At 39.6% G+C, this 72,089-nt stretch overlaps 1 protein-coding gene across 1 annotated transcript; it reads left to right on the top strand.

The window, feature by feature from the left end:
- Positions 1–21,694: 21,694 nt before the first annotated feature.
- Positions 21,695–57,777, top strand: ADSS2 (adenylosuccinate synthase 2). Its single transcript, XM_042023015.1, has 13 exons — positions 21,695–21,928; positions 36,353–36,455; positions 38,911–38,979; positions 39,712–39,762; positions 41,511–41,577; positions 44,538–44,645; positions 44,938–45,019; positions 46,723–46,849; positions 49,639–49,793; positions 50,231–50,355; positions 51,356–51,453; positions 56,091–56,240; positions 56,993–57,777. The coding sequence occupies exons 1-13, from the start codon at positions 21,767–21,769 to the stop codon at positions 57,043–57,045; spliced, it is 1,350 nt and encodes a 449-aa protein (XP_041878949.1). The 5' UTR covers positions 21,695–21,766; the 3' UTR covers positions 57,046–57,777.
- The last annotated feature ends 14,312 nt before the right edge of the window (positions 57,778–72,089 follow it).

The following is a 72,089-nucleotide window of genomic DNA, read 5'->3' as shown; positions in this document are numbered from 1 at the left end:
TCTTGCCTATGCCGGGGGGAGTAACACAAGACTTTTGTGGGTCAGCTAGGGAAGATGCAGTGGTCTTGTGGCAGAAACTCTCTCAACAAAGAGCACTGGAAGATTGATTAATGGGTTTCTTTCTCACGGTTCTTGCTGAATCAATATGGAAATGGTACTCAGGTAGAGTCCTCTGTGAGCCCTGACTTCTGTTTCAAAAGGATCAACAAGAAACAGGCTTCAGTACCTTGACATCCTCTCATGGCACTGCCAGTATGCCTTTTTATGGTACCTAGAAGTTATTAGCAGAAATATTTATCAAGTCCTTTTTTGAAAATATTCTTGGCAATACCCTTGGCTTGGCTGCCTGCAGTGTGCACTGGTTGGGCTGGCAGTTCTGCCCCACTCTGCCTGACTGCTTCTTGTTCTTTGTCTACAGTGCCTCAGCTGCTGCTCTATGTGCAGCAATCGCCAGGCTGCTAGGATCCACCCTTTGTATCTCATGAAATGTATCAGTAGATAAGACTGAGTGTTCAGTAGGTCTGATAGCTTCCTCTTGCAAGCCTTGTCCCAAGGGATATTTATTGTGGCCTTAGAACTGGCTAATTTTGTCTGAGAGATTTTTTCTATATGGTCCTCCACTGTCTGAAAGACAGTTGAATAGAACAACAAATAGAAATTTTTGAATAGAACAGTAGCTCAAAATCGTAGAGTAAGATCTGTCAAGTTTCGTGAACAATTTTGTAGGACATGGCCATGGTGATGTCCAGCATTGGTCCACTGAACTCTACACTTCACAGAGATGGTGAGATTGGTCTTTTGTACAGTTACCAGGTGCCTCAAGTAGCCAAAAAACCATACCATTGTCTGTTGAGTGAATGACATCTGTCGATTTTCCTAAAATAGCCAAGTAAAGAGGAGCAACTACCTTGGGAAAAGACTTTATGAGGTTTCCTTAGGCTGGAATAATGAGTAAAAGGACTTTCTTATTAACAGTGTGTTCCACTTAGGACTTCCACATATCTTTGATATGATGCTGTGATTGTAATCCAAAAGCCAGTGCCTTACAATGACAGAAGATTGCAAAATAATCTCTTTTTGATGTACTGAAAAGTTATCGTGCCATTTTAGTCATCTTCTCTTAACAAAAATCAAAGTTATCATGCCCTTGAACTTCTAGTCAAACAGAATCGGACAAAACCAATCAAATTATCTTCCTGTAAGAAATGCTAAGGCTGAAAAACAGTTTTCTTATTAGAAGCATACTGATACAGGTGCAGGTGTACAATATCTGAAGAATAAATACCTCTAGTTTGCTAACTCTCTTCATGGTATATCTGTTCATCTAAAAATAATAATTTTCAGTCTTAACAGACCAATAAAATGAGTTTTTCTGCTACTGTCATTTACAAAAGGGTAGCTTCAATTATCTCCTACCTGAAATTTCTATTACTTTACCACTTAATTAAAAAAATAACTACTATTATTATAACTACTATTATTAACTACTACTATTATCTACTTAACTGAGAATAATCTGGTGAATAGTGATCCCATGAAGAATTATTGATAGAGAAGATTTTGATCCAAATACTTGACAAGATCCATTAGCTGTGTTGTTTTCATAAGTGTAGTAAACACTCACATCATCCCACAGCAGCCCAGATGATGCTGCATTTATGCATGTTATCCTCATAACAGATATGCAAGGAACAGGTAAGTAAAAAAAATTTAAGCCCCAAAATTGTCTGTCTTCATTATAAACTGAAAAAAAAAAAGTGGAGGAGATGCAGCCTCTGTAGATCAGCAACAACATAAATTCAGATGGGACCAAGTCATAGATAACAAGCTCGATAGATAAAGAAGCAGCATTTTGAAAAGTCACGAACTTCACTGATTTTGCTGTATTTCCTGTTTTATTAAATGTTTCATTATATCCAAGAAGATGTCCATGCTGCCTGTACTTGTTTTCCACTCAGTTAGAATAATGACACAGTGATTAATAGTAAGGTAGGTAAAGTTTGTATCAAGGATGTACATTAAGAAATCAAGATGGTTTGGGATACATTTGCAGCTAATGTAGTTGGAAGAGCTTCACTGAAATGCATTTACAAATTTAAGCTGTGATCCTAAAAATGATTTCATATGGCTGCATGAGCTCATGCAGTGAGAACCAGAGACAGTATGCTGACCTTATGTCAAAATGTTCTTTAAATAAACTTGTTGCTGTCTGGTCATTTTTAATTCCAAAACCAGCATTACATCAATGGAAAGTAGATCTAAAATAGATTCGTCCAGACATTTAATGAAGACCGTCCACATCTTAAATGTCAAATGAGAACTAGAGATAACCTACTGCACTGGATAGATGGATGAACACCAGGATCTTGAATGTATTCCAGTTTTTTCACTTTCAGGAAGCTTGTGTTTTACTCCTTAGCTTCTTTATTATATTTATTAAAAATATGGTTCCATTATCTGTTAAGCCACACAAGTTACATTGTTATTTAGACTTTGGGTCAAAGCACCTGGGGGTACTTTTATTTTTGTGTAAGTTTTTAATCCATCACTTGTATAGGAAGTTCCAAAATTTTGTAACAAAACTGTTGTTGAGAAACATACAGACCATTTAATGGAGAGGTCACTTTTTTGTGGGGAGCAGAGGGAAATATAATTGTCATGGCTAGAAAATGATTGTTTGGGCCTTGGAATGATAAAAGAAATGTCTAAAACAAAGCAATCCTGAAATACTGTTGGCTTTCCATGTATTTTTGCTATCATGTCAGATACTGCAGGTCCATTGAATGTTCATAATCTGGAAATTGAAGAAACAGCAGATAAACAGAGAAACTGGAAAGACGGAAACCTCAGTTAATTGAACTGATGGAAAAACATTCAGCTACATGATTGTCATAGGTTAGCAAGCATAGTCCCGGAAGGGATGTCCTTGCTAAGGGGTGCTTACAGTTTCCTCTGGGACCTGATAGAACCTATCAGTGGCCAGTTTGAATATGGACAACTCTCTAAGCCACTTAAAGTTGTGACCACCTCTGTGATCCACATTTAAGAATAGGCAAACTCCCCTCCAAGCTCTCTCTCGTTTCCGGCGCTGGCACAGGTGGCTGTGGGCCCCGTGTGGGGGCCAGCGGGCCCGGCCAGGCTCTGCTTGGGCCAGGCCGGGCCGGGCCACGGCCATCCTGGGTCGATGGATCTGTTCCAGCCGTGGAACCCCCCCCACTGCCTTGCCGTGGGCAGCCGGAGCAGCTCGGCTCTCCCCCCTCTCCACTGCGATAAGAAAAATTCAACATTCCAGCTGCAAAGCTGCAAGGCTGAGGTGAGATTAACCCTTTTATTGCTGTGACAAGCTGAAAACCTGAGGGAAGAGAGAGAGGAGATGCTTAAAGCTGAAAGTCTGTTGTGAAGCTATGATATATCCAAGTATCCTGTTGTAATTTCATGAAGATATGGGGGGTGGAGTGTTCAACTCGTAAGCAAAAGCACCTGCGCTGAGATAGGCAGATGCTGACGCAGCTGTAATTTCATGAGAAGTTTGGACAGGGAGAGATGAACCAGATGAGGACTTTTTGCTCCAAATGGAAAAGGAGAAAACCTCAGTTCCTAGAGATGGACCAGATGAGGACTTTTGCTCCAAATGGGAAAGGAGAAAACCTCAGTCCCTAGAGATGCTCCCAGAGATAGTCCTAAAGATGAAGATGATGAAGACCCTTTGCTCCCAGGGAAGGAGAAGGGCCTCTGTTTTTGTTTCTGAACGGCTCAACCTTAAAATTGTACCCCAAAAAACTTCAAGAGTGGACCCTCGAAAGCAGTTGCGGGAAAAGCTGCAAGTCGGGGGAAGGGACTCACATGCAGGCAGAGAGACTCCTCTTCCTAAATGGACTGAACAATATTTGGAAGTGGGCGGCTGTCTCGTTGTGATAATGTTTTCATAGCATGAGCAAGAAGAGACTTCTCTTTCTAAATGGACTGAACAAGGTTATTATGGAAGTGGTAAACAGACTGAACATCTTAAGGGTTGTCTTTTTACATTGTCAGTGGGAGAAGGGAGGAAGGTGGGGGGAGGAGGAGAGTTCTGAAGGTGGTATAATTTTTTTTTCTTCTTTTAGGTCTGTTAATAAACTTCTTTATATTCTTTCAAGTTTGGTGCCTGTTTTGCATTTCTCCTAATTCTTATCTCACAGCAGATAAACAGTAATGAGTATTTTGGACCAAACCACTACAATGATTAATGTCACATTTGTAGAAGAACTGCACCGTCAGTGGTACACAACTATTTCCAAATTCTCTTCTAATTTCATAAGACAGATGATGAAATAAAATCAGGGAGAAAAATAACAAAATTTGCCTGCAGCTGGACTTTAACTGCTAAGCTTACCAAACCAGGCATATTCATATCTCAGTGCTGTCTGAGAACTATACCTGACTGAAAGATCTGGCTGAGTAGCATTGTAACACCATGGAATACCACAGCTTTCACTTTTACTGAGGACACGTTCTCCCCACATTTCCCACAACCTCCTTTGAGCTACTAGGAGTGTGTAGGAGAAGGCAGTTTAAGGAGAACTAATATGAAGCCATGTTGAGGCATACACCAAGCAGGTGATAGTTTTGCAAGAGTTGTGTTGCAATGGGAACTTAAAATGGGACTTAAAAGAGACAACCTTTGTGAAAGAATAGGCTTATTATAAATCATGCAGACTAGCAAACCTGAGAACAGAAGTTTCTAAATCTTTAGAAGAATTCTTAGTTTCTTACACATTGTGTGTGTATGTGTCTATGCATGTATCACACTGACAGTTACACATGCATCCCTAATGCACTGAAAGCACAAAATGTTAGTATGCTTGGCAAACAGCTACCTTAGAGAATCCTATAAAAATAACAAATCACATTATGTAATTCTGTATCTTTACATGCTTCATTTGGCCATGCTCTGTGTATTCGCTACATTATTAATGAATTCTACTAAAGCATTCATTGATGGATTCCTTATAGAGGTCAATGATCTGTGTCATCCTCCCAGTTATAGGTACAAAGCATACTGTCGCTTTATTTGGATATGTGTTGATATGAACATGGCTCTGGTAGCTCAAATGCATCAAGTCTGGAGTGAGTTTGAAACCTATGAAGTTTCCTTGAAAACATTCCCAGGAAAAAGAGAGTGTGGATAATGAAAGTTAATCAACAGCCTTCCAATATTACTTCCTTAATTTCAGTTGGCAGAATATGACTCATTCATTAAATACATAGGATAATAATGGATCTGGCTACAAAAGACCAGCATCTCTGAAGCAGATGACTTGTTCAAATATCAAGGCCCAAGCAGTTCTGTTTCAATACATCAGAATACAGCAGGGCTAACAGAAATTAAAAATCAAACAAGTCAGCTCAGTATTAAGCTTTCTAATTATGACTTCAGGAGTAAACATGATGCAGGACAGAGCCTATTCTTACTCTAACAAAGTGCTTTGAATTTCCCGAGAAGCTGAGTTTCAGAGAAGACTTAAGAAGCCTAAGAGCCTCTCACTGTTTACCAAATACCGAGCAAAACTTTTGAGTCTGTTTAAGGTTCCAAAAGCAAAAGCAGCTGGTAGCTCAGTTACAATTGGTCTTGTTTCTTTTTCTCTCATTTCACTGGAAAATATATCTCCAGAGAAACTGAGCTTGAAATTTCAGTTTTCATGCCTTGTCTAGTGATAATCTTCCTGTCCAATCTGACTAGAATTTGAATTAGTCTATGAGCTCAGTGCTCTCAAGAGGGATGATAAGGTATCTCTTGCATGTCATTAATGGATACAAGTTGCTTCACCCCAAAATTACTTCAGGTGTTTCTATCATATATTAACTTCCAGACTTGTCTCAATAAATGAAATATTTGGAAAGTCAAAAATTATGCAATTACTGCTCTTTTAGATGTGAACAAATGTTGAAGCCATTGGCTTCAATTAAAGGTGTTTCCACAAAATAACCAAACATATGTGAGATAATTCAGATGAATCAATGGATCCTCTTCTTTCCAATGGATTCGGTAGGAGAAAAAAGACTGTAAAAAAAGCAATTTTATTTTCTCTGACTTGATTATTCTGCACTTCAGTTGTGTAAAAAAGTAGCAGTTAGTAAGTAATGCTAGAACTCACACCATTAGGAAGCAATTTACTGAAATTGCCAGAATGCGTAAATTCCCGTTTCGGGGCGGGGCGGGGAGTGAATTATTTAAGCCCTGCTGTGAAAAACGGGATACAAAAAGCCCATCTCTGCTTATAGCAACTTTTGATCTGGAGTGTTGCTATGTTGCCATCTAGTGATAAAATAGAAAGGTACAACAGATGGCGGCCGGGGGAGAGGAAACCGAACCTACATAGACGGCACTATTTATCCCAGTGAGGATCATACCCGTTTCCTGCAGAATAATAAATAGCATTAATTACATGCTGAGAGTAAACTCGTTAATAAAAAGAAGGTAAAGTCACAAAAATAGAAGTGAACATTTTATAATTGGCATTAAGAGAGTGTACAAAAAAGGGTCAGATGGCAAATATGCTGCAGGAAACATCTGCAGTTGAGAACCCCTTGTAAAATATAAACCCAGAGTCAACCTCACTACCCCGTGACAAAAGTTAGCTTTGATGGATTTGGATTAGCTTTGGATTTGGAAGGCCTGTGTTGGATAAAATTTTACAGTTCAGAAAACTTGTGGCAAATACTTTTGCTACACATAACTCCTGGTATGTTCCTAGTACATGTGTAACTGTTAGTTACTGGCTTGTTCTATTTCCTTATAAACTCGCAATCAAATAAAAACTGAATTTTTGATCTTGCCTTCTACTCGATTCACAGGAAGTAGAACAATTACATACAGTGAGTTTTTTAGGACTGAGAGAGAGGCCTACTTAAGTTTAAGTACTATGGTGAATGAAACAAAGGGCAGCTAAATGTGTAGATGACAGCTCATCATCTACTGTCTTTAACCTCTCTTCAAAGAAAAGGAAAAATGGCAAAATCATTACTGAAGCACAAAGTTATCTCAAAGTAGAAAAAAGAGTCATGGGCATCTCATCAACAGCTTTCATCGTGGTTCTACTTATCATTGGCTGTAGAGTTGTGAGTGTAGCAATTTTAAACAGCATTCAACAAGTAGGATCAAACAAAAAATTATACTGTACCCTAATTTTGGATGCTCCAGAGAATAATACTTCTGTTTTTCCAATAGGTATGAACAACAGGTACCTGTCTCAAATTCCAAAACAGCCTGCACAGTATCTGAGAACACTGTTTAAGTAGAATAAAGGTTATTATTAATTATATTTTAGTCCACCTAGCATAAGGCTGTTTATTATAGCATTTCTTTTTTGAAATTATTGGAAAATGATTTTGTATTATAAAATAAATTTTCAAACAATGGCATACCAATAAAATTATATTTACTCAATCTAATAATTTCAGAGTATACAACACTCAGTTTTCACTGCATTCTGTCCATAGCAGCAGACAGAAAACAAAACCAGTTTCCTAACATCTAACAGCAAAAATGCCTTCACAATACAATTAATACTGCTATCTTCTTCTTTTTCATTTTAATCTTGAGGATACTAACAAATGTTAAAAAAAAAAACCAAAAAAGATATAATGATGGCAATGTAAGAATAAAGAAAAAATTGCAATGAATTGTGATGCTAAGGATGCATATCTTGTGCCAAATACTGTGCCAAAGACTAATTACTTTCCACCAATTGTTTAGGTCAGAAATCCATTCCTAGCAAAATTTATTGTACATATTAATCCCTACAGCTAATCCATGTGGGATAATCTCTTAAATGAATCTCCATTCAGCCCAGAGATCAATCTGTATAGATTAGCTTGTACAAGAGGTAGTCACATTTTAGGTCTAAATTACACAATTAAATTGACATCCCTGTTTATCACATATCATGACTTCTACAATGCTTTTGCCTAAACCTTCTTCTGACAGTTTGCCAAACAGGTGTTTGAGGAGCTCTGAAAAGAGACTAGGGTTTGACTGTCGCTTGTTACTGTGAGTTAAAATTTCTGAAAAAAATTTTCACAAAACCTAAAATTTCACTGAATCACTTAAACTTACTAGTTATTCTATCTCTATGAAATAGATAGTAGGCTTCACCTTACTTACTATACCTGCGTTACTGCTGCAGTATTGTCAGGAAAGAAACCCCTGCAAATTTATTTTTCCTAGCACAGTTAAAGCAAATAAATAAAGATGTATACAGGCAGTATATTTCAATAAGACATTTTCACTTTCAACTGGTAAATTGTCACAAGACATGCATTTAACTTTTTCTCTTAAGTAGCATCATTTCAATGTACTTGTGATGGAATAATTGCAGTATGGTCTATTTGGAAGGATATGCACTTTCAGGATCATATAGCCACAAAACTAACTTGTAATGAGTAAAAAAAAAAAGACACAAATTGACAGTTTTTTAACAGATACTAATTTATCTCTGTAATAGCATTTCTTCTTGTGTCTTGTTAGCACGCAGGATAACATAACAATATTAACTTAGGTAAGGCAAGTGCTGCAAGGTAGTCTTGTACTCTGTTTCTTTTCGATTTGCACAGGCAACAACTGACTCAATCACCTCATCCCTGGAAAGATCATGGAGCACCTCATTCTGGAGGCCATCTCTATTCACATGGATGACAAGAAGGTAATCAGGAGTAGTCAGCATGGATTCGCTAAAGGCAAATCACGTTTCACCAACCTGATTGCCTTTTATGATGAAATAACTACCCAGATGGATGAAGGAAGAGCAGTGAGTATTGTCTACTGTCATGGTTTAGCATATTTGGGTTTTTAGTAAAGAGGCTCCATCAGCCACGGAAGTGATTCCCTTGCAAAGAGGTGCTTACAGCTTCCTCTATGACCCGACAGTACCAATCAACTGGCTAGTTTGAATATTGGCAACTTTTTAAAGCCACTTAAGAGGCTTGACACGCCTCTGTGATCCACATTTAAGAACGGACAAACCTCGGGAAAGCTCTCTTGCTTACGGCCGAGGGACAGGTAACCGGGGGCCCGCGTGGCCCAGCGCGGCCGGGCCGGCCGGCAGACAGCCATCGTGGAGCCGTGCGGGCCTGCTCCGTGTGGGCCAGCCCCTGCAGCCCTGCTCCGTGCAGGCAGCCCGCCAGGGCGGCCAACATTCATCTGAGGCCGCTGCATCTGAGGCTGCCCCTCTGCCCGGCAAAGAGCGTGTGACCAACAGCGATAAGTGAATTCCAGCTGTGGGGCCCGCGTGAGATGAACCCTTTTAGTGCTGTAAGATTCCTCCAGTGCAGATGAAGCCTGCGGACATAATCCTCTCCCGAGTCAGAGGAGGAGGAAAGGTGAGGGCACGTGAAGAAAACACCATAGAGACACCAAAGTCAGTAAAGAAGGAAGAGCTGAAACCCTGAGGGAGGAGAAAGAGGAGATGCTTCAAACCTAGAAGCTGAAATTCTGTTGTAAAGCTGTGCTGATGGACTATGATACATCAGAGTACCCACTGTAATTTCATGAAAGCATGGGGGATGGTGTGTTCAAACTGCAATTGAGGTGGTAAACTGACTAAAAATCTCAAGGGTTGTCTTTTTGCGTTGTCAGTGGGAGAAGGGAGAAAGGTGGGGGAAGGAGAAGTGTTCTGAAGGTTTAGTCTGACTTTTTTTCCTTTCTTTTAGGTCTGTTAATAAACTTCTTTATATTCTTTTAAGTTTTGTGCCTGCTTTGCTTTCTCCTAATTCTTATCTCACAGAAAGAAAATAAGTAAGGAATGGATATTTTGAACCAAACACTAAACTGGTGTTTCTGCCTGGTTTACGAACTGAACCCGCTGCATCTGCCTTGAATTCAGTGAGGTTTTCAACAAGGTCTCTCACAATATCCTCATAGGCAAAGTCAGGAATTGTGGACTGAATGAGTGGACAGTGAGATGGATGGACGCCTGGCTGAACGGCAGATCCCAGAGGGTTGTAATCAGTAGTACAGGGTCTGGTTGGAGGCCTGTCAGCAGTGGTGTCCTCCAAGCTTCAGTACTGGGGCCAGTATTGTTTAACTTGTTCATCAATGACTTGGATGAAGGGGCAGATGCCTCCTCAGCAAGTTCACTGATGACACAAAGCTGGGAGGAGTGGCCAATGGCCCAGAGGCTGTGCAGCCCTTCAGAAGGACCTTGACAGGCTGGAGACAGGGACAGGGAGGAATTGTCTGAAACTCAGCAAGGGCAAATGCAGGGTCCTGCACCTGGAGAGAAACAACCCCGGGCACCAGCACAGGCTGGGACCTGACCTGCTGAGGAGCAGCTCTGTGGAGAAGGACCTGGGGGTCCTGGTGGACAACAAGCTGTCCATGTCCAGCAGTGAGTCCTTGTGGCCAAAAAGGGAATGGTATCCTGGGGTGCATTAAGAAAAGCAGCCAGCAGGTCAAGGGAGGTGATCCTGCCCCTCTACTCAGCCCCGGTGAAGCACATCTGAAGTGCCGTGTTCAGTTCTGGGCTCCTCAGGAAAACAAAGATTATTAAGGGACTGGAGCATCTCTCTTAAGAGGAAAGGCTGAGGGAGCTGGGCCTGTTCAGTCTGGAGGAGAGACAATTGAGAGGGGACCTCAGGAATGACTGTGAGTAAAGAGGGGTTGCCAAGAGGCTGGATCCAGGCTCTGCTCAGTGGTGCCCAGCAATAGGACAGGAGGCAATGGGCAGAAACTGATGCGCAGGAAGTTCCACCTGAATATGAGGAAGAACTTCTTTACTGTGTGGATGACTGAGCACTGGAACAGATTGTCCAGAGAGGTTGTGAAGTCTCTGGATGCAATCCTGTGCTCTAGGTTGACCCTGCTCGAGTAGGGATCTTGGACCAGATGACCCACTGTGGTTCCTTCCAACCTGCCCCGTTCTGGGATTCTGTGAGGGAAGCAGCACCTCCTTTCTCAGAAATAAAGGGGGAAATAAGACTTCATGCAGAAGAATTTTTTGTCCTCTGATGACATCACACTTCCCTCAGAAGTCCTTTCTCAGTCTCTCTCCATTCTTGTGGGCTATGCAGGTATGTACAGCCTGTTCTGCTGCAGCAAAGGAAGAGGGGTTACTCACTGCTGAATTTGTCAAGGAAATGTTACAAGGCTGTTATTTCAGTGTGCATCACATATGCTTCCATGACTGGCACATTGCTGACATACTGCTATGTCAGTCATGAAGACTAACACCTGGTATTTCCATCTCATGGTGCATGCAAGAGGAATAAACATTCAGTGGGATGGACTCACCACCTTCCCCATGAAGTATAGCAGTGTAAGGATGTGCACAGAGGCAGTTTTTATAAAACAGCTGACGTGCTGCAAGTTTACATCCTACAGTTTGCATCCTGCAGTTTCCTATTCATCTGCTCAAATCAAAATGCCGAGTCTTGCAATCCATCCTTAGAATAGGGCAAGCTGAGTAATCATACAGCTGCTTGCTCAGGGGTGGCTGAGTAGAACTTGCATAGGAAGAATAAGCTTGCCTCCACAGCTGTGAAGTTCAATCATTTTTAGCAGACTGCAAACTACTTATGAATTCAGTTTGTTAGCAAGGACACTTTTTTTTATTATTTAAAGCTTTCATATTTTCCCACATGATCACAATTTCTCAAAGAGGGGTTGAGGGGTATGTTATCAACTCTTTATATTGAATTTGGCAGATGCTATGAAATAAGGAATTTTATAAACAAGATGATATTAGTTTACTGTACCAATAGAATGTTTAATCAGAATCATTGTATGCCACATACATTTAAAAAATTTCAAACAAGTATAGAAATTCAAAGAAATTAATAATGGGTTGGTCTGCCAAAGTCTGCCATAATCAGCTTGAGTTTGTGTCAAAATTGTTTTCCATAAAAATGAGGAAAAAATGGAAGAGCTAAATTAAGATATAAGGTCAAAGAATATATTCAAATTTAAATTTACCTTGTTTTCACTGATGGAGAGTAGATCAGTTCTACAAAAAAACTAAATTATGTATTACTTTAAATTATCATTAAAAAGATTGCTGTTGAGTATTTTACACAATTTAAAATCAGTCTGCTTGTATGAGATGTGTATACAGTGTCTAAAATAGTGTTTTTAACGTACAGGCTTTGGTTGTTTTCACTGCATAAATATTTTAATACTTAAAGAGAGACCCATATTTGCTGATGTTTCTCATTTCTAAACATACTCTAGGCATTTTTCATAGGTTTTTTATAACACAGCTTCTCTCTTACCAAAATATCTACTATTTAAAGAAAGCATGACTTCTGAAAATGTCGCCTTATTTAAAGTTACCAGATTAAAAAGATCAGTTTTCAAGGAAGTTTATCTGTTGTATCAGGGTGCACAATGGAGACCTTGTGTTGTGCCCTATACGAGGAGAAGACTCACTTCTCAAATAAAGGAGACACGTCCCTCTCTGTAACGTGATGAAGCAAAGTGCTGCCTGTGTTAAAATTAAAGTCTCAAAGTCTTCTGCAGCCTTACTGCAGCTGGAATGAGCAAAGTCCAAGGGTGAGGGAAAGGCAGGGAAACTGCTGTATCTTGGATGTCAGAAATACAGTAGAATTAGGTTTGCATGAAATCAAAATGTTAAATTAAAATTGAATTTAAATAAATAAAATTGAATTTAAATAAAAAATGTTAAATCTGATTAAGTCAATGCTAAATCATCCACTGCCTTCAAAAGAGGTCAAGAATTCATCTATCAGTTAAAGTGGAAAAAAGAAGCCGTAGACAGTGATCAGAGTCTAAAATGTGGAACCAGGTTTTAATCACCATTCCAGAAAAATGTTAAAGAACTATGGCAGAGCTCAGGGCTGATCAGTGGAGTAGAATCCAGCTGGGGGCCTGTAGTCACTGGCATTCCCCAGGGACCGGGTCCAGTCTTATTCAACTTATCAGTGGGATAGGAGGCACCTCAGCCAGTTTGCTGATGACACTAAACTGGGGGAGTGGCTGATAGACCTGAAGGCTCTGCTGCCGCTCAGCAGGACCTCAATAGGGTGAAGAATTGGGCAGAAAAAAACCTAATGTGGTTCAACAAGGGCACGTGCAGGGTCCTGCACCTGGGAAGGAATAACCCCAAGTGCCAGCACAGACTGGGGACTGACCTACAAGAGAGCAGCTCTGTGGAGAAGGATCTGGGGTTCCTGGTGGGTGCCAAGTTGTCCATGAGCCAGCAGTGCCCTCATGGCCAGGAGGGCCAATGGTGTCCTGGGGTGCATCAGGAAGAGTGTGGCTAGAAGGTTGAGGGAGGTGATCCTGCCCCTCTACTCAGCCCTGGTGAGGCCACCTCTGGAATACTGTGTCCAGTTCAGGGCTCCTCAGGATAGGAAAGACAAGGAGAGGGTCCAATGAAAGCCACAAAGATGATGAGGGGTCTGGAGCATTTGTCTTATGAGGAGAGACTGCGGGAGCTGGGCCTGTTCAGTCTGGAGAAGAGAAGACTGAGAAGGATCTCATTAATGTATGTAAACCTCTCAAAGGTGGGTGTCAAGAGGATGGTGCCAGACTCTTCTCAGTGGTGCCCAGCGACAGGATGAGGAGCCATAAACTAAAACACAGGAAGTTCCACATCAACACAAGGAAGAACTTCTTTCCACTGAAGGTGACAGAGCACTGGAACAGGCTGCTCAGAAGGCTGTGGGGTCTCGTTCTCTGAAGACATTCAAAACCCACCTGGACTCGTTTCTGTGCAACCTGGTCTAGGTGACCCTGCCTTGACAGGAGGGTTGACCTGGATGATCTCCAGAGGTCCCTTCTAACCCTAAGGATTCTGTGATTCTATAACTACAGATTATCTTCAAATTTGCTGAAAAAAAAATCTGTATGACTACAAAACTAAGTTTGTAGTTATCAAGCAAACACACAAGTAATTTTAATTACTGTGACTGAAGTGGAAGAAGAAAAATTTGATCTTTGTTTCTTCTAGGATGTGAGATTGCGCTATTAAGGCTGGTTTTGGCTTCTTGTCAATCATGTTTTGTTAACTGTGCTTGATGAATTCCTTCCAGCAAAACAAAATTTAAAAGAGAAATTAAGTGCTCATTTCTACAGTAGTATCTGGGAAATTTCGGGAGACATTCTCAGAAAATACTAACACTAATCAAACAGAAGACATGCCTGAAAGATTACCCTGGGGTTGACAGAAAAAATCCAAGTAAGAAGCTTACTAGCCTACTGTACGAATAAACAGAACAGTCACAGGGCTTTGAGGGCAAGCACATGATGCTTTACATTCACAGGAGCTACCAGAAGGGTTCAAAACTCATGAGAAATAAATCTACTGCTATTTATTTCTATTATGTTTAGAGAAACAGAACTTTGTATACATATTTCGTAAGCAAAAGTATGCCATTAAAATACTCCTGACTAGCATTACAGATGTTTTCCTCCTCAATAAATAAAGCAAGCCAAATACTAGCAAACTCCATAGATGATAGGAGCAGAATACAAGTTACTGTTTTCACCTAAAAGCTAATGGGTCTATTCAGAAAACCTACAGAGCTTTTCAGTAGTCTCACAACCATTAGACTTTGCCTTTCCTTTTTCCTAATTCTTCCAAGTATAAGGTGATCACAACTCTGGTAGGGCTTCCAAGACTGACAACTGCCAGGCTTCCTGTCAGGTCTTGCTATGCTAAAATATGTGCTCTTATGCTTCACTACTCATTTTTTTCTTGGCTTTTCTTCAAGAGCATTCTCTCTCCCTCCACACCAGTGGCACCCTCTGTTCAATTACTTTTAATTCCTATTTTTGAGCAGATGTTTTTTAGCTGCAATTTTATTCTGACTTCCAAGTTTGTCTCTTCTTTGTAATCTATTGCTCATGAGCTGCCTAATGCACTCCTGTCTTGAAACACTGATTTAAGTTGGGCAGTGGCTAGCTGTGGATTTGTTCAGTGCTACATCTGAATGCACATGTTAATATCCTTCATTTTTAGATATGTTCTAAATACAGAAACTTCTTATGGATTTTAATTCAATACGCAAAGGAGTTCTCAATTTGACCTCTATATAGATATACAATATCCAACATTATCCAAAAATCATAAATTCCAAAGTGTCAGATTTTTACTTTGCTTACAGAGATCGTTAAATACTCTCTGTTAGAAAATGTTACTATTACATATTTCTAAAAAAATATTTACAGAGAAAAAAACTTTGCCTGTCTGCTTGTGAAGCTGCCATCACCCCATGAAAAAATTAGAATGATCAGGAGTACGCTTTGCTTTGATACATTGTTCTGCCTAGTCCAATAGGTTTATATGCTTTGCTTGTATCAATATATACACCTATATAATTCTTTACTACTCGTAGAAAAAGCTTTGATTTATGAATAGTCCAACTGTTTTCAGTGAGACTATTTACAAACACATGGGCATACTTGGAAACTCAGAGAGAGTTAGCAAACACAAACGGGCAACAATTAGTTTTGACGTTCATGAAGTAAGTTTCAGCAATCCCATCTGGTAAGAGAAAATATGAAGTTAAGAGAGGTTTCTTACATTTTTACATTCATTGTTACTTAATTGCAACAATGTCTGCATAATGGTTTTTTTATCTCCCATTTAATGTAAGATTAAACTTTGGTAACATTGTCCTACACTTCTTTTAAGCCTTAATCATATTACAGAATACAGAAAGAGGTATAAAAACACTCACTGGTCATTGCAAAACCTGAGGGGTTTTGCAGCTGTGCATGATAACCAGCGGTGTTACGTCCCCAGAGAAGGTATGGGAGGGAGCTAGGCCTGTAGAGCAAACAGAGTAGCTGGATGTTAAGGGGATAAATGTAAAATATTTAATATTGCAATAAAATAAACGAGGCCATCAGAAATCTTAGATTCATTGATTCATCAAACTATCTCTGCACTAATGAAACTCTGTTCTTACTTGGCAGTTGTCCTTCACAGTCTTTAGTAATGAAGATGGGTTATTTTGTAAATAGCATATCCATTTCTGGAGCTCCATTTCACTACAGACTATGATGCTGTGAGAGACATCTGCATTCAAAGTATCATGAGTATACAATGATCAGACCACAATTTATTTACACAGATTTTATTTTTGGTTTTGCTCTGTACGTCTCAGCAAATGGAGAGTTTGGAGGTGGTCTTGGTGAACTAAATTTATTTTTAAAATAACACACAAATGCTTAACCCTTGTTAGCATGAGATAGGGACAACTGAGAATGTATTTAGATTAGGTCTTGAAAATTTAAGATTTCAGGGTCCTCTGGGCAAAAACTCACATTTCTTTTAAATTGAGAATACGTCTACAGTTCAGCATTCCGGTGACAGACACCTCTGAGACTGAATGTTTATAGCATTATTTATAAGTGCACTAGACCAAATGTAAAAAAAAAAAAAGGAGAAAAAAAGAAAAAGGAAAAGAAGAGTTTGAGAGCAACTTGAGCCTAAACACATGTAAAATATTCATAAAGCTTTTGGCTCAAGTTTTTCTTACACGTATGTGAGACAACCTGGCTACTGTACAGTATCAGTGACACTTTGGGGAACTACAGGATGAGTGTCTCTCAACAGCTCTATAAACAAGTCTCTGAGTGACAGGCAGCTGGCAGGGTGCATTTCCCAGCCCCTGAGCTCTCGGAGAATGCAGAATGGGTCATTCTAGAGGCCAACACATCATGATCACCTGCCTTTGACATCACACTTCACCCCATTCACCAGCTTAGTCTCATGCTATCATGGCACAAAACGTCAGATAGGGTTAGTAGCAAAAGAAATTAAGGGTTTCAAGACATGGGTATATGAGTTAACAGAGACAAAACTCTTTATTCTAACCTGTATTTAACAACCAAATAGAACTCTGTTGATGCAGTAGCTCTTTCCCACAGCCCTAGTTGCACTTTCAAGAGATTGTGAACTCAGGGTGCTGTTTTCCAACAGATTAAGCCTGTGTAAACTGGGGCTACTGTGTTCCCCTCCCTTGAACTGACACTTTTGCAATGACCCAGATAAGGGAACTATTCTAACAAAAAAACAGACCTAGGAAAAAGGGAATACTTTCAGCAAATTCAATATCTTTCTTCATCAAATATTGTGTAATGTTTGGCATCCTGTTTTAAGGAATAAAAACAATAAAAAGGATTTATGCCTTCATTAGGGATTTTTTGTTTGTTTCCTTCCTTTACATACTGCTTCATTCTCTCTGACTCAGAGAGACATATTCTGAGAAATTTATACATCTATAATGTCCTCAAAAAAAATTAATCACCCAGTATCTTCCACATTTCCTTTCTATTAGACGTTCAATGGCTGGCTAATGCTGTTTAGAGACTGAGACACAACACCGTGCCTTTGTACACATTTAACATGTAACACTAAGGAACAGGGAACTTATATGCACCTGCCTGGAAGGATAACCTGCTGCTCAAATGACAAATAGCAGTGAAATTCTGGGGGAAACACTGTAATAAAAGCTAACTTGTAACGTATATGTCCATTTTCATATTTAATGTATTATAAGCTCTTTAACACATCTATTTAAATTAGAGTATCATACACACAGAAATCTTAATTTCATTTCTGTTCTGCAAAGACAGCAATTTTTTTGCTGTTCTTTTAGAGAAGAATGGAGTATGCAGATCTGATAACTCAACATTTTAAAACTTTTTTTAGTATTATTATATAAGATGGTTGTATTTGCAATACAACTAGAATACAACAAATAATTATTTACAAGTCTCATTTTCAGGCAAAGGATTTAGCTTTACAATTTGTCAACCACAGTACTTTATTTTCCTGTGTATCTCCAGTCTTGTCAGCTGCTAGTTCATTTATACTTGCATGTAAAAAACATGTGTTGTAAACTGCTACTGAAATTTCAGAAGTATCCTGTATTATCAGAGCTATTCTCCCACTGAATTTAAACCCTTGCTATTGTGGTGATGTTATGATTTTTTCTGTTTATCTTCTGCAGTACATACATCAGGAAATTCCCACTCAATAAATGAAGTTCTTTCATGTTCTAGATACATCTAACCAAAGGGTTGAAAACACTTGCTACTGCATCCAAATATATAATTTGTGACAACATACAAAAACATTGCTTTGTAATGTTCCTTGTCTCATTTTTATCATGATGAAAAAAGATTCATGAATGCAACAAAAATAATTAAGGGAAATTTTAACTGGAAAAGCTAATTTAAAAATAGTAATAACAGGCAACAAGCAGGGATCAATTACATTAGCACACTGTTCAAATAAAATTATGTATGTCCTGACTGCATGATGATTTCTCTTCCTCCTAAGCTAAGCTGACAGCATTCTGGAGAGTTTGAAGTACTACAGATGCCAACCATGTCTGGCACAGTGATTCTTAGGCTTTTTTTGACTATGACATTTTCAACACCTAATATTTTTTGTGGGTCACTGTACATCTTAACATAAATTTACAATAAGCAAATGTTCTAAAGATGCTGTAAATAATCAGTAAATAAAACTAACTTACCTTTTACTGAATGTTTTAATGAAATTAGTGAAAAATTTCAGAATTTTCTTCTTTAACACTGTTCTGTTGGACACATGCAGATTAGCTAACCATGGCCCACATGGCCCACAGACTACTTTTCTGCAACCACTGTTTTAGTGTAGATAAGACCTCCCTGTAAAATGTCTGTGTATTACATCATTGTTACAGGCAGAACCAATTTTAACAGAAAACTCCTACCACAGGCCATGTGCTGTGACATTTTCATGGCCAAGGGTCATTTCTTCAATCTCTATCTTTCCTGTGACTCTAAAATTGCTTACAGTAGGAGAAACAGTATCAGAAAACTATTAACATCACTCAGTAGTCCTTCAACACAATTAAGTATAATTAAGGAGGAGGAAATAGCACACTCTGACCCATCAGCCATTAGCTGTAACAGTCCAGCTGGCCTTCTTGCTTGTTACAGCACTTTCCTTCATTCATGCTCACTCTTGATTTTCTGAACTACTGAAGTTCTTACCCAAATTCTTCTCTAAACTACTTGGTATGTAATTTTTTAAATGCATAATCAGAATATGTGGGACACTTCATTAGTATAATTGAAAACACATGGAGGTAACAATTTCACATATATCTTTAACATACCTGAATGAAATGCAGATCTCACACTGCCTCTGTTCAGTGTTTATCAAAAATTCCTGAGTCTCTTGCATTTATTGGGAGGCAGAAAATGCAGTCAGATGAAAATCCTGAATGTACCCAAATTATAGTGAAATTCGTGATAAACGTAACTGCCTCAGTTCTTCATATCCAGTCAATAGCACTGAGCAGCCCAGAAGACAAAACAAACTGAGCTTTACCAGTGTACACTTCTTCCATGGGCTCAGTTTTACAAAGTCAATCCCACATACCATCTTGCTAATGCCAAAAAAAGGCAGCCACATTCCTTCATTCCTTGAACATAAAGTCTCGCCATTTTGTGCCAGCTCTAAATGCCCACCTGACTTCTCGCAGAGCAGATTCAGCTAGCCCAAGTAGGGAAAAAGCTAATACGGTCCATGTATGTTAGAGGGAAAACCCAGTACAGTAGCACTGCATGTTCTTGCTGGTTTTCTTGCTTATACTAGATGAGCCACAACAAGTACAGTCAGTGCCTGGTTTTGATAAAGGGCATTAGACACCAGTTGTGTTTGTGCTTTGGTCAAAAGTTACCATGTCTTAGAACTATACTATAAATACAGTTAGTGGATCATGCCAATAAAGAGTATTTAGTATCTTTTAGTACTAGAATGAAAGCCTCCATTTAGTTTGCAAAGAAAAGGGGATGGATGATGGACCCACATAATACCATATATTAAATAAAGAGTCTAAATCTTGCAGTACCAACCAGTATTGATTAACTCGATCTTCATTAAATATTTACAGGCTTTCTGGAAGTGAAGTGTTTATAGTTTTCTTCCCTAACAAGAAACCATATCAAAATATAATCCAGAGCTGTCCTACACCAAATAAAAATAGCAGAACAACAGATTCCCGTGTCTGAGACTCTTCGGAAAGTGGCATTACACCAATACCACATTACTAGGACACTATGAACTCAAATTTATTTTGAGGTCCAAGGTAATATTTGCTTTGGCAACGATGAAGTGTTAATATGATTCAGCTATACTGGAAAATCATATCCTGAAACAGTCTTGACCATTGCTTGGGGAGTCATGAGATGATCTATGGCCTCAGAAGTGAGTGTACTAAAGCAAAGTTTGCCATTGTGTCTAGAAGACTGGAGAAAAATTACTTCAGCAGCTCCATGTGGCTTTTAGTGACTTCCCACAAGCTCTGTGCAGGGATACAGAAGTCATGATTATGACTTTTTTTTTAGCATAAGCAGACAAAATATGGACTATAAGGTACCTTTATGGAACTATGCTCTTTGAATTGTATACATACAATTGCCTCCCATTATTTGCAACTGCTCAGTATCTTTGTTCTGAACTGAATTCTTTGTCATTGCATCTCTTAGCACTGACATTCAGGATTTATATTTTTCAGTTGTTTTAAAAAAATAGTTCTCCGTCAACTTTGTATTTAATTATGTGTTATATGCCTCTCTAGCTTTACAAGACACAGTTAAACTTTTCTACAGTCACTTTTATAGATCCTCAATATCTTGGCTGGAGTAAATCTAAAGGAGCGAAGAAGCAGCTAACATCAAATACTACAGCCTGCCAGACGGCTGGCGACTGTGACTGCTCACTGACTCAGGTCTTTGAATAACTGTCTTGGCAATAATTATTACAGAATCCTGATTTTTATGCCTTTTTAATAGCTACTTTACACAGAAAAAAAAAAAAAAATTCTTCCCCCGGGGTTGTTGGTTCTGTGAAAGAGGAAGGAATGAAAACATCCACTGAGACATCAGTTCCACTTCTGAGTGTACATGGTGAAGGCGTTTCTCTGCTACGGTTTTTTCCATTATTGTTTTGTTTTCCTCATGAATAAGCCTGGGGCCATGTTCCGGTGTCTCTAGAGAAAATGGCCTCTTATATTCAGCCTTCTTTCCCAAAACTTTAATTTACAGTCTTGCGATCATTAATCTAGCAAGCCCAGCCGCGTAGGCAATGCTGTGATACACTGCACACACGTGTGCAGGTTTAGCACGTACCGCAGCAGCTAGAACCCGAGCAGTAACGGGAGCCAGGGGCAGCTCTGCGGGACGGCCACAGCATCAGCGCCCCGCCGCCCTCCTCCCACGGCCGCCAGGTACAGGCGCCATCCGGCTCCGCCATCCCGGCCCGGCCGCCCGCCATGACCGCCCCGCCCTGCCCGGCCCGCTCGGCCTCCCGCCGCCGCGGGGCCGCCCGGGGCAACCGCCAAGGCGCCGTCCTGCCGCAGGTGCGGCCCGCGGGGACTACGCGCCCCAGCACGCACCGCGCCCAGCTCCCCGCAGCTCCCCGCGGCGCCCCGCGCTCGGGAGGCCGCGCGGCGCGCTGGGTTATGTAGTCGGGGCTGGGAGGCGTAGGTGGGAAGCGGCAGGGGAAAGAGTGGCCGCGAACGGCGGCGGCCGCTCTGGTTTTCCACGGGAACGAGTGGCGAGCTCCGGCTGAGGGCAGGGGTCGGGCTGGCGGGGAGTGGCGGGGCAGGTCAGGCCGATAGGCGGCGGCACCTGGACGCGGCAGCGGCGGCACCGCCCGCCCGCCTGGCGGGGAGGGGAAGGAGGAGGCGGAGGCGGGGCGAGCGGAGCGGCCGCCGCGCGCTGCCGCATGTGCCTGGAGCGGCGCCGGAGCGGGCAGCGCGAGCCATGGCGGAGCACGGCGGCCCCGCCATCCCCAACGGCGAGTGCGCCGCCCGCCGCCCCGGCAACAGGGTCACCGTCGTGCTGGGCGCCCAGTGGGGCGACGAGGGCAAGGGCAAGGTAGTGGATCTGCTGGCGCAGGACGCCGACATCGTCTGCAGGTGCCAGGTGAGGAGGAGGAGGAGAAGGGAGGCGCGAGGGAGGCCGCGAGTGTCACCTTGAGGCGGGCGGCCCCGCCACCGGCCCCGCCGGGGGCTTGTGGCGCCCCGGTTCTACCCTGAGTGCCCGGGGAGGTGCAGGGCTGGCGGCCGCGGGGGTGGCGGGGGCTGCGGGGCAGCGGAGCCTTCCCTGGCGAAAGCCCCGTGCCGGGCTCCGCAGCCCTCCCGCGCCTCCTTTGTCCCGGCGCCGGAGGAAGAGGAAGGCGCCCTCCTCGCCGCCCAGAGCTGGCCCCCGGCAGGAGGAATGCGCCCGGGGTCGCGTCCTCCCTCCCCCTCAGGCCTCCCACTCTTTGTGTCCGGGGGGCGCCGGGAAGGGGCCGCGCTCGGCGGCTCCCGCAGCATCGCCGTGGGGCCGCGATCCCGCCCCGGCAGTGGCGGCTGGAGCCCTCCCGGGCCGCAGCGCCGGCAGCGGCGCGAAACCGACCGCGAGTTGCAGGATGCACGTGGGGGCTCCGTGTAGTCCGCCACAACTCGGTCGTCCTCAGCTAAAACTAGCTATTAAATGACTCGCCTGCCCTTGCTCCAAGATCGTTGTTGTGTCAATGGTATCCTACATTTATCTGTTTATATATTTATAATTTTTTTCTCTATATGGAGGCCTTATTCCGGCCAAAGAGCAAAAAAAGCAAGTCTAGCCTGCAAGCACAGTAGTCTTAATGCCTACGTTAGAACAACACAGATCTGAGGAGATGTTTTTCTTAATATCTCTAGTAGAGTAATTCTGTAGAGCACAACACAGTGAGGTGAAGCCACGCGCAGGTTTTTCTTAAAGTTAAGAGATACAGCAGCATAAAATGCCTACAGTATGCACAGGTTTCGTGTAAGTGTTGTTATCTGTGTGCTTTTGTTAAATGTGCAAATTAAATTTGCTCTTAAATAAACATATTTTGGAAGTGCGTACCATTCCCCAAAGAGTGCAAACGCTGAAGGGTTGTTATCCAATGAGAACTGCACGTAAACTGGTGTTTTCAAAAGCAAGTCAGCTGCAAAGCTGACAAATCAATACCTTGAACTTCAGAGAATTAAATTTTGAAGTAGGCAAATATATTCTTAAGTAGCAGTTTTCACAAATGAATTATTTTTTCCACTTATATGTTTTTAGGTTTGGTTTTGTTGGTTTTTTGGTCTTTTGGGTTTTTTTTTTAATAACAAAATCTGATGTGATGCTGTGGTATGACTGCCTGGCTTTGTGGGTCATACAACACAGTGACTCAGTTTGTCTTTTATGACTTTGTTCTTGGAACTTGAAGGGCACCTAGGTGAGTGTATATGTTTAGCGATAAGAAGTTTTGGAGGAGAGACAAGAGAGGCAAACAGTGAATTTCTGTGTGCACGTGTCTTAATGTACTTGTTACTTGTTTTGAATCAGCTGCGTAAAGGATGAAGAAAAGGGAAAAATTCTGGCGTTATCTCAAGCTTGAATTTCATGACCAAGCCAGGCACTTCTGCCATTTCTAACAGCTTGTTGCTCCTGATGAAGGAAGGAGTTTTTCTTCCTCCTTTCTTCCCTTTCCTGTTGATGGCTGTGCTCCCTGAGTCTCCACCCATGCACTAACTCTGGCATTTGAACACGTCTGTAAGTTGATTTAACTCATCAGAGTGGCAGGAAACTATCACTTGTTGGATTTACTTTCTACTGTTCAATAAATAAAACTGGATTTTATTGGTTCAGAGGACCTTGGTGAAAAGAGGGGCTCAGGACAGGGTAAGCACAAAGAATGATTTCTCAGAATGAGAGGAGAAAACAGGAATATTCTCTTTCAGTGGCAATGATAAAATTAAATAAATTTTTGAAGTTTTCATTACTGCTGGTTAATTAGAGTGTGACCTTTGTGCTTTTTGTAGTGTTACAAGTCAGAAAGAAAGATAGTCACGCACTTGGTCTGGCCCTTGCTAATATCAGCTTTCTGTAATTGGAGCTTCTGATTCTTATTTCACCATTATACTCTTACTTATTCCAGGATGGTTCTTTCTGTTCATCATGCAACAGAGTTGCTAGAATGCCTGTGGATGACGTCAGATATTTCCAGGGTGCTCTTGTGGAAAATTTATTAGTACAAGTGTGGGAAGCCTAGGAAAGTTGATGTAGCAGGTCTAAGATGTCTTGTAAAGGTGTGTTGTACTTGAAGTGAAACACTCCAGGGTTCTTCTCACTGTCCCTTGTTCTGGGCAGATGCAGAGCATGAAAATAGTCCTGTCCCAGAAGCGAGACATGACTTAACACTTAGTTTTATGATGCCTGTAGAGGCACTGCAAGAAGTTGTACTCTGAAATCTGTGGCCATGCCTTCTTGTCTCCTAGGTAGCACGTGTGCTGATCACTCCAGTTTGATCAACCAACTGTGGCATGTGGAACCAGGTGCTTACTTGGGTGCAATTAGCTGAATGAGTGTGTCAGTAAATAAGTTGCATTATGACTCTACTTCTTCTAAATAGCACCCTCTAGAGTATTTTGTCCTGGGTTTAGAGGTCGTGAAAAGCAGTCTTGTGCTCAGAGGAAGAGAATGGTATTTTCTTTCCAGAAAACAGCTTCAAAATTTATCAGTGTTACTGTTAGGGTTTCAAAAACAACTGTTTGAAGAAGCTAAGCTAAAATTAAAATATGTCCAGGGGCTGCATGTATATAGTTGCTAATGCAACTGCTCTGGCAACTATGATAGTTTTGTGAAGATACTGCTAGTGCTTAGGACTCAGATACAATTAATACACATGTGTCTTCCACTGTAAAATCTTAATTGCTCTTGATTTACCTCTAGAAGGTACCTGGTGAAATGATACTATTGATAAAATGAATACATTGTTGAGACTTTTTACTTAAACCTACATCTTCAGTGGATTAAAGAACAAAGTCTGTGCACTTGCTATCACATAAATCATAGTTCAGACAGTAAAATAGAGCAAGAATTGGTCTGAGATTCAGGAGTAGTTGCCAGAAAAACTATGTTGTTGTATGATTTGATTGATATAATTTCGTCTTTGTAAGCAGCTAGCCTTGCCACCAGCAGACGTGGCAATTTTTGAGGTTACATTGTATTTTGTGAATTCCACAGATAACGGAAAGTTAAAGGCAAACGTTTCTTCTTCTAATATGGACTTCCTACCATTACAGAATGCAGCCAAATTAGGGAATTAATTACCAGGGTTTAATTTGTTAGTGGGAGTGATGGAAATGGAAAATTAATGCAAGTTATTTTAGATAATATTTTTTTCAAAACAAATAGAGTTCCAAAGGACACTGTGTATCTCTTATATTAACAGCGCCCCTCCACCCAATCTACAGTATTTACCGTGCAGCAAAAAATGTAATGTCTGCACTGCACAATTCTGTTCTCATTCATTCATTTCCTCAGCAAATTTTTGGTCACTTCCTTTTCTTACTATTGGAGGTAGTTGATTTATTCAGAGAATATAATTCACACAAGTGAGTAAGATTTCTAAGCCTTCACATTATTTTTTATGCCATATTTCCCATGCTAAAGAATCCCATTTTCCTGCTGCTTTAGTTCTGTCGTACATGTTGTTGCTACCTCCAAACAGAATTGCAGCTTCTTACCAGATCTTCTCATCTGGTTTCAGTGTGATCTGCCTGCTGTGGGATCACATAATTCTACTCCTGAACAGTTAATGCATAGGAATTCTAGTGTGTGGAGTCTTCATACTCCCTTTTCTGCCCAACAGCAGTGTGTACAGCAATGCCACTGCTAATCACTTGATATGTGGCAACTGCAGTGCAACACCTAGAGAAGTTTTCAGTGTGCAGATCCTTGTGGTTAAGCAGTTACCATCAATCAGCTGCTGACTGAATTCCTCACAACAATGCTGCCTGATACCTCCATATCACTAGCCTTTATACGGCTACTTTAAAAAAAAAAAAAAAAGGAGTTTTTAAATTTTCCATTTTCCAAGCCCACTGTTTTTCTAAATATTCTTGTTTGAAGAAAATGGGTTAGTCTAGAGCCTGTGCAAGCCATGCAGATCTAGGAATAGCATAATCAATAGCTGTTGGTGCTTATTTTTTAGCTGCTCAGGCATTCAGTAAGTGATTCCTAGCTAGAGCTTTCTTTAAGTGCTGGGTGCACGGTTGGACCTTACAGTGGTTGGCAGCAAGCCAGCAGTGCGCTCTGGTGAGGAAAGAGAGTCAGTAAAATGACGTCTTTGGCCTACCCCATCAGTGAGTCCTATGCTTTACAGACCTGCTTTAGAGCATCACTGGCAGGTGATCTCCTATTACTGTAAACATTATTTTAAACAGAAGAACAGTTGAAATGGGATTTTCCATTTCATAAAGTTTGTACTATTAACAAAGAAGGCCTTAAAAGCACTGAAGAGCAAATTATACCTTGATCTACTGAGTTCTTAGTGCTCTTTCCACCTTGCTGTTACCTGTTACTACAGAAGCTTAATGTGTTTGTTACTGAGATGCAGTACTCTGTAGCAGCTCATTAAGATTTCCAATGTATTTTTTTATTTCTACTGTACTACCTCACACATTTGGAAGGTGCTTTCTGTAAGTGTTCCCAAAGTCACTTTTTGTTTTTCATGTCCTTTCTTGAATATTGTGATTGCAGCAAACATTGGTGGGGTTTTGTGCATTGAAGCAGTGCAGTGCTGGACATACCTGTGCTTTGAATTTTTTTCTTGTTCCTTATCTGCCTGCCTCACTTGATCTCTTTTATCTCTTAGAGATAGGTTGGTCTTTATTCTGGACTTGAGTAATGAGTCCTGTTTCCTACCTAGCATATATAGGCATTGCAGCAGAATAAAGTTTTGCAGGTCAGGTGTACCAAAGTCAGAACCATCTCTAAAGAGTCTTTCTGAATAATTCTTTCAGTGGTAGTTCTCAGAGCTAATTCTATAATTGGATGGACTTTCTTGAGATTAATAGACTTCAGTAAAGTTAATGTTTTATTTGTTAGGAGAAAACAGGTGAATGTGTAAAACACAATGTGCTTATTTTGTTCTATTCTGCCTCAAATCACATTCTTGATCTTGTTCTGATGCAACAACATTCTTGTACTACACATTGAAAAATTTCTGAAGTCTAACCAAAGTTTGAGAAACCTTTATAAAATGTGTAACATCATGGCTTCTTGAACTAGGTTTAGATCTTGCAAACATGAATGGATTTGTAAAAGAAGAAAATGGCTAGCTCCTGGGTGCTGTTTATACTGAAATTCAGTAGGAGGTTATACTTAGGGTTTGTTAGCTGTTTATTCACTGGGGATGGAGAGGGGAGAGAGAGAAATTAATCGCAAAATATATGAGAATATGAGTCAATGAATTCGTATCAAAACATTTTTGGTTTTTTAAATTGTTTATACATTTTTTAAAGGAGGATGGTTTGCAGTCTTAAGTTCAAAATAGATTTTTGACAATATGTCTTGAAATGAGAAGTGAGTAGCATAGTAATTGCAAAGCTGTTCCTGCTTAGGACACATCACGGGGTTCAGATATCTCTCCTTGCTAGACTGATGAATTTTTTTAAGGTGTGCTCAGCATTCCTAGTATGGTCTGATTGTGTCAAGAAGCAGCCTTTCATGTGTTTCTTGTAAGTAATAGTAATATCCAGCTTTCTGGGTGTATTTTTGACTTTTCATCTAAGAGTTAAATGAAAATGTTTACAACCACGTGATGCCGAAGCAACATTGACTTGCTTCTTGCCCAACTTGGCAGTCACTTGGATAGCTAGCTCAGAAACAACAGTGGTTGCCCTGAGCTAAAAATGAATGTTGGAATGTGGTAGCAATAAAAGTAAACTGTAGAAAAAATTATGCACACACACATCTGATGGAGAGGGTTGAAAGGAGTGTATGGCTTCTTCCTTAACATTGCATGAGATAACATCTCTTTAAAGTAGACAACTAATTTTTATTCTAGAGGAAATAACTTGAAAGACTTCTTTGCTCTTCCCTGAGGCATCATATTTTTGAGATAGACAACTTGGCATGATCATGTCATAAGAAAAGGCAGTGATTGTCATCATAGACTTTTTGGGTAGATGGTTCTCTTAAATGCACATGTCAGTATTTCAAAGCTGCTCTGAATACTCTTGTATTTAGTTACCAGTTTAGAGACCCATTTCACAATCTGCTGTTAATCGTAATTTTAGTCTGCTTTCCTCAAATCTTTTTTTCCCTAAGCACCTCCACTGCTAGGTAAAGTTGTAGTAATGCAGACCAGTCTTAGCAGCTATGAGAGGACTGCTGTAGGTGAGGGGATTTGAACTGCTGCCTTCATATGTTCAGAAGGGATTTAACTGTTTTGGTGGTTATGCTAACATCTAGTCTGCCCTTGACTAATAAAGGTATGCTCTGGAAATAAAATACCTGTTTGCAACTTATGTAGATCTAAAATGGAGGAAGATATGCTGTTGTTCCTCTTAGTTTCACATGCATTGTTTGTGTTCCTGCAATGTTTTCTTACTAGCATGTTCTATTTATGTATATGCACATGTAATGCTTGGCTAGCACACATGGCACACATGTATTCTTGCTCTTTGTGCTCTACACAAAGGTTTTCCAGAACAAGGAATGTTTTGCTGGTTTTTTTTTTTCCTTATAACGAGGAGTCATATTTTTGCTTTCAGTTTATGAACAAGAACTCTGCTTTCCTTTTTGGTTTTGCTGAATATCTAAGTTGGTCCATTTGTGTTTCCTATTAGATTGCTGGCACTTTTTTGCCAAAAATAAAGGAAGGGAAAACCCCCACGTTTTAAGCTAGAATGAATTTAAAATTAGAAGGGATTGTCTTTCAGTGAATGATGGATATACTGAGTGTGTACATTTTTCCTGAAGGAGTCCTGTGTGCAAGGAATATGGAAGAACTGCAAATTCTTATCCCTTAAACTGGAAAAACAAGTGGTGAAGTCCTTTGTGTACCTTGCAGGCAAACCAGTGAGACTTGTGAACCCAGGAGTAAGGAACTTCTCTGATCAAACTCACCAGAGGAAAGGTGTTCTGGTTCAGGATGCCTCTGTAAGGCATTTGAGTAGGGCTTTGTATAATTTTCAGAGTTTTTTTGGAAAGTGAGATTCCATGTTTCTTGAGTTGTTGGCTTCACTCAGCTTCACATGAGCTCCTAAGTTAGCAGGTGTTCCACATAAAATATACCAGAGCTTGTAACACCCAGTTACATTAGGTGAGTTTTGGTAACAGCTGGTTACACACTGTAAACTTGAAGTGTTAGCTGATAAAATTTCTTGTGCTATTTTAATTCAGTAAGAAAATAATCATTTGGTTCAAAAAGAGTATCTCTCTTTAATCCTGAGAGTTGAGGTCATGTTGCAAAAATGTTGATCAAGTGTAGTCATCAATTCAGGCTTCTGAACACCAGCATAAGTCATTACTGTTTTGTCAAATTAACTTTATTAAATTATCAAGACTCTTCCAAAACTCTAATAAAAAGATTGCTTCTTATTTGTGCAGTGCATCAGCTTAATACATGAATGTTCCTTGGGGGCTTTTCACTAGTACAGCAATGCAATTCCAGAAGAAAAATTGCTGTTAAATATTATTATCAGTACTGCTTCTTCGTGCTTTATTTGTGATCAGAAAGCTATTGTGCATGGACAGTGTAGCAAGCTAAAGAGCTTTGTGAAAGTTCAAAGTGAGAAGACTTACCCTTAAAGTTGATCATACATCCTTATGAGTTTACCAGTCTGGGTCCAAAGTATGCCTCTGTGAGAGTTACACTTGTAAAAAATTTTTCCCTCTTCAGAGCTATAAGGAAAAAAAGTGTAAAAATGCAGTCAGGTGCTTGCATTAGTATTGTTGCTAGTTATGTTCTGTTCTTTACCCAAAGTGCTGGCAGTTACAGTATTTAAATTTATAGAAAGCAAAAGAAAATAAGTGATTTTTCATAGCCAGGGGAAGTGCTGAAATGTTTAGCCTTGAAATTACCATAGATGTCCTATTAGAAACACTGTTTAATCAGTATGTTTAAAATGTGTCCTCTTTGATACTATTGAGTAGTCTCCAGTGGTTTTTCCAGTGATGCTGTCTGGACAATGGCACAGTGTTGTGGTAGCTGTTGTGTTTGTGTCAGGTGCACAAGTGTAGTGTTTGTGGTAAGTGTTGCTTTCCAGTGCTTTGATAGTGGCTTTTGGCTAGCAGGAGTCACTTGTTTGATTTATTGATGTTTCAAGCTTGTTTCTAGGTAAAATGTCAGCTAGCAGATAATGACTTTTTCCCCTTTCAAATTAGTATTTTTGGTCACTCAACACCCTTGTAAAAAGGGTGTTTGCAAAGAATGTTTATCGAACAGCTCCCAGATGAGCAATACATGCAGCTGCCTTTGCTATCTTATGACTCCTGTGTGTGCGTGTCACTGATTCTGTTCACGTTTGCCAGGATAGATATATTTTAGAATGGTAGCTTGGTTTGTGTGTAGTACTGACCAACCTGTGTGAATTGAATATGCAGATTCTTGGGTGTGGTGCTTACGTAGAGAAGGATTTTTGGGCTACTTGATCTTTAACAAACTGAGGATAAAACAAACCTTGGGATTTTTCTTTACTTAAAGAAAATAATGTCTCTGAGCAGCTTACCAGCGTAAAATATTTTTAAAATGGTGTTTTGTAGAATTATGTTTATAGAAAGCAGGTAGGTATGAGGTTTTGTTACAAGGATTGCTGTCAATCTTAACAGTAATAGTGTGATGATTTGTCTATTGGTGGGTACCTTTCTGTCTCCCATAAATTTAGCTCTTCTACATGTTGAATAACTTGGATGTTTCAAGAATACCAGCTAGTGGTCAGGGGTCATCTGCTTTTTCAAGGAAGTGATTTAAGCATACTGCAGTAGTAAAACTGGAATAATGCCTTTCAAGATTTTATATGTTCTGTTATCCTACAACAGGTTTTGTTTAAATATTACAGATTGGGTAATGATCATATGCCTCATCTGACTTTCCCTATTCCACTTGAAATATTTAAAAATAATATTATGATTTAATAGTGTTGAGATTACGCAAGGAGAAAAAAGACTACTGTCTCTTAATAGGATTTTAAATTGTTCATCCATCAGAGCATCAAACTAAGTCCTTAGACTAAATCCCTGTACTGAAATCACAAAATTGGAAAATGGTTTGAGTTGGAGGGGACCTTAAAGATCGTTTAGTTCCAGCCCCTTCTGCCATGGGCCAGGACACCTTTCAGTAGACTGAATTGCTCAGAGCTCCATCCAGCCTGGCTTCAGACACTTCCAGGGATGGGGCATCCACCACTTTCTGGACAACCTGTTGTAGTGTCTCACCACCCTCACAGTAAAGAATCTTTTCCTAATGCCTAATCTCAGCCTACCCTCATTCAGTTTAATGCCATTCTCCCTTGTCCTGTCATCACTACATGCTCTTGTAAAAGTCCCTCTCTAGGTCTCTTGTAGGTCCCTTCAGTACTGGAAGGCTGCAGTAAGGTCATGCCAGAGCCTTCTGTTCTCCAGGCTGAACAATTCCAGCTGTCTCAACCTGTTTTCACAGAAAAGATGCTCCAGCCCTCATCTTCTTCGTGGCTCTCCTCTGGACTTGCTCCAACAGCTCATGTCATGTTGGGACACACAGCAAAGGTTCATGCTTGTTATTCATGATTATTTTCATGCTGTGTCTCTTGATAAATGGAAGGAAATGTTTTCATTCCAATCCAACTGGCACCCTTTTGAGCTGTATTTTACATTGTAATTTGGTAAAGCTGTGGGCTGCTGAAAGCGCTGATTCTTTGGTCACCAAAAATCCTTTGGGAGCAGAGAGAGAACTGTTCCAAGTACTGTGTTGAAAGATACAAGGGGAAAAAATAATGGAAGGAAGGAAGACAAACAAACTGAATGCTTTTAACTTATTTTAGTGCTAAGAGGGTTGCTGACTTCTGAAAATCCAATTTTAGAAACCTTAAAGTACGCTTAGACTTCAGTGCTGTGTCTTGATAGGGATGTACAAATAAATGCACTGTATTTAAGTGAAGTATGCTTGGGACTTCAGGTGTAGTGCCTGAGTTAGCCCCCTGACAGGAGCGTAGTATTACTGGCTCTTACTGCTCTTTGTTTTGGGTTGCTGTTTTGTTGCCAAATGGAGAATTGGTTTTGTGTTCTATTCTTTGTTCTGTTCCTATATACTCATTTTTCTGTGATGAAAGAGGCTTCCTCTGCTACTGTTCTGCAGAATGGGAAGGAAGCATCCCAGTGAAGAAGTTCTTTGTTCAGAGTGCCACTGGAGTCTTATACCTCTCACGTGTAAGAAGTCATCGTTCACCTCTGTCAATCCTTTTGTGCATTCGGTCTATTTGTAGCTGAATCCAGAGTGGCCTTGCCCTCAGGGGTGAGTGTCTTGGCCATGGCACACTTGTTGGCTCAGCGAAAGGAAATCTTGTTGTGTAGGGAGAAGGGCAAAAGAAGCTGCTGCTACGTGCACGTAGTGTATTCCAAACTGAGCAAGAGCATCCTTTGATCTTGCTGCACATTTGTCCTCTGCCTGTGATGGCACACAGTTATTTCAGTTTTCACATATATGGGAGAGAAGTCCTGTTGTTTGGGTACCTGAAGATTACTGAGATGTGGTAAACTGATTTTTTAATTTAGTTAGTTAGGGAGTATTGCCAGCCTCAAGAAATGACTTGTATATCTTAATTTCCCTCAGGCAAAAGCTTTATGTAAGGTATTGAAGATCATTTGAGCATGAACTTTGTTTAACCACTAGTGAAAATAAATTCCACAGTTAGTTCTCCATTAATAATGTTTAAACATGTGAATCAAAGGAGTGTTAGTTTGAATGACCTAACTGGTCCCATTTGGTTTAGTTTGATGAGGGAGGGGAGGAGGAGTGAGAAATCCAGATGGAAAGCACAGAAGCCAGGAGTGACTTCATCAGATTAAAGCTTAAATTATGCTCAGAGGCAGTAGTTGCCTGCATTAACATCAATTTCTGGAGGAGGGAAAAAACAACTCAAAACAAATTGAAACCCCGTAACCTAAAAACAACCCTCCCCTTCACCTCACCACCACTAGAACTCTGAGTTCAGATTTCTGTAATTAGAATTGTTTACCAAACCCATGTTGAGCAATATCTGAGCACACAACATGTGTACACTTTACTGCAAGTTCACTGTAAAGTGTACAGTGTAAACCATTATTTTAATATATTACAACTCATGCTGTGTAACCACATGCTTGCACTTCTGCAGTTAGGGGAGAGTTTGCCTGTAAATCAGCAGAAGAACTTTGAAAATCGAGTTCATGACATGCTGTTATTTTAATGCTCTCCTAAAATAGGGTTTAAAATTTAAAATACTTTTCAAAATGACTCATTTTGACAGAATGACATCAAGAGCAGGCTGGGGACTTGACTTAACAATCTACCAGACAGCTTCCATCAATAACACTTTTGGGGTTAAATCTTTTCATGTTGTAGGCATCATAATATTATAATCAATAAATTCTGAGATTCAAATTTGGGTCTAATCTGAAAATAAGCTTTTGGAAACCTTGAGGTATTTGTATGTCTTAGGATGGCGTTTCATCACATGTTTTCTACTTTAGTCTCTAGCAAAATCCCTTAAAGTAGAACTGTTCACAGTAAACACACTGAAGTAAATACCATTAGTTTGCTTCTAGGTGAGCATGAGCTCTCTTGCATGAGCAGTTCAAGGTTTAAAAGATAAAATGCCATTTTTATTCTGTCAGCCATGGGGTATTTTTCAGTGAGCATGGAACCAACACACTTGGCATCATCAGCAGTGCAAAGAAGAAATCTTGACACGGCCAGAAGTCAGCAGTTACGCTCGTGATCAGCAGTGTCAGAGGCTGCATGCTGCACACCTTATTCAAGCACTGTGACTGCTGAACTTTAAGTTGCCGTGTCTTAATGGCACTAGCAACCTGGCAAACTTTAAGACACTAAGAATTTGTTGTTGATCATGATCTAATTTCTAGAGTTTCTCTTTATGTGACATTCATGGCACTAGAGAACTTTTTTTTTTTTTTTAACAAATTGAGATGCAAAACATGAAATTAACTTGTCCAGCTAGTAGAGAATTTCGAATGAATAGTCATTCACTAATGTTAGTGTTATTTATTGGTTAGTCCAGTTTATTTATGCTACAGTGGGAGACTTTGGACTTCTCTTCCCATTTGTAAATTACTAATACCTCAGTACTTCAGTGTTGTACTTAGACCTATTGAATTTTCATCTAAAGCACTTCAGTGCTCATCTTAAACTTGTCTAGACTGATACTAGCAGTGAATCTAATAGAAAGGACTAATTTGAAGGAATCTGATGTGGAAGAAGGTAACTACCTCTTTCAGCACAAGTACTTGACTATAAATGATAATTTAGTGCATAACTGTTCTTCTTTGCCAAGCAAGGTTTTGCTTAGCTTCTCAAACATTGAGTAGAAATGTCTTTTATTACTAAAAAAGCCTAGTATATTTTATATAAGTATGTAACCTAATAGTTCTTAGAATATTGTCTACTTTTGGAATAACTTGCAGTAGCTCAGGAGTATCAGCATTGCATTTCAAAAATAGTTGTAAATGATCTATCTGCTAATGTATCTAGTTAACATCCTTCTAAATCAAACACATAATTGTAGAGTGGTAGACTGCTAAATAATCTTTCTTAAAGCTGTTGAGTAGAAAGAATGCGAACAGGAAGAGGAAGTTTATTCCTGAGTGTTGACTATTTTCTTAGAAGAATAAATTTGACAAGCCTGCTTTATGTCTTTGTTCAGTATGTTTCATGTGTTGTGAATTGAAAATTTGTCATTCTCTGGTTGAGTCAGATCACTTCCAGTGAAACTCTGCATCCAAAAATCTTTACAGCTACTTCAAGGTAATGTTTACTTCATGGAAAAATTCTACAGTATGTTATTAAAAAATTTAAACTTTTACTGAATTCAGGCATTTCCTTTGTTGGGTGAAGGTTTGTAGGTTTTCTCTCTTTTCAGAGGAGGTGAAATGGTTGCAAGTCCTCAAATAAATCATGCTGAAATCACAAAATTTTCATTGATGACTTCAGTGAGATTAGGCTTTTCCCTGTGGCACGTGTGTCTGTGTACTGGCACAAATGTTTGATATCTACAACTGCTCTTTATTTGTATTGTCAGATACAGCTTTATGTATTGGATTCATGCTTTGTAAACATTGTAGAAGTAGTGAGTAGCTGTTGAGTCCATTGCTTAGAAAAGTCCATCTGTGATACAATATTCTGAAATATTTCAGATTTATATTTCCATGGATTAATAAGTCTTATAGTTTCTTTTTTCTTCTTTTCATATAATGCCTTTCTTAATTTTGTTTTGTGCTGAAAGGTGGCTTAGTTTAAAAGTTTTTCTTTAAGGTTTTCCTTCTGTGAAGCAGTTTGTTTAATTTCTGGTGTGAGGTGCCTGTAAAGGATGTTCCTGTGGTTATGACAAACAGAACCATTTTGTATGTAACCTTGTCTTGCACAAATGACTGGGTCACAAGAGAGTATAAGCTTATTTTCGAAAGTACAACAAACAAGACCTGGGGATATTTGGTAACTATTTTGTAATCTTTCTAGTTTCCTAAGCCTTTCTTGACCGTCTTTAAGACTTGGTCACAAGCTGCTTTTCGTATTTTAGATGGATTTCACAGTTTAACAAATCTCTTAATGCTCTCTTTGTCGTAATGAAAAGAGCTAGAAATGTTTGAAATGTTCATTTGATGTAAATGGTTTCTGGTAACTTACGAAACCACAGTTGTAGTTGTCTTTAGATTCACTCCTTAAACGGCATGTTTCAGATATAAATTACTTGTACTGTTACAGAACTTCTCTCATCAGGAAAGAGGTATAGAATGAACTAGGTAGTTTTGCTGGTTACTTCACAGAAAAACATTCAAAAGACTGAATCCAAAATTCGGAACAACAAGCCTGCCTGTTGCCAGATGACAAGACTTACCTATCCCAATAACTGAATGGTTTTATACTCTCACTTTAATTGGGGTCTTGGTTTTTTTTTCCTTTGCTAAGTTTGCGGTTCCACTCTTAATACTTTCCTTAACTGTAACAAATAATAAATTTGTTATGTAATAAAATTGATGAGGGCTTTTAGAAATGTTTGCATATTCTAGAATATTTATGTTTCTATCTGATGATTTTAGAAACATTTTAATCTTATTTCATGCTTTTCTACCTTTGATGAACCAAAATACTGTCCAAAGTCTATATGGCAGTTAATACTAATGTTGAAACTGTCCAGTTTGACAGAACAACTTTGGCAGATTTCCTGGGAAAAGGAAATCTCTGAAATCTCTTTTTTCAGTAACAAATGAAAACTGCAGAATCAATTTATTCTCTCTCTCTACTGTGTGTTCATTTGTCTTTAGTGTCAAAAACTATTAACACTTTTTTTCTCCCTTCCCCCCACTCAGGGAGGCAATAATGCTGGGCATACAGTTGTTGTGGATGCTGTGGAGTATGACTTTCATCTTCTGCCAAGTGGAATCATCAATCCAAAAGTCACTGCATTCATTGGTAAGTGGGACATCTCTAAAAAGCAGTACTGTAGTTGCAGACTTCTGACACACTAAAATAACAAAACGTATCTGAGGACATACAGGATTAGGATTCTTTTTCTTCAATTTTTCATAGGCCTGAACTGTTCTACTGTCTTCCTAATACTGCCCTAGCTCATTTGTGAAGTTTTGATGACAGAAATTTCTATTGTCTTGGATAGTTCACCTTTGTTCTTACCCTTCCTATCAATATAAACAGCTAGCTGCCCCCCGTGTATCTTCATTCTCCCATTCCCTCTTATTTTCTCTACCATTTTTTTCTTTTCTCAGAATACCTGCTCTCTCTTCTAATCTTCAGCCCTGCTAAGTACTTACCAGTACTTTTTGAACCATAGATCTTTCCTCCCTTTTCCACTGGATTGTGCAATGAATGCTTACTCCAAAAGACTTCTGCACTCTAGACTTCTTACCAAGAAGTCATCTCAGGAGAGTACATTACAAAGTTTAGGGCAGTGGCAGTACTAGGTGATGTCAGGATCTATCATCTGTTTGCTTTGTGAAAAGGGGTTTAGGCTATCTAGTCTGTTGTCCATAAAGAACTACTTACCCCCTTACCTGTCTCCCTTCTTGGAATCCCATTTCCAGTCCTATATGTTTGGGTTTTTCCTTTGGATTGCTTGTATGACCAACTTAATAATGCTGTATAGCCCATAGAATTTCCTTCTAAAAATGAAGGTAAACATAAAACATAGGTACACACCATTATAACTATGTTTGTGCTTGAGTGCTGTTTCACCAAGCAGATTGGGTCTCTGGGTCGCTAAAGGCTATGGCTTACCAACACTTCCGTGTTGCTCTTTTGATACCCAGAGCTCCTGTCCCTTCCACAGTGTACTTCTCCAAATCTGGGCTCTGTTGCCGTGTTCCTCTGTCACTTCTTCCTGCATCTCATCGCTTTGAGCCTGTAGTGTTGCCTTTCAGCTTGCTGTATGTGCCAAGAGCAAGTGGTCATTGACAGTTTGCTAAGGAGCAGCTGAAGAGCCTCTGTCACAAGTCACTTGATTCATAAACAGTCCAGCTGGTAGTGACTGTATAATCTGTCAGCAGTAATTCTGTACTTGAAGGGATTTGGTGGTTAATTGCCTCTCTTCAGCTGTTACATTGTGACTTGATAATGCGATAGTTATGGACCAACTTGTCCTGCCTAATACTTCTACAGAAATGGAGCCAATGGGCATGGAAACAGATTCATGTTGATGATGGGAAGTTTGGGATGTTAACTGTTCCTAGTTTTGAGGGCTGAGGCTGATGATACTACTTCTATTCTCTTTTGATGTTACTGTATTATGATTTTTAAGATTATTGTTTGAAAACAGTAAAAAAGGATGCCCATTTGCCTTGTGTTGTTTGGTGGATTTGGTTGAATAGGAAAGCCCCCATTTTTTAAAAATACAGTAGTTCAGTGAGAACTTTTTACAAACCCTCTTACCTGTATCTTCTGTCTTTTGGTCTTGTCTGTTCTGATGTTTTTTCTAGATTCTTTTAGGTATGCCTTGTGTATAAAATCTCTTTCAGAGGAAAAAAAAGGCTTAGGATTCTTCTGAAAGAGCATATATGTAAAAAATAAAAACGGGTAAGGGCAAAATGATTGGAGTATTATGATAGAGTATTCCTATTGTTTAGGACTGCATCTTGAAGGTAATACTGAAGAAGTCTTAAAATACTTTGTGTTTTGATGTATAGAATGATTTTATCAGTGTGAAATCAGGTGATATGCAAATAGTTTTGGATTGCAGATCCCTTCTTTTGCTAGATGTTATACTGGTAGCTTTGAATCTACTGTGTTTGGTGTGACCTGAAGATGGTTCAGTTTTGCTGTGAGAATGCTCCTTCCTAGGCACTCAGTGATGGTGGTTAATTGTATGAACCTAGTAGTCTTTTTCTGAGCAATGTGACAGCTGTAGGAAGGTGAGCTTGCTTTTGATAGGGCTTTTTCCTCTGTTATTTTTGCTTGTCTGTTAACAGTCCCACCTCTATGTACAGAATATTCTGTGTCTGTTTACAGCAAAAGAGTGCCTGCAAGGATGCCGGTGTTTATAATGGTGATAGAAATGTGCTAAGCTTTTAGAAAACAATAGGGTTATTAAAATGAAGCACAAAGAGGGAAGTTAATTTTAGATATGAGAAAGAGGAAGTTGGATTTCAGACTGTTCTACAATTCTGTGACTGTTTGTATGGATCTAAATTGAAAGTTTGTTGCATTTAGTAGAAAGATTCAATGCATGTAGGTAGAAATAAATACTTTAGGAGCAAATCTGTCTTTTAGACAAATTCCTAAGAATCAAAATTGCATTAAGTTAAAAAACTTAAATGAAATACTCTACACACAAAACATGAAGTGTCTTTGAATTGTTTGAAATATTTTTCCCGTGCTCAACATAATTCACTCAATTTTGTATAATGATTTTTTTCAGGAAATGGTGTTGTAATTCATTTGCCAGGACTCTTTGAAGAAGCCGAAAAAAACTTAAAGAAAGGAAAAAGTGAGAATTTGAAGATACTACTTTTAAAATAGTTTGTGGGACACTCCTCAAATGATTTAGATGGAGGATGCCTCTGTAGAGGTTACATACAATGTATTTTTCCACAACTCCCTTTAGCTTTTGCTTTTTGACAGGAGTCTTGCTAGAAGTGCCAGAGCCCTCATGGGAAGGCAGAGGAAAGGAATCTCTGTACAGTTTCAGAATATAATCTAAATCAGAATTGTCTGCAGACATTTTTCTTTGCTTAAAAAAGCAAATTTAAGACGTGAAATGGCTTTTTTAAAGTGTGTTAACCTGTTCAAAGTCATTTGACGTCTTACAATATTGGGGTACACTTTGATGACCATGTTAATGTAAACAGATGCTTTGGTAATCGCTTCTTGATTCAGAACTCAGTTTTTGGATACTTCGTGTTATGTCTATAACCATGCTTGGCAGCAGTCTACTGTAAGTGGGGTAAATCAGTGGAACCAAAAGAGCTACTAATTGCTCGCTAAAATTGAGGAGCTAATAGCTTGAATTCTTCAGAATAAGCCTGATTTTCTCAGCTTTATAGGTTAATGCCAAGTTTTAATTACTGAAATTACTTTTTTTTTTACTCTGCAATGTGATTGCTCAGTCTTAAAATAAATTGACTGAAGACTAAGCATGAAAAGTATTTATACTTTATACATCAGAAGACAAAAATACTATACAAAGCATAATTTAAACTATTTCATTTTGCCTTTAAAGGACTGGAAGGCTGGGAAAAGAGACTAATAATTTCTGACAGAGCTCATATTGGTAAGTTCCTGTTTGTGGTTTGTTTTTTGTTGGGGTCTTTTTCGTTAATCTTTGCTTTTTCTGGACTTTCTGTGGCAGTAAAAGTGTGGTAATTTTTAGCCATCTCTTTATATAGGTCTGTACTTTTCTTTGGATTAAGTCTCCCTGGGTAGCTTTGGTTTATTGAAGGTCCTAGAATAAAATTGTTCACTCTGAACCCTCCCAGGTTTATATTCTAGTGATTTTTAAAATCCTATTCCATAAGCATCACCTGAGCAGGAAAGCAGGTTCACTTTCTAAATCAGAAGCACACAGCAGTCAGAAAGCATTCAGAAGTGAATTGATTAAGGATTCATTTCCCCTTTTGGTGTAAAAGTGGTGTTGCTCACAGTAACATTTCTTCTGGGAAATCAGGTGACTGGATGTGAGTTCAAACGAATTGTCTCCCTACCAAGGAAATTACCACATGCTTTCTAAAGGAGATTTTATGGGAAGGACTCGGTAGGGGTGGAGAGAATGGCTGCCCTCCTCGCAAGGAGCTCATCAGAGAAGCACTGAATCCAGCCTATGCTTCAGACAGCACTGCAGTTCAAAACCTGAAGTAAAATAGTCTTGAGTCCAATCCACCAACGCACAGCTTTAGAAACTCTTCCTGTACCACTCCTACCACACCTTGATTACATAAATTCATCCTTTAGATTAGCTCTTTAGATGTTATAACATTATTGCTGCCTCTGGTAGTCATTTTCTGGAGATGCAAACTGTTTAGGACTTCATAAGATAAAAGGTTGTAACACAGGGTAAAAAAGGTTTTGCTTTTGGTTTTGCTTTGTCTTGTTTTTTACACCAATCTGGAATAGCATAGTGAGTGAACTTACTGACAGTTACTTCAGTGTAAATATGTTTTTTCTTTGGAGTAACTTGCAAGTTTTTGGTCTTTCCCATGCAGTGTGTAGATAGTTTTTAACTTTCAGGAAATAGTACTTAAGAAAATCAGTTAAATTAGTTCTGTTAGCCTATAAGCTGTGCACCAACCCACCAATCTTTGTATTTGACATGAGTCCTGTAAGATTTTGGAGGGGGGGAGGGGTTGGTGGTGTTTTGGGTTTTGTTGTTGTTGTTCTGTTTTGGGGGTTGGATTTTTTTCTTTTATGGTAGACAAAGTATTGATACAAGGGATACTTTGCATAATCTTTGTCATTAATAACAATGCAATATGTAAAAACATAATCAGGGCTTATGACTTCTGTTTACATAACAGACATTGGTGGGAGCTTTTGTATTTTCAAATGTGTTTTAGTTGATGTTGCCTAAAACATAAAAATAAAATTGTTTAAAAAATCTGTAGAATGAGTGAGAATGTTAACTTGAAGGTCCCGCCTAAATTTTAGCAGTATGACCTTTTTTTGCTATATCCTATTTCCAGGATTTTCTTTCAACTGCATGTTTTCTTCATTTATCCATATGTTCTTTGGGGCCACTACGAAAGCGAAATGGCTTAGTTACTCTGTGGGATGTGTATACTCACTCTGCAAGTATTCTATAAAATGAACACTTTAAAAAAAGTCTCTGAAGAACCATAGAACTCTTCCCTGTGAAAAAATGTAAAAGAGAAGAAAAAACTCTTGTAATTTTATTTGCCTTTCTTCAGCGTGTATATTTATTTTCCACATTGGTAAACAGGACTAGAGTTGGTTCGAAGAAATCATTGCTGATGTAATAATTTGTTTCACACAAATTTTCATCTTAAGTTTTTTTTTTTTTCTTAGTGTTTGATTTCCACCAAGCTGCTGATGGCATCCAAGAACAACAGAGGCAAGAACAAGCAGGAAAGAAGTAGGTAGTTTAATTTTGTCAAACATGGGATGGCTTAGTACAAACAGGACTTAATACATCGAATCTCTGTTTTGCTTTGTCAGTGGGTTAAAAAAAAATTATCCGTGTAACTCTTGAATGTGGATTATGCAGGGATTATTTCTTACACTTTATCTTCCAGCGGCTAGTGAAAAATTATATGCTTAATTAAAGGGCTCTATCTCAATGTTTTGCCTTATGAAAAGGTTCCTAGTTTTTAATTTGCTAGTTTCTGCTTCCTAGTGTTTTCATTGTTTACTGGAGGTATTTGTTTCTGTAAAAATATATTTCTCTTTATGAATATTGAAGGACCCCTTTGGCATATCCGAATAACTGAAAGTCAGAAGTGCATGTAGATGTTCACATTGACTGCTACAGAATACTAGTGACTTTCTGAAGCTTTTAAAACTTCTAGAAACTATCTTGCTATGTTTTTAACTTGAGCTTTCCAAGTGGTTCACTAGTTCTTGGGGATAGGAAAAAAGATGGCAGAATTAACAGTGACATATCTACAGCTGGGAAGCAGTGTAGCACTATAGACTTCTCAGATAACAGTAAACTTAGAAGAACTTCCAAAAAGAGAGATTAAATGGATGAAAAGTAATTCAGACATACTTATCTGAAAATCTTTCATCCATGATAATATAACCTTTAAGAGTGTCTGATTTGGGTGTATCTTGCTTCACACTATTGAGTGATGGTTGGTCAGTTATTTTTACACAAGGTCACTTGCCTGCACTGTACCAGCTCCCTTGTTACCTGCTGGTTTAGGACTTAGAAAGCAAACAGAACATATAGATAGATATGGAAGAATATACTTCTTTTAATGAGCCGTTATGTGTGCATCAGCTATTCTTGAATGAGCGCAAGCTAAAATTGCTATATGACAATATTTGCAGTTAAAAACACTGCCAGTCATTCAGCTACTCGAGAGAAGGCACCACTTTATGGGTTAGTGTTAAAGATTGTAAGGGAAAGCCCAATTAATTTGCTTTAAAAAATCGCAGGAAGAAAGTTATGTTCAAAGCAAAAAAGCCTAAAGTCACTCTTACAAATGCTGTATTTCTTCTTTCAGTGGAGCTCTTGATATTCTGCAACAGTTTTCAAGCTTGTTAAAATTACCCTATTTCCTCCTGAATTTTAAGGCTAAATGACTGTAGTGGGGAGAGTAGTACTACAGACTAAGAACAAGCTATCATGGATTATCGAACAACTGTCTCTTGTTTGTTGGGGGCAAGGAATTGAAATAGTCTGCTAGCATGTCTTACTGTAGATTTGGCTACATAGCATAGTTGGGGCTAAAATTCTTGTGTCTAAGACTTCGAGAATTCTAAATGGTAAGTTTATTTTTTCTTTTAACTGAGTGCTTGTACCTGGTCAAATGTAACTCAGAAACCATCCCCAGTAAGGCTCATGTAGCTTCCCTTGCAGAAACGTTATAGAAAAGCTGATATAATACAGTATATTCTGCTTATACAATTGTTTTAGCTTCTGTAAGTACAGTCTTCTGACAACTTTTTTATTAATTGGTATGTCTTAATGAAACAAAATAAATGGAAACCAACCCTTCTTTTAAAAGATTCTCTGTGGAGAGTGTGAATTGGGATGGAGGCTAGAGTCAGTTGTTTATGCCACAATGTTCTGGTCTGGTTGAAGGATAGAGTGTGATGCAAAGTTCATTAGAATGTCTTTTTTTTGGACTGGAGGTAGACATCACTCCCTGAGATTACTTGGTATTGAGTCTAACTGGAAGAATTCCAGCTTTTGTCCAAGGTATTTTTGAATGTAATCCAAACTACTAAGGAACTACTAAGGATTTATGTACTTACTATGAACTGTTTCTTTTCACTTGCATATCAAGTGATTGATATTCGTTAAAATAAAGTTCGGATATGACCTGTGCCTCCTACTTTACCTGGAGACTCTCTTGAATTGAGTTATGGTATGGTACTTTCAAGGCAGTTTGAAGCACTATGGGACACTGCATATGCAGAATTTATAACTGATGAAGAGAAGGCTTTCTGTGTCTTATGGGGGGGGAACCCCAGACCAAACCAGTTAAAACAAATGAACAAGTAAGCTTAGCAACATGTAGCACACTTCTAAAAATACTGCAGACCTGTTCACTTCTCCTTAAAAAGCTACTTAATGTATTGAGCATGATGGGGAACATACTTGATAATCTGCCTGTGATGAGTGCAATTTGGCTCCATTTTGGTAGCTATGTAGCATGACTGTGGCAGAAGACATTCTCTGAACTAGCTGTACTTCTCTCAGGGTAAAGTCAGTGCAAGCAAGTTTTGTATTATATCATCACGGATTTAAGCTGGAAAAGGCTTTTCAGACAAAGTGGGCAGATAAGGGTAAGAAAAAGAATTCAGGTTTTCAGAATCAGCTACAGTGGAAAATCCATTCCTGAACCCTTAACATACAGAGAGCTTTTTGAGTGTCTCTGTCACTTTTGGATGTTTGGTAGTGTTTTCTGTTTTCCTGGCTCCAGCTGAGGTATTTCTTATATACAAACTTAAAATCCATACTCTTTGTTCTGTTGCTTTATGGAGGACTTTCTTTAGGTCTTCAGGACAGTATTTTAGGAAAGTGTTTATTTAGTTTCAGTTCATAATACTGAAAGATGTTTTCTTGACATTTGGTCCCTTAAGTATTAAAGTTCAGAATTGTGTACAAATAAGTATGTAAGAGCTCACTAAAGTACAAAAAATTATTGGTTTAAAACCAGAACTATGTAGAAGATTAACATATTTGCTTGTATAAGTAGAGATATTCTGACACGAGGTTGCATCCGAAAAGTGTCTTTTGTTTTAAATGCTTAAAATGAGTTAAATGCTCACAATTAACAGCATTTCATTTTATGCTAAGGATGGAATAGCTTTAAAGAAAGAATACCTTTATATCAATAACTCCTTGTTGTTATCTTTTCAAAGTTTGGGAACTACCAAAAAAGGAATTGGTCCAGTATATTCTTCAAAGGCAGCTCGAAGTGGACTCAGAATGTGTGATCTTGTTTCTGATTTCGATGACTTTTCTGAGAGGTAATTACTGTACACAGTTGTAAGCATAGTTTTCAGTTTCTGGATAGTACCCTGTGTAAGCAATTACATCTGGTTCCTGTTACTTTTCTTAATTAAAAGTTCTTTTAAAATAAAAAATTATATGTAATTCTATTAAATTATAAGATTGTAATTGTTATCATAATTTATTGTTTGAAATGGTTAAGCTACCAAATAATTGCAGATATGTAACCATTAAAAATCAAGGGTTGGTGGGGAGTTGAGGAGGAAAACAAATAAACAGAAACATCAGTGAAGCATTTTTGCCTTTCAGATTCAAAGTGTTAGCCAATCAGTACAAAGCAATATATCCTACCTTAGAGATAGATATTGAAGGGGAATTGGAAAAGCTGAAGGTAAGCCTGCTTCTGTCTCTTCAGTTACATAATCACTGTGTGCAGTTACTGATGTGCAAATCCCTTGGTGACTGATGCATGTGCTTGTGTGAGGAGTTAGAATATATCACAGGAAACTGTATGTATCAGTTTTGAAGAGTCTGCTGCTATCCTTAAGGACACTCTTGGCCCTGTTCTATGCAACATTTCAAAATTTGGTTTCAAGAGAGATACTGTGAATTTTAAGAAAAAGGCTTGTACAGGATGATTTCTTCTTGACTTACTTTTACTTGCTCAAACATAGAGTCTAGGAGAAAAAACAGGATTGTAGTTGGGAAACACATGCTTCATTGTAAAGCAGAATACTAATTCCTTGTCTCAGAAAGTTAAGAACTGAAGTAAATTGGTTTTCTAAGTAATAAGCCTTAAGAAAAAAAAAATACTGTCTACCAACATAGAAAAATGTAAATTGATAGCAGCAGAGCTAATGAAGCCTGATTGCCAGCAGTCTAATCTTGTGGTTAATTATGAATTCTGATTTGATGTTTTCCTTGCTATTGGGACAGTTGAGAGTTTTCTCACTCGTGTTAGGTTTTATTTGCACAGCATCCAAGTTGTTATTTGAAAATCTTGTCAGGTGTCTTACCCTTCACCTTTTTGTTTATGCTTTTTATAGAAACTTACCTATATGAGATTCTTTTTAACCCTTAAAATGTCAACCAAATGTGACACTGTTTAAAACCATTGAGGTGTGTGTGGAACAGGGGGAGCATGTGCAATTACATGATGATTCTTTAAGAAAGGCCAAAGAAATCATCCTTCCTCTACCTTTAATTTGTACAGCTCTAGAATAGGATATATGGGAGTTCTTAGCACTTCTATTTGCTTTACTTTAAATAAGGCCTGTTGTACATGTTGAGTTGTAGTATTTTTATTAATATATAGATCTAGAAAGCAGTTACAGTCGATTGCTTCATAATGCTTTATAGTTTACTTAATGCAATTCAGGATTACAGAATATCTGAAACTCCTGGTTAAAGTGGAAACACAATATGTATTTGTAGCTTGAGGAAAATTACTTGTCTTATGCTAATGCACTTGATTCAGTTCTGAAAAACAAAGCGTTATATTTCATGTGGAGTAAATTGTTAAAATGAGAACTTCCATGTGTTCTCATGGAAGAGAAAGGCTGTTTGCCAAGTGATAATCTGAACATTATTGGCTTCTTGCATCCAGCTACTCAGTGGCATTCAGGCATTTGACGCCTAATTCCAATAAATAACTTTTTACTTCTACTTACAAATTGCAATTCACAATTGTGTGCATTTGTTGGCTTCAGATGGCCAGAAGGGGAACTCCCTACATGGTGGTTTTGGGGGAGACATTTTGAACACTTGGAAATGAAATACCAAATACAGTATAGTGATAATACTCAATATGCTTGAATATTTCTAAGGCATTCCAGAAGTTTAGCTTTTTCTTTCCTCCTCACCCTTCCCCCTTTTTTCTTTCCACCTAGGAAGAATATACATACCTATTGTGTAAATCTGAGTCTCGTATTCTTCCTCCCTTTGTTCACATTATGGCATATTTAACATTTTTTTGTTTGCTTTTCCTTTTTGAAAGGAATATGAGCGTTGTTATGAGGGAACAATAGCAATTCTACTCTGGCTGCCTTTATCATAATGAAATTATACTATACAATAGTCTTTTGTATTATTCAGGGCTACATGGAAAAAGTAAAACCAATGGTAAGGGACGGTGTTTATTTCATGTATGAGGCTTTACATGGACCACCAAAGAAGATCTTAGTTGAAGGTGCAAATGCAGCACTGCTGGACATAGATTTTGGTAGGTATGGTCTTTTTGAGACACATGTTGCTATATGCTTACGTTGTGAAAAAGGAACATTAAATATAAACTCTGCTGTGATTAGCTGTTCTCATGGCAGAAATGGTTTTTATTTTGGAAGAACAGCACTCTCTCTGACTAGCAAATAATACAGGGGTGGGTGAGTGGGTGTGTTTATTAAATTATTTCAAAAAGCTGGAGACTCTGCCAAGAGTAATAATTTGAATGACAATAAAGATCAAGTGGCTCCTCTTAGAGTGTAGCTAGTACTTCAGTGTCTCTAAATTTTACATGAAATAACTCATGATTTTATACATCTGTGGAAATCACTTGAGAATAAAAATAGAGAGCTTTGAGAGACAAAGCATATATGCAAAATACTTCTTGACTTTGGAAAAATCAGCTTGGTTTTTTTTTTTAAAGTCTTTATATAACAGTTTTCCACTTTCACAATGTCGGGAAAGGTGTTGGTAATCTGGATTGCTAATGAGGCAAGAGTGAAAAGATTATCCCAGTCTATTCGATATTAAAAATTATGCAGTTTTTCTTAAAACACTGTAAGTTTGCTAATTAATTAGAAGATTCTAGCTTGTAAAAGCAGCTTCTTTTTAATTAGAGGATTATGTTTGGTTATGTTGTAACAACAGATAATGTGATACCTCTGTGTAAGCATAAGAAGCCTATATGATTGGTTCCTGCATTTTGTCACATTTTTCTTCAGTCTCACTAGCCTTGTAACCACATCATTTTTATTGTTATGAAGATGCTAATGGCTGAAATTGCAGCCTGTAAGGACTGCTGTCAAATATGAAATTGGCATACACTCAGCTTTTAGCCAATACAAGTTCTGATATTGGGCATTTTCAAACATACGCAGTTTGAAAGCCTCTTCTTTTAAGAGTAGGATATGTCTTAGATTAGTCACTGTAAGTATAAGCACCAAACTTTCCCATGATAATCTGAGTATTAGAAGACGCATCCTTTTTTAACAAGACAAAAAAAGAAGGCAGAAAGAAGTCTTCAGATACGCTTGTCACAGGGAAATCTTTGATGCGAAACGGAAATATTTGCAAAAGAGTCTATCTAAGGGGGTCTTTTTTTGTAAATGGTGAGTATTTTGGATTTCATGTAATTAGAAGGTGCAAGCAGTCTGACATACTATTATAGACATACCTCAGGTATGTCTATGTATGTCTATAATACATATGGAGTTGTTTGGATTAGTTAGATTTTTTCCCTGCCTCTGCTGTGACACTCAAACACACAGAGTATCTGCTCTCCTTAGGTAGATACCACTAGTGGATTGGATACTTGTGTTAACAATAGACAAGCCCTAGTTGAAAGGTTTGACATTGCCAATTTGATTATTAAGCATTCTGAATGAGGCTGTTGTCTGTGCCTTGTTGCATAGGAGTCTTAATACTGAAGTGAGATTTATAAATATGTGTCTGTTGGCAGTGAGGATAATAAATCCCAGGCTTGCAGTCCATCCCATTTTCCCAGATCCTATAGTGAAGTTCACGTGTGCATTTGTGTGGGGGTGTGGGGATGTATGGTCTTCTGTGTTTTTAAGTACAGGGTGATGATAAAGCAATGTAAATTTATTAGGCTGGGAGGTGAAAGTGAGTAAGAATTGTTCATTGTTTTTGACATCTACTGTCTATATTCACCTGTCAGTAAAGAAAAGCTTTATATTACTGTGTTCTCAGATTAAAAACTAATTAATGCTTGCAAAGTGCTGTTACATATCACTTCTATGCCCAGGTTTTTCTCTTGAGCATTTTGAGATACCTGAAGCTAATCTGAAGCTAAACCTCACTGAGCAGTCTCTGAAGGATTTTTGACTTTTTAAAGATGTATGTGTTGCTGAAAGAACTATATTGCTTTCAGTTCCTTTTGTCTTGATTGTTCCTCTGTTACCTATCTCTGATTCATATCAAAAGACATACAAAAATGTCTGACACAACAGGTAGAAGTTTCTTGATTATTTGCAGCTATAGTGAGGCTGAAGTATTGTTCACAATTCAGCTGAGGACTGGCATGCTTGGTTTCATTTTCCACTACTTAATAAAACAAAAAGGTATAAACCTAAGGATTTTGAGATGTTTAACTCTTTTCTTTGCAGTCTAGACTGCATTTTAAATGAGAGCTGAATATTTAACTAGAGACAAACTTGAACCACTAGACTGTATTCCAGGAGTCTTCTTTTTTTAATGATGATCTTTTTTTATTTGATTATGTAAGTAAAGTTGTTCTTTCCAGAATTCTGCATTTCATTGCAATTTCTTATCCTTGTAAGGTGCTGACCAGTTTGTAGAGCTTGTATTTTATTTTCCCTCTAAAAATTAAAAATAGTAGACCTGTATTCTCTAAGCTTTTAATACTGGCTTTTTAAGAGTCTCCCTTCAAATTTTTGCACTGTTTTATTAGTGAGTATATTTAATATAAGAAAGCAAGGCACATTTCTCTGGTGTCTTACTCCTGTTTTTTTTACATGTATGATCATTCAGAATTGTTATATAATCCATATTTACCAGCTGAAGTAAGTGGTAAGATTTCTACCTTTTCCTAAAAAGGTGGATCAGACAATGTACATACAAATCTAAGAGCTCATTGAATGTGTTCTTGACTGTAAACTATATTTATTGTGTGTTTTGGTTTTCAATGTTGTAAAATCTAGGTAAGTGCAGTGCAAATACTATTTCTCACCAGGTTAGACTTTTTTAAAAAAACAGTTTAAACCCAGTGTTTTAATAACTTTCTAAACCCAATGTTTTGGTTTTTAATAGGCACATATCCTTTTGTGACTTCATCAAACTGCACAGTTGGAGGTGTGTGCACAGGTCTGGGCATGCCACCGCAGAACATCGGAGAAGTGTACGGGGTTGTGAAAGCCTACACAACCAGAGTTGGAATTGGTGCCTTTCCTACAGAACAGAATAACGTGAGTATTACAGCCTCTGGTGTGAGCTGCAGCTGGCTGAAATAATGTGGTGTGTCTTGTCTGTCTTTTGTTAAGTCAGTGTTAACAACGATTACATGCCAGTAGGTAGGTGACAGTATGTTTGGATGTCTCAATCTCATGGTTCTAGACTGAGCTTACTGGGCTATCAAACCTGAGTGTAATTTTCTTGATATTTCTGTGGAATAGAAGGCTACAGCAGGAACAAATTTTGAGAAGTTTGCCTAAAAATTGTTCTCTTGAATTAGAAACAGCATTTTGTATTGCTGTCTTCATCCAAATGGACAGCATTGTGAAAAACTGGGGGAAGGACTTTTAAGGTAATATACAATATATTGTAAAATGTTAAGTAAACACCTGCATCATGTATTTGCAAATCAAAAGAAACCCACACACTCATGTGTCTTACTCTTTGTTAGGAAATTGGAGAATTGCTGCAAATGAGAGGTAAAGAGTTTGGTGTTACCACTGGTAGGAAGAGAAGATGTGGCTGGCTGGACCTTGTGTCACTCCGATATGTCTACATGATTAATGGATTTACTGCGTGAGTTGTTTGCACAGCTTTGCTGGCAACATGACAGAAAATCGTGAAATGCTGTAGATTACTGTAAATTGTACATATACTAGTTAGTAACATTTGTACTGTTAATATTGATCTGTTGATTGTTTTGATATTTTGATAAATTAGCCATTCCTCATTTTTCCTATCATTAAATATTTTTACGTTTGACATTTTCATACAAATAGATTTTTCTTTCCTTTCTTTATGGAGATTTCTTTTGTTCTTTGTCTTCAAAATAAGAAAGATGGGAACCCACCAGTATTTTCATTAGTATGTGTAAATATTAAAAATTTGGATATGTCTTTGGGATGTTAATTAAAATGAAAGATTGGTGCCTGAAACAAACTGGTATAAAGTTTCTAGCAGATCAAATAGTATAAATACATATTTTATTTAAATATTTATTTTTTTCTTGTTCTTTGTGGGTTTTATTTAAAATAAGATGCAGCCAGGTATTTGTAGAGCTAGGGTTTGATTATTTTTCTGCCTTCACAGAGGACAGGAACAGACAGCAACAGGCATCATGCAGTGAAATGGTCATCTTAAATGGCTATACCTTAAATGGTTAGGTATCTTGGCAGCACCCTCACCAATTAAAATTTTAACACTTAAAGCCATAGACAAATTAATTCAATTGGAGAATATATGTTCTTTCATTTTTTTGACATTCTCATGTAGTAATAGATTAAGGATGCAACAAAAACTGTCTTTAAACCTTTTTTGGTTTGTTGTTTTGTTTCAGTGGTTGGTTGCTTTTGGTTTGGGATGGTTTTTTTTTTTAAGTCTGACCAGATAACAGATTAGTGTCATATGAGATATTTTTCTGAAGAAATAAAATTAATTGCAGGAATCAATTTTGTTTGATTCTTTGTTGGTTTGTTGTTTTGGGGGTTTTTTTGTTGTGGTTTTTTTTTTTTTTTTACAATGTGATAAGATTCAAGGGTTGTTGAACTTGTTTAACCAGAGTAATGTTTCTTTATAGATTGGCACTTACCAAATTGGATATCTTGGATGTATTTCCAGAAATCAAAGTTGGTGTTGCATACAAACTAGATGGTGAAATCATACCTCATTTTCCTGGTAAGACTGCTTATTTAAAAATTTTAGATTTTGGTGAAATGTAATCTGGTACTTTTAAATGCATTTAACTTCTACTTTTAAAACTTACAAGAGCAATATTTTACTTCAGCATCAAGCCATTAATGTCTTCCAGAGGCACCAGACATATCTTTTACCACACCTGTACCTGCACCCTAAAGACACCTGTACCAAATACTGGTTTTTGCCTACTAGAAAGATTCAAAGAGCTATATAAAGCTTGTAAAACATACATGTTGCTACTATTTGTCCTTTTTATTTTATACAGCCTGCATCACCTTTAAGCTAAATTGGAAGCTTGTTTCATACTCTAAACTCTGTTATCTTGTTCCCACTACTGTATCGCTGCCCATTTTTAGCAGGCCAGGTCTTTGTTTAAGCATGCAGTGAACCCCGTGAGAGAACTGGTCCTGTTGAAAAGCCGAGTTTTTCTTTCCCTCTGTTACTTTTCTAACAGTTCACTTCCCTTTAATGATTCATGGAGCAGCCAAAACCTGTTACAGCTACACAGTGTAAACGAGGGACAAGGGATGGGAGAAGAAACTAACAACTAGTTTAGGTGAAAGAAAGCAAGACTATTTTCTAATGCATGGCCAATGTACATCAGCTTAGCATGATAGAAACTGTAGTTCCTGATGAGGGCAGTGGTCATTTTTACTTGAAAAGTTTACCTGTATGTTAAAATATTCAAGTATCACAAGCCAGTGTTCTTTATAGGTAATGCATCTTGTTCAGTTTGCGATAGAGATACTCCAGAAAAAAAGGAAGAACATAAAACAGTACTAAAGATTGGGCTTTTTGATTTTTATAATGTGCACATAGATGCCCATTTTCATTCTAATTGGTACCTCAGGGTTAGAGGCTGGTCACAGGTTACAGTTTTTCAAATGATCTCATCATCATCAGAGAACTGTTTGTGGGTGAGGAGATCAACTTAGTAATTGGATACAACACACACAGGATTTATGTAGTACAAAGATGTAATTACATATAAAGGAGTGATGACTGCCACTAGTCCTTGAAAATAGCACATATCTGTTAAGAGTAATTCATAAGGAATTTAAAAAAATCTTTTGTTTCTCCATGTGCTTGTGGGAGTTCTCTAACTGATTTGCTGTACAGGATCTTCAAACAAAAGTGCCAGTTCCAGTCTGAATGCATGCTGAATGACTTTGATTCAGGAAATTAGTACTCATCTTGCACTGAACCAGGGAATGCTTTTCCCTTTTAAAGACTCAGGTATTACCTGATTGATACTCATAGCAAAACATTAAGGATATTTGTGTTTACTTGAAACAGCCTTTGAACATAATGGAGATTGCACATTTGAATTGAGAACTACTCAGTAAATGCTTTTCCTGTAGCCTGTTGTCTGACCTTGTGCTCAAGCTAGGAGAACCTTTTCTAGCAGTCCATCCTTAAAGATGACATAAGCAGGTGGCCATGTTGTACAGTGCTAAGACTTCAGTAACTGCTTTTTTTTTTTCATTCATCTTCATTCATTGTACTTCTCAGATAGGGCCAGAATCTTGTTAGATACAACTCCTGAGGGGGCAGACGTTGTTCCCTGTATATGCCTAGGTAAAAGGTAGCTGACCTTTGGTCATAGCAGCACAGTGTGGCTCACCTGCCTGTATTTTTCTTTACTGTATGAACAATTAAGAATTCTGGTAGAACTTTAGTAGAAGCTGTTGACACATTGTCTTCCTTAAAGTGTCAGGAAGGAGTTTGAGCTGAACTTCTGGTAAGCTGAAAGATGCTGTCTCTCACAGTGCCTCTGTGTTCCACACCTCTCTTTGCTACACTCCTCAACATTTGGCAGCATTTTCAGCACACATGCTGCAGGGTACTCCTGCCCCGCCATAAAAAAACAAAAGGTAACTTTCTTCCCACTTTGTGTTTTGCAGACCATTAGACTGTTTCTGATGTCTGCATTTTTGCATGCTGTGTGCTTGTATAATTTTTTTTTTCTCAAACTTGCCACTGACATTTGAATTTAATTTAAAGAAAACTAGTCTGGGAATCCCTCACTGGCAGACTATTTCTTTCTCTCTCCCCTTCCTACCCTCCCACTCTCTTGGAGATGTTCATGATTTACCCTTCTTGTGAAATGACTGTGTCTAAATTAGAAGCACACACAGTACCCACCATCTCAGGAAAAGCATGCCATGTTTCATATATTGTTCCTTTTCCCACCTGGATCAGAGAATCGTACGAGTCTCACTCAGGGTTATTTAGCTTAGCTTTCTGTGGGCATTTCACAATTGCCTCTTAAGCAGGAGCCTAAAATGTCTTGTAAAGTTACTGCTGACTTCAGGCAGTGTTACTGAGGCTGTAGTCTTTTGCTGGCCAGTGACAGGAGTTTATGGAAGACAGAACTTCCTGCTAGCTTTGAGCCAATCAGTTTTAAAAGAATGTGAAAGCTATGGTCTAGTTCTCTAATGCCTCCTGTCCAAGTTCAGACATCAGTTGATTTCAGCACAGAGAGACATAACCTCTAGCTCAGGAGACTGAGTTTGAAAACACAGGTGCTTAGGAAATTGGGAGATTATTTTGGACAAGCTTTACTTTCTTGTTTGTTTTTTTTTCCCCTGCACTTTTTCCCTGGGCATTTGCTGTAGATTAAAGAGCTGGAACACTAATCTAGATGCACCTTTGGTCTGACCTATATATGACTATGTTGATGTTCAGTTTCTGGAAATTGCTGGAGGATCTTTCTCTTACAATGGTTCCAAGGTCCCAAATCTGAGCTATTTTTTCTGAGTTGGAAGTAACATCACATCACTTCCCAAATTATATCATTATATTTGCTGTCTGTTATATAGTTAAGCTGTTAAGGAATATTCTAGAAACCCTAAAAGGTAAATCCCTTCAGTGAAAAGCTGAGAGAAATATAGATGGTGATTAGATCTGGTACTACACTGAGCTCAGTTCGTGGCTTGTCTTTACCACACATCGTCTTGTATCACACCTGCTGGAACAAAATTAAAGAATCATTTGAAGCATCAAACAATGTAACCCTTCTTTTTCTTCTCTCTTATGGGGAAGTAAGGAATTGAACTAGGCTAATGGAAGATTGTAGTCTTAGACCATTCAGTACCAAATGCTTTCAGCTCAGCCTGTTTCCCTCAGCCTCATCAGGAGGCTTCAAAGAAAAAAAAAGCCCTGTGGACATCCAAGATTAGGTGTTCGTTCATTTCCCCTCTTCAGAAAGAGGGAGGCTAGCAATCATCTGCACTGCTGGGAGATCAGTTTGTGGTTTTGCACTTTGAGTGTATCTGTTCTGTTGTACAGATCACCTGGACAGCAGACAGCACCTCACTTGTTACTGCTGACAGTAAAGTGCTTATCCTTGGCCTCTACAACCCAACATCCTTAATGTGCCTGCCTGTCTGTTCTGATTGCCACGAGTATTGGTTCAGGATCGTTTGCCATAGCCTGGGAACACCTTGGTCCAAAACTTTGCGCATTTCTATGCTGTTATAGACTTTGAGGACAGCAGAGCAGTCTTCTTTCAGCCTTTCTCAAAATGCTTAGTTAATAAAGCTGCCCTTACAGCATTGCTGCTGTTGAGCTGCTGCCTGCCTCAGGACAAATTGTTCAATGTGCTAAGCTTGAGTTTGTTGGCTACACACATGCTGGAGGGGATTAGTATGTGGTTTTGCATTTGCACCTCTACTGTGCCTCTTGCACCTCAAACACTTTCCCAAGCTGACCAGCTGTCCTGGCAGGAGTGACTTGATCCTACATAACATTAATTGCCATGCCCCCTTTTTCAGGAAGGCAAGAAGGAATGCCTGGTTTTTCCCATTTTTTATCAGTATATTTTGATCATTTTCAGACTTAAGCGCTTTGTTTTGCTGCCCTGTGTGATTCCAAGACTTAATGTTCAGATAATTACTGGAGTGATTCAATTCCATTACAGTATGCCTAGCACGTTTTTCAGTACTAGAAATCATCACAGGGTTCATAGTTAAAGGACAACATTGTAGCAAGTTACGAAATGAAGGACAAAATATTGCTTCTGTTCTGAGAAGCAGTGGGAACAGTTACTGTTCATACAGTGGGACTCCACACTGGTTGGCAAATTCATTGTAGAGTTTTGGGGCAAACGGTCTGGGCATCAGAAGTCTGTTAAGTATTAACTACATCTTATGACTGTGTTTAGTAAAAAGTATACTCCTATGCCATTGTAAAATATGTTTTAGCTTCTTGATACTTACAGGCTGGTTCTTAATTTTGCTTTCACAATTCCCTCTTGAAGGGAGAGCTGGTTCTCAGTGTTTGTTCAGAAAAAAAAAAAAAGAACGTTTTGGGGAATTATTTCCCTGAAAAGTTGATTTCTGAACTGAAAAGATTATGGTTTCAGCAAAATATTGCATGTGACTGAGCACTGGAATTCCTAAAGTCTGAGTCCTGATAGCTACTGGATTTCGGCCCCCCCCCCCCATGCTTATATTAACAAAAAACCTGACACTTCAGTGACTTCAGTGCTTGTATTATCTTATGAGCAAACCTCTTTGTGTAAGGAAAGAATAAAAGCTTTACAATTAGTGTTTCATGGTAGAGAATATGCAGTGTCCATGGACGTAAAATTTTTGTTTCTGTTTGTTTCTCAGCCAACCACGAAGTCTTAAACAAAGTAGAGGTTCAGTATGAGACACTCCCAGGATGGGTTACGGACATATCAAATGCGAGGACGTTCGATGAGCTGCCTGTAAATGCACAAAATTATGTTCGTTTTATAGAAATGGAGTTGGGTGTTCCTGGTAAGTAGAACAGATTTTTCTTCTTGTTGTCTGGGTTATTCCTGCTGCATGAAACCTGTTTGGTATTTTGTATTAATGAACACGCAAAATACTGAAAACTAGTTTGTAACTGTGCTTATTGTGATGTACCTGGTGCCACCGGTGATTATGGTTTTACTACTTTTTATTTAGTTGTTGAACTCTTAATTTGAGAAGTTTTTATATTCATTCCTTCCATGGCTTATACTGTAGTTCTTGTTCAATTAAGATGTATTTTTTTTGTAACTTGCTCAGGTGTCTTTTAGATTGGTGATATTCGGGGTTTAGTTTTGCTACTGTCATAGTCAGTGGGACTGTGGGTTATTAATTAGTGTGATGAATTATATGTGAGAGTAAGAGATCCTGAACATATCCTGAATATATCAATATTTCTCTATGCTCCCTAATAAAGATGATCCTGTGGTTCCATCCAGAGATGGAAATTAGGAGATGATGAAAGTCTTTACTTTTCTGATAGTTTCTAACTATCTTTTATCTTATAATCTGTAAAAGTGATAAATTGATTATGGCAGTTTCAAGAATACCTGCTTTTTTGAAGTTATCAGTGCATTCTTTGAGAACAACAGACAAAGTTACCCTTTCTTAATATGTGAATAGTATATGCTGTGGTTTTCTTCAAAATGTGGTACTTAAGATGAGTTTGTTTATCTTAAGATACAATCCACTCTTGCTTTGTATTACTTACAATAAAAGTTTGCTTTTCTCTCCTGCAGTTAAATGGATTGGAGTAGGGAAATCCAGAGAATCAATGATCCAGCTGTTTTAAAGATTTCAGATGCATGGAAGAAAGCACACTCCTCAAAAGACTGCTCATTCTTAAATGCATTAGTAGCCCGCAAAGCAAAGATGTTGGAAAGATAGATTTTTGCATGGGAAGAAATGCTAGAGTTGATACCCCCAAATGAATTGCTACTCCTGAAAGAGACTGTGACATGAACCTGTATCAATTCGTGTTCAACTGCAATTTCCAGGACACTTGTCATTGTTGTTCAAGGTGCCATCAGATTTTTTTTTTCTTTACCTAGTATTTACTTCATAATGTAATTCCTGTTTGAAAATCTAAGGTAGCATTACTTTCATGACTGTTTGTCTTTGTTATCCTCTCTCTGCTTTTGGCGGTGTTACTTCCCTGAAATTTTAGACAGTAAAAATAATGCAGTTTTGCACAGATAGTTTTACATCCTCATTATTTGTATTCCTAAAGCTGTTGTATTCTTAATGACTGCTCTTGTGAGTGATTAAAGAGGGGGAGTCTGATTTTATAATGCTATAAATGCTGTCTAAATTATTGTGTGATCTGTTTTTTAAAAGAAGATGTGATGCCAGGTTGTTATGAATGTCCAGGTTTTTTTAGCTGTGTAACACAGAAAACTTACTCTTTGTAACTCACAGAGGATGCTCAAGTGTTTACCAGGAAGTGTGCCCAGAAAGTTAGAAAAACGATATTGTAAAAAGTTCATTTGCAATTATTAAAGAACCGTTCTGATTTTGAGTTAAATGTTTTATAATGTTACTCTTTCTTTCCCTGGCATTTTAAAAACTCGGTGCTTCTCCACTTCCAAGGTGTGTATCTTAAACTGTTCCCCTAATTAAATGGGGTTATATTTGTATTTTGTGAGAAGTCTTAATGTTTTGATGCCCTTTTAAATTCTTTTCTTCAGAGTCAATTGAAGATCTTTCTCTGGAGGATTGCCAAAGTGCAGACGCTCTGTGTTCATAAGCTGAAGATGCTTTAGAAATAACATTTAAAGTATTTGTATTAATGTATTTGCTTTGGGTGTAGGGTAAATAACAAGTATTCACCTCAAAACATCTGACATATTTTGGATTATAGTTGGGAAATGTGGAAATGTTCTAGAACTATTTAAATTTATAACCATTATTATCTATTCCAAAGAATCTGATTTCTTTTAGCAACAACCCAGTAATTACATATTCCCTTTCCAGATTGCTAAGAATGACTCTGTTTTTACACACTGTGCTGTGGTATTCATGTGCTTCCTTTTCACTTTAAAATAAAACTTACTTTGTTTCCTAAACCCAAGTTTCTATCAGGGTGGGGCAATAGTTTTAGATTTAGTTTAATAGATTTTGGCTGCATATAAGAATACGTGAACGAGTATAAGAAACTTCTAATGCAAAATAAAAGATACGAGGCCTTTTGGTTTGTCTTGAGTAACCATATGTTGCCTGAAATAGAATAGATTTGTTGGACTATGTTGCTGCTGAGGTGGTTAGCACAATTTTTTATTCTAAACTGACACAAAATAAAATTGCTTATCCTAAGAGGAGAGACAGGAGGGTTGAAGGAGAAAACTACTGATTTTTAGGGAGCATTTTCTATTGCTTGCATGTGACAGAGCAGTAAGTGGGGTCTGTATTTTACTGGTGTCATGTGTGGAAAAAGGTGGATACCACAGAATGCTGGAAAATTGGCAAATACAGTGAGAAACCTTTGTATCAGTATTGCATATAAAGATCATTCTGATCAGCATTAAAAAGTAAGCAAGGTAATTTTTTTTTTTTTTTTATGGAGAAGATGAAGGTCTAGTTTTGCTGTCAGCCCTGTGGTCCAGGAGAGAACCATACCATCCCTCCCTAGCTAAAGGACATCTTGAATTGCAGATCTCCTCCTAATTCCCAGGCAGAGAAAAGGAGGGATAGAACTATGTGAAACAGAAATTCCAGTGTTTATTTAGAAGGAAAAAATTACTTTTTTCGAGGCAGTAGATGGAATTGATGTTTCAGTGTGAGCAAGAGGTAATAATTACTAAGTATTCTTGTTTCCCTGTAGCTGTAGGAGGCACCAAGGGGATTTGTGCTTCAGTGAAAACTACTAGCCAAGGTCTCTGGGCCTAGCTGGTTCAAGAAGTGAATAAATAAATAAATAAATGAGGGCATGTTTCCTTCTACAATCACTGAATAAACAAAACACATCTATGGAGCTGTGTTTCACTTCTGCCAAGCAGAGACCTTCAAGGTTTCCATTTTTTCACTGTTGTAACTCCACTGTACAAACTACCATTGTTTTTCAGTGGAGGAATTCATATTCCCAGATGCAGCAGTATTTCTGAGCAATACAGCAGTAGCCTAAAATGAGACAAAGTATTTGTGCAGTGTTTTGAAAGCAACAAAACAGAACTGCCTTGGATGCAGTAGTGATTTACATTCTTTTGCTGTCTTTTAAATTCAGCTGAGATTTTTCTTTGATTCTTCCATTCAAGGGCAGGCCTGGAAAGTTGAAATCATTCTCCTACCAGTACTGGTCCAGGATATATGTGTTCTAGGATCTGTTGGTGTATATTTACTGTCATGACCTGGAACAAAGAATTTTTCAATTTCAGGTGGTTAAACTTGGCATCTGTGAAGTGTATTATGTTGTCCCTGCATGCCTAGTTTTGCCTAAGTTTTCCCGGAGTGAAGTCTTGGACTGGTGCACAAACACTTTCCTTGTGTCAAAGAACGGTTATACCCCACCAAATTTCCCCCTCACCCAGTGCCCCCTTTTCTCTCCCTTATTTCACTTGTACAGATGTGGAAATAGGCTGGGATGTTGCCACCAACCTGAATGTTGTGGGAACAAACACTTTAAGTTACAGAGGTTTGTTTCAAGCTTCATGTTCAGCTGTGGAACCAAGAAGGAAGAAGAGAACAACAGCCTAATACTTGACCTCCAGCAGGGGCAAAGGTAAATGGCTTTGAAGACATGTGTAGCTTTTTACCTCTAGATAAAATTCTGTGTTCTGCCTTTCCCCCCCTTCATTAATCAAGAAAGGAATTGAACTAATTCTCAAAGGAATTGCCCCACTCTTTGGCAAAAGGCTTTCTGTTGTCCGTCACAGGCTAGTAGTAAGCTGTGGTAGAAAGAAAAACCTTCATACTTTGACAAGCATCTATTTCTCAAGCCCTTCCTCTGTGCTTGCTCTCTCAGAAGGCTCTAGAGGTGCTGCCATGGAAGGGGAGAGGATGGCAGCATAGGATAGTAGTTGAAATTGATTCTCGTCCAAGTGTCCCCTCCTGCTAATGGAATGTTTTCAGGAGGCAGGGATACCTGTTAGACCAGACAAGGCTGATGACAGACAAGGTATTTTGATCTCACTCTGTTCTTGCTGCCACTGATATATTTATGAGGCTGAATCTCCCAGGCTTGTGCTGTATTGCAGCATTTAATACCCTTATGTCCCTACAGATTTAGTGAGCCTCCTTTACTAATGAAATAAGAGGGAAAGTGAGGGATACTTCTGCTGCTTTGCCTTTCCATTTCTGTTCCACATGTAATTGGGTTTTGGCATGCAGCTAATGGACAAAACCTTTAGATAAAGGGGCAGACGTGATGTTGATGTCATGCTGCTTTTGTCTGCCATCATCCTGGAAATCTACTTCCTAATAAAAGATGATAGTTTCCTTTTGCTGTCACTGCCATCTCTCTTACTGAAACATAATCAAAGGTGTGACTAGTTTAGAAAAAGTAAAAGGCAAAATAGCTGGGAATGAAAGGGGCAACTCAGGTGAGCTTTTTCTCCTGCCCATACTGTTCGTAGTCTCTGAAACAGCGAAACTTAACAAACCTGGTGGTATAGTAATCAAACACTTATTTTTGGTGTATGACAGCTTTATGTGCTGAAGATAAGGTATAGACTGCTGTGCATGCCTGAGTACACACAGCTGATGCATTATTAACTTCAAATTTTACACCATTTTTCATTGGTCTGAGTGTAACAACTCATTTGATGTGTTGTCTTTTAAAATACCTTGCAATAGATACGTGTTGAAATATCTTCCATTCAACTTTAGACAGAATACACTGTTAAATCCCAATGTTCTTCACTGCCACTTCGGAACCACTAATCAAGTGTATCAAAGCAATGCATTTTCTTACACTGCCTTAGATTTTTTCACTGATTAATCTGTTTGTGCATGCATCTAGGTACTTACTCTCTAGCTCTTTTGATGCATGCTGCTGAAATTATCAATAGTGTATTTGAGTAACTATTTTTAATAACAATTGCCCAACTACCGCTGATTTTCCTTGTTTTGTTCACTGGTTGACAGTTATTGTCTGGTTATTATAGAAGGAACTGGGGTACCTGAGTGTTGGTAGTTGGCATGGATTTGGGGGCAGCTCTTTTTTCCAAAAAATGAGATGACTATTCACTTGTTTTCCCTGCATGCAGCTTAGGACTAGCTTGTTAATAGCGAAGCACACCTCCCTAGTTCATTTCTGTGTCCCTCTCGACAGGAAACCCAGCACGGATCACTTAGTTGTGTTGAGAAAGGGCAAGTCAACTGTCGCTTTGAATGAAGCATGATTGTACCAGTGGTACTGGTGGTCTTTTCCTGAGACCTGAATTGTCAAAACCAGGTTGGGATGGTGTTTCAGCTTCATTGTTTACTGCAGTCAGTTGCAGTTTACTAAAAGGTCTGGGCAAAAGGCATAAATCATTCTGTAATCTCATGCTGACATATGGTATGTAAATAGCATGATCCACCCAAAGGGTAGCCAGCATTATAAATGTACTTTCTAATCTGCTGCTGAAATGAGCACTCAGTAGAATGCATCTGTAATCTAATAGATATTAACAGCCTGAGAATGTACAGTAAGACCTTAATAATTCAGTATTGTTCGATTGGCTCCGTCTGACTTGTAATTGGCAGGATAAGGGTTGTGCCTCTTGCAGTCGAGCAACTAACTGCATTAGTTCAACACTGATAGAATTTTCAAAGTCTTGACTACCCAATATAAATAGCCTACAACATTTTATGTTTTTTTCTTTATTAAACACTTCAAAGTCAATGTGCAATACAACAAATTTTCATGGGGAGAAAAAAATCCAGATTTTTTTACAGCAATTTCCATTCTAGATTCTCAAATATATGATAAATTCAGGTCATGCAGGACTCCTGGTACAGCCAAAAGCTTTTGAATGTAGCTTTGGTTTCCTCTGCCTGGATTCTCCTGTTCCTTTTGTAGATTGAAGTCATAAAAAAATCACTAGAAGTGGTTCACTATTGTCCACAACAGGCATAAAAGGAGGAAGGCTTATTCCATGGGTCTCGTGGGTTTACTTTGATGCACAAACTTACCCTGGAGCTCCTCTGGATGCATGTGTCTTACGGACCCATCCTAGCTGCCCATGACAGAAACCAGACATCCTTTTCAGGATGAATGGCTGGGCTGATGAAGCAATTATATAGAGGATAGTGAAGTGGAGGTACAAGCAGGAGACTGGAGAGCAAAAATCCCACCCGAGCTGTGAAAAGGTGATTTTTTTTGCATAAAAGTCATGGAAAAATATTTTTGTCCCAGTACAGAGCTTACAAATGAATAAGGGGATGACATTGATAACAAGGCAAAATCTTGCCTCTGTTGAAAAAATGTGAGTTTATGCAGATGAATGCATTTTTTTAAATGTAAGAAATAAAAGCTGGGCAGACTTTTATTTTTTCCCCCTGCAAAAAGTACCCCTCTGAAATGCTAAGAGTCTTCAGTGGATTTTTTTATACAACTGATAGCCTGACCTGTGCACATACTGCTGGTGGCAGGACTGATGCTGGATCTGTTTAACTCCCTTAGCTTCTTTTGCAGAGTATAACATGCCAAATTCCTACAAGCATCGGTGTAAAATATTTTGTTTGTTTGTCCTTTTGTTAAGGAGCTGCTGATGACCTAAACTAACCTGCTTACGTGGCTTGAATGTATTAATCTCTATTTTGGTAGCAAAATTCACTGTGGGATAGCATGCCTATTAGGAATCACCCAGGAAAAAAAAGAAACAGTGTCTGCATGAAATAGTAAAAGTTCTACAAAATGTTAAATTTTGCAGAGCTATAGGAGTTTCTAGAATGAGTTACACAATATTTGTGACAGGTCTTAGAGTAGAAACTAATGCAGGAACCAGTAACTTATTTAAAGAGTGCTTTATTTCAGGACAAAAATGTGCTGTTCTGTGACTCAAGGCAGAATTTCTTCACAGACTGATTCATTATATCCATGGTCTGATATGGTCTGCTTGTTTGTCACAATTAAGTAATAATTTATTCTACCTCCCGAGGAATGAAATTTGGCTGCTGTGTGTAAAACACTGACTCACCAGTTATTTGGAAAACAAAGTAGATGTTTTCTGTGCTTTGTTGCCCATCAAAGTTGGTGAATTATGTTTTGGCTATTCCATAGCAACGGCTTCACTGGAGTGTGAATTAATATTGCAGCTCCAGGAGTTTGATCTTAAGATCGGTTCTCACCAGAGATCTTGAGTAGGAGTATTGTTTTGAATAGCATCATGACACAGCCATCTTAGAAACTCCTTGAACACATCCACAGTTCAATTTTTTTCTGAAACCGAGACCACTGCATCTTCCACTTAGTTGCAGAGCACGATGTAAAAGCTCCTTATCCAATCCAGTCTACAAAAGAATGTATTTTCATGCTTTAGATAATTTCAGTCAATCTTGAAAAATGTAGCTATACAACATACAAAAGTGACAACTCCAACACTCACACACAATATGAGCTGTTGAGAATCACTGTTATATTTACCAACATTTCCATATCCCTGTCAGCCAGTTCTGCACAACTGTTGTCCTCATCATAGTCAGCAGCACCAACAGAGATTCCTCTCCTCTCCCCAACTCGTCCCCGGGGGTGATTCTTCTCCAGTTTTACCCTGGCGTGGCTTCAGCGGGAAGCATTCCTCATCCCTCATCTTTGGGAAGTGGGGGAGGTTGCATCTTCCTTCCTCCAGCAGGAATCATGTATTCAGGTTGCCAGCCCAGCTACCTGAGAGAGTGCCAGTAGTGACTGTCTACCACAGAATCTACAAGACTTCTTCCAAACTTTGGGTTGCTTGCCTGTCTCCTGGTGTACGATTCAAGGGCTCTCATTTCAGAATTTATCTTCCACCCTGGATATACATCCAGAAATAGTTTTTAAACTTGCCGTTAGAATGCTTGGGTTACATCTTTCTCTTGCAACTTTGCACGGAAAACTTTAGTTACAAGTCTCAGAAGCTTTTCAAACCTGCTGCATTAAAAAACCTCATCACGCTGTGAGCAAAAGTGGCTTCAGTCTTAACAGACAGCCCCTTTGGGAGGAGAGGAGCCTAAGGCAGAGGTTAAATAGTTCATGTAGGGACCTGCAGGGAGCCTGTGCGGTCAAGGGGAAGCAGTATGTCCAAATGCCACAGCCATACAATTAAAATTGCAGGACCATCTGTAATCTACTTGTGCTAAATAATAATAATCCATTAAAAAATACCCTAATCTTGTTTTTGAACTTTCTCGAACTTAACATGCTGAAAAGGAATTATTTTTCCAGGATGAAGTCTGTTCTGCTTTTGAGAACCAAGGAAGGCCATACCAGTAAAGTTTTTTAACTAAGTAGTATTTCTACTTACAGACTGGGCAAAGACCGAGGCTGCAATGGGAGCTTACCTTTCCAGGTCCATGCAGTGAGGTTACAGACTGAGATAAACTATGGAATGAAGATCAGGAAAGGCAAAGCTTGCAGGTACAATCATGGCTACTGTCAGCTTGGGCTCCCTTTGCCTTGCTAAGCTGCTGGGAGCAAGACCCTGTGCCTCACTAGGCCTAGATTTGTGATAGTTCCTCCTTTCCTTACTGGTTTTGGAAGGGGCAGGGGGAGCAGTCCCACTGGTGTCAGCCCTGTGAGTGCATTTTGGAGCCAGTTACTAGCAATGTTGCAGTTGACTATATACACAACAAAATGGAGTGGTGTCTTGGGAGACCAAGAGCTGGACAGGGGAGAGGATCTGTCAACAAATCACTTGGATACTTGTGCCCCTGCACACCTGAGCCACCATCCTGAGTGCTGGTGCACTTTGGTAAATTAGACTGTAGTACCTGCTAGTCCTCAGGTTGCACTCTTCTCAAGTTACTCCTAGATCTGAGTGTAGGAGTATCTCCTAACTGGTGAAGTTTAAAGAAGAGTCAGAGGGTGAGAAAATAAAAACAATCTGACATGGGAGGAAGCCCAGGGTTGGGTCTGAAAGGGTAAATCTTTTTCTGATGTCCTATTGGACATGCTCTCCAGTACATATTACTTGCTGTAGACAGAAGGTAAAGCTTTCTTTAACCTGTCTGGAAATGGAAGTGTAGGCGTAATTTGAGTCTGGATTTTTTTATGCACCCTTCTGTCATATGAGCTACGACCTACATCTTGGCACTGGAGTAGGGAGACCTCAGGAAAAACAAGGTGGGGCAGGGAAGAAGAGAGAGCTTTGTTTGCTTCTGAGACACAGCGTTCTGGAGCCAGGAGGGACCATGAGGTTCTGGGATAGGAGGAGGATTTCTGCCTTTAGTGACAGAGACCTAAACTCTTACCCTGAGACCTCATAGCCTCTGTGCTAATCTGCTCCAGTGTTTCACCCTTAGAGAGTTTCTCCTGCCACCCATTTAGATCCCTCCTACTGCAAGTGTAGGCTTTGCTGTTCTGTGGTCTGTTTGCTGTGGATAGGGAGGACAGATTATTCCCTTTTTCTCCTGCAGCACTCTTTTGGGTATTTTCTGTGTCCCAGTTTTTTCCTCAGGCTAATCAATTCTCTGAGGCTCTGCTTGGAGGTCATTTTTAGAGATGTCCAAGGTGGTGTGTTTGGTTTATTTTTTTCCTGTCCCCAGGGAGCTGAAACCTGAAAATGGACACAGTTTGTTCACTGATGTTTGCATGTGAGTGTAAGGGATGGATGACATCAAGTATCTTGTATCAGGAAATCTACTTATGGTTTCTAGTATGATGTTTTCCAGCTTTTCAGTGTCATAGCTTTGCTGATTCATATTTCGGTCCATTTTGCATTTGCTTTATTGCTTTTTTTTTTGCTTACACATAAAAACTTGCTCACAGCCCTAGTGCACTGCAGCCTCTTTTTCTCAGACCATTTCTGTAATTTCTGAAATAATTTTGAACTCTTACCCTTTTTTCTGTTTTCTAATGTACTTTTGGTTCCTTTCAGCCTTGCAACAACTGCACATTTACTAAGGACACTCTTTTTACCATTGCTGACTTCACCAATTAAAAATTTGAATGGTATGGAAACAGGACCCGTTTACTGAAAACATTTTGCTGGTTTGAAGGTGAATCACTTTCTAGGTGTGATTTTTTTTTTAAATTATTATTTTTGTTTGTTGCCTGACCAACTCTGCACCTACCCCAAAGCAATTTTATCTAACCACATTCCTTTTTTGCTTGTGAAAACATCCTGCAAGTCTGAATATGTCACCATTTGAGCTGATACCAACAGCTTGCCAATGCTGTCAAGAAAATATCCTGATCTTGCTTTGTGGTTGCTGAGCCTTGTGCCAAACCTGTTTGCCTTGCTCACCTGGAGGTGATGCTTGCTGCTTCCCATGAGGAGAAAGGTTGAGTTTGCCTGTTGGATAAAGAATTGGGAGGCAAATAATGAATATTTTTGTTAATTTCTAGCTAATCATAACTAGCTACTAACTCTAGGGTGATCTTAGATAATTGGCTGTAGTTAGATGATTTTTTTGTGCCACTTTTCTTTTTGTGTGCAAGCACTCTGAACATACTTGTCCAGTCAACCACAATTCATTAATATGGATGACAGCTCTGTGTACTGAATCACTGAAAAGAAATTCTAACAGGGGCATACATCTCATTGGTACCAAGCTGCCTCCAGAGCAGGATGGAAAGGAGTCTCTTCACATTGACCACTCTGCTTACTCCAGGCTCTGGCCATTCCTGTGGGAGCCCAGTTCAGCTCTCATCCAGAAACAGGTGATGATGGTCAGATTCAGCCCTCGCATTTAGCAACCCTTCTGTCTTCCTGTTTTCTCCTTTCAGACAAAATTATATCAACCTGGTAATCTTGGTGCAGGCGGAGTCTTGTTCCTGGAAGAGCAGCCTGCCAGTTGTGGGCCTGCACAGGATATGAGAGCCAGAAACTGCCAGGGACAGACGGCATGTGCTCGAGCTGGCCCTGGACTTGGCAAGTTAGAAGAGCAATTTACAAATTCAGCACGGTCAGTAAGGAAGAAAAATAGACACAGTAAATAAAGAAAGAGGCAGAGCTTTTTTTTTTTTTTTTTTTGGTAGTCATTCTTGAGGGCAGAGCTGGAATTTAAAAGGTTGTGACAGTGCTTGTACTGACGGCCATGGTCTTTGCCCAGTACCAGGTGACTGGGAGATTTCAGGAGTCTAACTCATTTCCATTTTTTTTTTCTTTCTTAAATAAAGAAAAAGAAAGAATTGAGAAAATCTGCCTCTCCTGTCAACTTACCCGCCCTGCCCCTGAAGCTTCCCAACACCGCCCTTGCTCAGGAGCTCAGGCTCAACATTTCCCTTCAGATGCTGCCCTCTGCAAGGGCTTTTCAGGAGGGGCGGCTGGAGAGCCGGGCTGAGCCGTGCAGCCGAACGCGGGCGCCGCTGGCACCTGAGAGCTGCTGTCCCTGCCCGCGGCCGGGCCGCTCGCCCCGTGCCGGGAGACAAAGGGAGGCACATCTGAGCCCTGCCGAGGCTGCGCTTGCCGGAAGAAACCTAACAATTCTTATTTACCAAATTGACAAAATCCTATCATTGCAATTAAGGGGATATGTAATTAACTGTGTCTTAATTACAGCAGCTGCCACTTCATCTGAATGCAGCAATTTGCGGAGAAACCGGGGGAGATGCTTTAAACTCGTGTGTGTAAACAGCGCGAGCACAAACACTGCGGCGTGCGCGGCTCCCGGGGGCGCGGTGCCTGTCCCGGGGGCACGGGCGAAGGCAGAGCCTCCCCGGCTGCCGGCCTGCCTGGCCCTGGTGGCTTCTGGAAATCGCTCGGGAGGCAGAGATCTTCAGACAACCCTGCCGCAACCCCATCGCCCCGGGGTCGTACCTCAAGCTGCAGGGCTGAGCCCAGCGCCGCAAACCCTCCCGGCAGAGAGACGCTTTAAGGAGCCTCTCCTGACTCCCGGCCTCTGCGGGACCCGCAGCCCCCGGTGCGGGTGCTGAGTGCACTGGGGGAGGTGAATTTCGCTTGGTCTCTCGCCGTGCACTTTCATGGCTTCATGGCTCTGGGCCGGCAGGAGCGCCTCTGTCCCCTCAGGCGGCTCTGCCCCGGCTCCCGCAGGTCTGCGTGGTATTTTAAAAGCCTCTGCATCCTGTGCTGCTGCAGCCTCCCCTGGCTTACGTGAGTCACTTCCTGGGAGCTGCTGTGGACTTCCCAGTGCGGCCGAGTTTTCCCTGCTGAGGTACCCAGAAGGTCAGGGTGTTTGTGGGTTCACCGGGGTACAAACCACTTGGGTTTTGCCATCTTTCCAGCCCACCTCAGTGGTTGCCGGCGCCTGCTTCCTGTCTGTAACCAGAACTTGATGACTGTGACAGCTGTGCTGGCTTAGCGTGGTGAGCTGTGACAGAGTGGGATGTGGGTTTGGATGTGATTTTCCACACCTGGAGACACAGCATGAACTTCCCCGCACTTCCAAGGCAAGAGCCATGGGCGCTCGGGAGGTAGGAAGAGGGTGGTGCCCTGCCGAGACCGCCTCCCAACTCTGCTCCCCAGCAGCGACTGCTCCCGGAGATCAGGCGGAGCGGCCGTGTTATCCCCCCGTGCCCCGGTTTACTCCCTTCAGCACGGAGCATCTGTGCCTCAGGTACAGCTCACAGACACTGAGCTAAGCGCAGAAGCATTCATTGCTAAGCTACGGCTTGAAAAGAGCCTCGCACCCCCTCTACCACTGCTAATAAATAGGATTGATGTTACAAAGGCTGAGGACTGCGCCTGCTCAAGTTGGCAGACTCCTTTGGGGCTCCATAATTCAGCTGCATTGATTTGTCCCGTATGTTTCACACGTGAAATAAAGCTTCTCTCTGTCAAGTCAGCACAGGAAGGACATCCTGCTTGGTGCTAGCAACATTCCTCTGGTTTCCTAATTGAAACCTGAACTATTTTCTGAGTATTTCAGTAATGGGCATCATCACAAAGACTAGATTATTAATATGCACATCAAGAATTTGAAAACATGGGATGGCATCCTGTCACTGTTTAAATGATGGCACAACTGCCATGGATGCTGCTGTAACCAGAATTTCACCAGCCGGCACTATTCAGCTGTCGCAAGCTCTCTTCACATCACTCTGGGAGCTCCTGCGTTGCAGTCAATGGCACTTTCAGAAAAAGACAGAGTTAAACTTGTTAAAACTTGTCCATGTTAATCTCTTAAAAGCACTTAGTCATTTTAGATTTACATGCTGAATCAGGCTTCATGGAAAACTGCTCACGTTTCTGTCTTCTTTGGGATGGAGCACGCAACCCGCATGGTGTTCTTAATACCAGTTACATTTGCATGGAGACATGCGCTTTGTTTCATCAACCTTCACGTTTTGCTGCCTACGTTCAGAAAGGTAAAAGAATATTCTCACTCAGTTATTTCCTTGGGACTTGTCTGTGGTGTTACTGGTTGTGACTTGGGTATAGTCTTAGCAAGAGAAGTCAAAAAAAAAAAAGAAGAAAACAAAGCAGCCTTTCAATTTCTTTTTAACCAAAGTGGAGTGCCTAGGCAGGAGTGATGTAATTTTCATATCTGTGAACAACTTCAGCTTTCACTGATGTATTTTGTAGGCTCCAGTATGGGTGCCATCAGTCTGGCTTTGGTAACAGGATTTGGAAATGCCACCCAAAGGTTCCATTGTCATCCAAGTGATCTTAGCAATGATCACAAAAGTAATGCAGAAAATCAGACACCAGAAAAGTCTCTTTTCTCCACATTCGCTGTTTGATAGGTTTGATGGTTTCACCCCACCACGCTGATACTACCACCTTCATAAGGTGCCTAAGCGCTGTGAGCACAGGCACCTACTGAAGACTTCACTTGACCCTGCCAGAGGCTAAGTGAATTATGTTTGGTCTCCCACACATGAACCTGGAGAGACAAACCTGTGGTGAGTCACACTTAAGTACTTTATATTTGAGCACCTGTCATGCAGTTAAAAATGGGTTTTTTAACATCAAGGTGTTTGACAACAGTGAATGTCCGACACCCAGCAGGTGGTGTGGCAACACTGTTGATCTGTGAAAGCCCTCCCTACCCCTGTCCCTGTTGTTTCAGTAGCTGAGATCCCTGGATCAGAGGGGCTTGCTGGCTTTTGCTACTGCATCCCCCCCAGCCCACACCATCTTTGTTCCCCAAAGGCTGGCCCCTCTCTGCAGGAGGCAGGCAGGGGCCGCCGGCTCTATCAAATCACAGGGTGTGAACAAAGGACTGTGAGGAACTGGAATGAGATCACCAAATCCATTTGATTTCTTTGGGATTTGAGCCTAGGTCTTCTGGGTGAAAGTGAGTGCATTAACCTGCTGTGGGAGTTAATTCCTTGCCTAGTCATTATTCAGGCATCATTAAAGTATGCATTGTGCTGGAGGTCAAATCAGATTACTCTGAAGAATTTGGAATGGGAAAAATGCTGGGGTTTTTTCATCAGCCTAAGTGTTTGGTTATCTAAGTGTTTAGCTATTTATACTGTGCCTGTCACTGTGGCATGTCACTCTATAAACAAAGGGATACTCCAAATCTCTTATTATTTTAGTGGCATTAATGTTCTTCATCTGGGGAAAAAACATAAAATAATTTCCCTCTGAAAGATAACAGAGTAAGTGGTTTAACATAAACAGCGGCTCTGGGAAGACTGTGCTCCGAGGCTCACCCAGGCAGAACATCCCACAGCTCCACATCGATGGCACCAACAGTCATCCAGGCACACCTGGAGATGCTCTGGCTCCCCCCACAATGCCAGGGGCAAGCCCCCACTATTGCAGGAAGGGCTGACCTGCAATAGCGGAAAAAGGGAAGGAGGGTGACAGCCAGGATCTGACCCTCACAGAGAGGAAGAGGAGCAGCACTGCGCGGCTCGCAGCTCCATGCACGAGCCTAACTTCAGTGCAGAGCTCTCTTCAGGAGACGTAAGGTGGGTGCCTTGTTCAAATCATAGCTCTGGCACCGGGGGGAGAAGCAACACATGGGCTGGATCAAGGAGTGTTCTTTTCTTGGCGATTTGTAAAGATATAACTTGGATCTTCGATCCAGATATATGATCCAGACATATGCTGCCCTTATCACAGAATGGAAAGATGCTGCAATAGTAGCTCCATGCTGGAGCGGGATCAGCGAGGCAGAAGCAGGAGCAAATGAAGGGGTGCAAGAAGTCAGCTCCCACCCCAGAGAAACCTGTCTGGCTTTCTGGTTGTGGCAGCAAGGGGAAAGGACCCAGCAACTGGAAGCGACTTGAAAACCAGATCGAGCTAGTTACTGTAGAATAAGATGATGGGCCCCTTGGGGACACACAGTGGCTGGGAAGGAAGTCTAAATATTGCAACTATTTTAGTGCTGAGAGACAGAGGTCATAGTCTTGGTGTGAGGCACACTTCTGTGAGGAGGAGAGGAAGGGTGAGACCACCAGCTGGCTGTATCGGGGATGACAGGCAAAGGATTCTTCTAAGGCTGAAAGAGGTTTCCATAAATTTGTGTCTGTGGGGCTTTTCTTTAACCTTGTTTCATGTGGAAACAAGGCCAAGACAATCATCCTGTTAGCTCCCTCCAGAGGAATCCCAAACTTTCTTCCCAGTTTGATGAAGGTGATGTTCTCAAAGATGTTCAGTCCCTGCAGTTGTCTGAATGAGCACCTGAGAAGAAAACAGAAACCCAGACCTGCATGAGCTCAGGAGCAGCGTTAGCAGGTGCCATGAAGGAAAGATTTATAAGCACTGAAGCAGCAGACCTCTGCCTTCTGCAGCACAAAATGGAGAAACTGCTAAAGGGAGCACATTAGACCTGAGGTAATCCAGAAGCAGGACATGCAGTTGC

Source organism: Corvus kubaryi, unplaced genomic scaffold (genome assembly GCF_017639235.1).
Source record: "Corvus kubaryi isolate FWS band 111438036 unplaced genomic scaffold, C.kubaryi_AGA036_p1.0 37232, whole genome shotgun sequence".
Classification (NCBI taxonomy): Eukaryota; Metazoa; Chordata; class Aves; order Passeriformes; family Corvidae; genus Corvus; species Corvus kubaryi.
Note: the sequence above shows the minus strand (reverse complement) of the source record. Positions and strands in the feature narration are given on the sequence as shown.

What these genes read in the sequence shown, in the direction of transcription:
- ADSS2 (XM_042023015.1), top strand. Translation starts at nt 21,767, where the DNA reads ATGGCGGAGCACGGCGGCCCCGCCATCCCCAACGGCGAGTGCGCCGCC. An exon ending in ACATCGTCTGCAGGTGCCAG is followed by an intron (nt 21,929 to 36,352) that starts GTGAGGAGGAGG and finishes CCCCCCACTCAG; the next exon opens with GGAGGCAATAATGCTGGGCA. An exon ending in TTCGATGACTTTTCTGAGAG is followed by an intron (nt 44,646 to 44,937) that starts GTAATTACTGTA and finishes TTTGCCTTTCAG; the next exon opens with ATTCAAAGTGTTAGCCAATC.